General features: G+C 45.1%; 1 protein-coding gene across 1 annotated transcript; it reads left to right on the top strand.

The window, feature by feature from the left end:
* Positions 1–645: 645 nt before the first annotated feature.
* MRO (maestro) lies at positions 646–56,924 on the top strand. Its single transcript, XM_088833386.1, has 11 exons — positions 646–1,454; positions 29,398–29,622; positions 30,988–31,059; positions 32,290–32,411; positions 37,482–37,599; positions 46,662–46,764; positions 48,036–48,182; positions 49,207–49,389; positions 53,511–53,666; positions 55,116–55,223; positions 55,812–56,924. Exons 6-11 carry the CDS (start codon positions 46,666–46,668, stop codon positions 55,863–55,865), a joined length of 747 nt encoding a protein of 248 aa, XP_088689512.1. The 5' UTR covers positions 646–1,454; positions 29,398–29,622; positions 30,988–31,059; positions 32,290–32,411; positions 37,482–37,599; positions 46,662–46,665; the 3' UTR covers positions 55,866–56,924.
* The last annotated feature ends 293 nt before the right edge of the window (positions 56,925–57,217 follow it).

The following is a 57,217-nucleotide window of genomic DNA, read 5'->3' as shown; positions in this document are numbered from 1 at the left end:
AAGCGTGAGGTGGGGAAGCGGACACTGACTCTCGAGCAGTCTGGGTGGGCAGCGGAGAAGTTGGGCAACAGCTAAGGGGACGGTGAGGGCAGGGGAGGTCTAGGAGCTGGAGCACGTTTAGAAGTTGAAAGAAAGGAGCCGGCCGAGGAAGAGAGATGGCATGTAGCTTGTGAGGGAGCAGAGGAGGCTGGGGCCTGGCCTTGGGCAGAAGGGACAGTCCATTCTCTGTCATGGGAGGAAACACAGGAAGGAAGGGGGTGTTGATACATTCCTAGGTGGGAGGGTGACAGGGAGAGCATGCACAGTGCTATTAAGGTTTTCTCTGTAGGAGGCAGGACAGAAGGAGGGGCTTCCTCAGTGACTCAGCGGTAAAGAAGCCACCTGCCAGTGCAGGAGACTTGGGTTTGATCTCTGGGTCAGGAAGATCCCCTGGAGAAGGAAATCGCAACCCAATCCAGTTATTCTTGCCCGGCCACTCCAGTTATTCTTGCCCGGGAAATCCCATGGACAGAGGAGCCTGGCGGGCTACAGTCCAATGGGTCACAAAAGAGTTTGAAACAACTTAGTGACTAAATAACAACAATTGACAGGGAAACCAGGCAGGGAAAGGATTGAGGTAGTTGCTGAGGGCCCAGCTGAAGTTGGAGGGTTTGTAAGTGTTCTCTGCAAGATTGCGACATTTTTCTCTAGTAATTAAGCAAGCAGGAAAACAGATTGTAACACCGAGCCAGGCTTGAAGTGTTGTTTGAGATGCTACAGAGGAAGAGGGTGCAAGGGAATAAAAGGTGCTGGTAAGAGCAGGATCTAAACGATCAGCCAAGGAGTCTGGGGCCATCTGAAGAGATGGAGGAGAGAAGAAGAATAAAAGAAAAATAAATTGGAAAGATCAAGGGGCCAATGTTTCCAGAAAGTCAAAGCATATGTAATAGGACATTACTTTGGTGACAAAGGTCCCTCTAGTCAAAGCTATGATTTTTCCAATGGTCATGCATGGACGTGAGAGTTGGACTATAAAAAAAGCTGAGCACCAAAGAACTGATGCTTTTGAACTGTGGTGTTGGAGAAGACTCTTCAGAGTCCCTTGGACTGCAAGGAAATACAACCAGTCCATCCTAAAGGAGATCAGTCCTGAATATTCATTGGAAGGACTGATGCTGAAGCTGAAACTCTAATACTCTGACCACCTGATGCGAAAAAGTGACTCATTAGAAAAAGACGCTAATGCTGGGAAAGAGTGAAGGCAGGAGAAGAAGGGGATGACAGGGGATGAGATGATTGGATGGCATCACCGACTCAAAGGACATGAGTTTAAGTAAACTCTGGGAGCTGGCGATGGACAGGGAAGCCTGGCGTGCTGCAGTCCATGGGGTTGCAAAGAGTTGGACATGACTGAGCAACTGAACTGAACTGAATGGAATGAGAAAACCACAAACCTGGGAGGCTCAGGGCAGCAGGTAGGGTAACTGGGTGGAGCAGTTGCTTGAAATGGCTGAATCCAGTGTGACCTGGGGAAGAGGTGCAGTGGGGGCCCGGGCTCTGGGGAGGGACTGCATTTAAGTGAGTGGGGATGGAAAGCAAGATTGTGAGTCAGGTCAGCACTGAACATCTCCAGGTTGTGCCACCACGGCTCACATTCATGGATCCAGAATCAAACCCAGCGTGTGTCCCTTCTGTGGGCCGCTCCTCCAGCTGTGCCATTTCTGTAATCCTGCTTCTCTAGCTCCGTAATGTCTTTTTATAAAAATTGATTTGTTTTTTATTTTTGGCTGCACTGGGTCTTTGCTTCTGTGCACACGAGGGCTTTCTCTACTTGCGATGTGGGGGCTTCTTATATTACTGAGAACAGCCTCGGGCGTGTGGGTTTCAGTAGTCACAGCACAGGCTCAGCAGTTGTGGCATGTGGATTCCAGATTGCTCAGTAGTTGTGCACATGGACCTGGTTGCCACGAGGCATGTGGGATCTTCTAGGATCAGGGATAGAACCCATGTCCTCTGCACTGGAAGGCAGATGCCTGACCACTGGACCACCAGGGAAGTCCCATAGATCCGTAATGTGTTGAAAAGAACATGGAATTCAGAGTTAAGACATCTAGATTCAAATTCTATCATTTCCTAGCCATGGACCATGGAGATTTCCTCAATATCTCTTATAAAACTTATTTCTGCAGGGTCGTTCTGAAGAACAAATTAAATGAGCATGTGAAAGCACCTACCCAACTGTAAAACAAGAAATATAATCAATGCTCAATAGATAACAGTGGAAGATGAATATTTTTCCTTCATCTCCTATAATCCAGTTATCACCAAGACCCAGTTCCTTCTCTTTATATTGCCTTCTCTAGCCTTCAGGAATTGCCACAGCTCCTACCTGGTCATATTTCTGTCTCCCTTCTCTTCCAGAGCTCTTCTATCTCACTAATGGTTGTCTAATTTATCTTTCAAAAATAACACTTTTGTCACATTATGTCCCCATGTCAGGGTAGTGGGAAGAAGCAATCAAGTCTAGCAAATATTTCATTTGTTATTTTTAGATTCTTCATCTTTCTGGAATCCAGGCAGTCACAGAGTAAAGCTGGCACCAGCAACAAGCCAGTACAAATTACAGGAGCCTAAAGGTACAGAATGGCAACCCACTCCAGTATTCTTGCCTAGAGAATCCTGTGGACAGAGGAGCCGGGTGGGCTGCTGTCCATAGGGTCGCACAGAGTCGGACACTACTGAAGTGACTTAGCATGCATGCATGCATTGGAGAAGGAAATGGCAACCCATGCCAGTATTCTTGCCTGGAGAATCCCAGGGACAGAGGAGCCTGATGGGCTGCCATCTATGGGGTCGCACAGAGTTGGACACGAATGAAGTGACTTAGCAGCAGCAGCAAAGGTACAGAAGGGGGCTTGTCAAGATTTGTTCAAGGACTTTATTGTTGGGGTGGTGTCCTGAAATATTTTATTCACCTGTGGATGAACCTGCTCAGCATCCCTTTATCTCACACAACTCTTAGGGTACTTACTGTGAAGATCAGATGAGATAAGGGAGGTTTTGTCAAAGTCTGAAGTCCAGTGTTTTCTGCCCTCTTCCCCTTTCCTGTATCAAGGTCAGATTTTATAGCCCAACTCTCCAGACTCTCCATGAGTGGAACTCCTTTTGTTTCTTCCCTATTCTGTCCCCAACTTTGTTAATTTTTTTCAACTGTGTTAGTTTTAGCCTCCCTTCATACTTCCCACAGATGCAACAAAGTCACTTACTCAGATTATCTGCTCAAGCGAAGGGATTGCTCCAGATTGCAGCATTAAAGCGATCTAATGCTCAGTCTGCCATCATCATTCTCTGGAGATGCAGTGAGACTCACCCAGGTGACTAAATGTGTCCCCTGAAGCCCTTTCAGCGGGTGAGGACCGGCTAACACCCAGCTCCTCTGAACGCCGGGCCAGAACTCACCCAGAATGTACCACACTGCTGGGACAGTCGTCTGCCTGCTAGATACCTTTCTTTAGTGTTATGTGCAAGATCCTGGTCAAATCACCTTGTTTATCAATCAGCACCTTCAGTCAGCTGCTTCATCAGCTGGCACACCACCGAGCTCAGCAAGAACCTTTCCTTCAGCCTTGCAAAATTCTAAATCTAATCTCTTCCCTCATTTGCTGGTACCTTGAATTTGTTCCTTATCTGTCTGATTTCCTTTCCTCCTCTGACTCAGGGAATACAAAAGAGCTAGTTTTTATGTAAAATGCCAGATAAGCATACAGTTATCAGGAACATACTTGGATTTATTATTTTTTAAGTTTATCTTTGTATAGATTAACCTTTGGACTGAGAGTACAGTTATATGAGAAATGATTAACATAATTCCTGGCAAAAACCCCAGTGTTTGTAGGTTGAGCTGAAAGCTGTTTATTGACACACAAAGTTGTTGACGAAACTCAACACTGGTGTATTAAAGGACTTAACAAATAGTGTATGTGTGAAAATGTATGTAAGGAAACGTGTTAGACGTTGAAAGACACAAAAATCAGGGCCTTCCCTGGTGGTCCAGTAGCTGGGACTCGGTGCTCCTCATGCAGGGGTCCCGGTTAGATTCCTGGTCCAGAACCTGGATCCTGATCCTCAACGAAGAATCCTGCATAAGGCAATGCGGATCCCACCTGCAGAAACTGCGACCTGGAGCAGTTAAATAAATTTTTAAAAAATCAATAGTACTTTCTTGGGCCTTTGGAGTTTGTGGTTTGGAAGAGGAAATAGGATGTGAACATGTTCAGTTCAGTTCAGTCGCTCAGTCGTGTCCGACTCTCCGCGACCCCATGAATCACAGCACGCCAGGCCTCCCTGTCCATCACCAACGCCCGGAGTTCAGTCAAACTCATGTCCATCGAGTCGGTGATGCCATCCAGCCACCTCATTCTCTGTCGTCCCCGTCTCCTCCCACCCCCAATCCCTCCCAGCATCAGACTCTTTTCCAGTGAGTCAACTCGTCGCATGAGGTGGCCAAAGTATTGGAGTTTCAGCTACTGAAACACAAATAACAGGTGAGTGCTCTGGAGAAGGTGTGTGGAAGTGCTGTGAGCACACAGTAGGGAGAAAGCTTTTCAGGTAGTGAAAATCAAGGAAGGCTTCGGAAATAGCGCCATTGTTTCTGAGCCTTGAAGGATTGCACAGGTTTGTTTTTTTTTAACAGACTTTGTTTATTTTAGAGTAGTTTCAGGCTCACAGCAAAGCAGATAGGAGGGTACAATGTTTCCATACGCTCTGACCCCACACATTGCACAGCACACACGAGATCAACATTCCCCCACCCCAGAGTGGTCCATTTGCTGCAACTGATGAACCAAAGTCAGCACATCATGATCACCTAAAATCCATAGTTTTCATTAAGGTTCACTCTTGGTGTACATTCTGTGGGTTTGTGCAAATGGATAACATATATCCACGATTATGATATTACGCAGAGTTAGTTTTATTGCTGAATTGAACTTGCGTCCACTTGCCCATGGGTGCAGCAAAGCCAATTAACTGACACCAGGTTGTGGTAAAGGAAAGTACGGTGTTAACCTTACACACCAAGCAGGGAGAATGTGTAATTGAGATCTGAGTACCTTGGTCAACTATCTTGGTGCAGTAGAACCAGTTAAAGTAGGAGGAAAAGTGGCAACCCAAACTTTAATAAACCTTGGGAAAATAGATCTCATTCCCTGAGGAATTCAGGAAAATAAGCCTGAAATTCAACCTGGACCTGGCGTTTCTGGAGAAATTTTGTTGTAGCCACGTAGTAAGTTGCCTAATTTTATCTAAAGTAGATTGTAACTTCTGAAATGTTAGTATACACATAACAGGAGCTACTGGCCATTCCACATATGTCTTATTTTTATGCTGAAATCTAATCTAAAGCAAAAATTTAATAATTACATGAGGAGACCTTAAGGTTTCATTTCAGCTGCCAGGGGACACTGCTTGAGAGCACAGAGTTCAGAAAATTCAAGTCCTCAGCAATACAATGTGTCCAAAATCTTATCCACAGTGGCCACACAGCCCCACTTTGGATGCCTGAACCACAGCCATTCCATTTTGACTTTCAAATGCATTCCCTTCCTCAAGAGCCAAAGCAGATGTACAAAGCATGGTCAGTAGGCCACCAAACAGGCTGCTCTGGTCATTATTAAGTTCAAGTTAAATTAGAAGGACTTCCCTATACTTCAGAATGTGAGTATTTCTTCTATCATTTCCCCTTTTGTTTGCAAATCTTTCAATATTTATCCCTTGACCCCAGGATGATTACTTCCTGTCCCATGTCCATCCTGTCCCTCGGTGCTAGGTAGGCCTTCTTTGTGTGTGTGTGTGTGTGTGTGTTTACACACACACATTTGTGTAGTTATCTACTTTAGGGGAAAACTAATCAGACATTATGAAGAAGCTCAGAGGTATGCTAATTTATAGGCTATGCCTGTTATCAATTGTACCTGATTATAACACAAACATTTTACATGGGCTTTTAGCAGTGGACTTAAAGCAAGCAGCGATTCATGTCATGAGTAGTACATACTCTGTGACTAGAGAATTTTCTTTTTATCCTAAACACTGGGGGCAACTGTAAGATTAGAAGTAAAGTAATACTACTCAATGTTACATGGAGACAAACATTTGGGAAACAATTCAATTGAGTTAGGAGGATGGGTCTTACAGGCCTGGTCAAGGTTTTGGGTTCAACTCCCTACCATTGCTATCTTCTTACACTGATATGGGTGTATTTCAGGTCAGCAGTCCTTTCTATAGCCCAGTCCAGGGCGGAGGCCCTTTCTAACTGAGAATTCATAATAAGATAGTTAAGAGTACCCAATTATTCTTGTTGAGTAACTATGTCATGACCGACTCTTTTGTGACACCATAGACTGTAGCCTGCCAGGCTTCTCTGTCCACGGGTTTCTCCAGGCAAAAACAGTGGAGTGGTTGCGATTTCCTTCTCCCAGTAAGGCTCCTTTTATCTAGGATGGAGACAGTTCTTCAAATTATGCCCTTTCCAGTATGCATAATCTCCTGGTTGCAGGTTGTGGAGCATTCGATTTTTATCCAAAGATAGATCATTGTGATAAGCTTCAGAAACAAATTTAGAAACAAATTATCTTTTAATAATTCAATTAAACTTAACAATTGTGTAACATAACAAAGAATTAGCTAGGAGGTGAGTCTTAGATACGGACCCCAACTAAGAAAATTAGAATTTAATATCCTTTGAAACATAATCTTTTTCTCTCTAAAATTACCTTCATTTTTTGCCAAATATAGCCAAATTAAGATTAATTTGTTTGCTCAGACTGAACTTTTAAAAGGCCTCTCAAAAGCCATGCCAAGGGCTTTGCCTCCAGGTTCTATAGATTTGGGTGAATTCATCTCTTTTGGGTTCCCCCAAATCTCTTGATATTCCTGCAACTGTCAGGTGGTGACCTTTCTTATTCACCTTAAGGCTGCTGGGAACCTAAATTTCCAATTTCTGGAGGGATTGGGTACACAAAAAAGATAAATGTCTCAATCTTACCTACAAAGTTACAATTTACCAATTTGCTGTGAGTCATAATGAGTTTGAAGGAAGAGGTTTCCTTGTCACTGGAAAACAGATTAAAAGCCAGTCCCTTATACTGCAAGGAGATCCAACCAGTCCATTCTAAAGGAGATCAATCCTGGATGTTCATTGGAGGGACTGATGCTAAGGCTGAAACTCCAATACTTTGGCCACCTCATGCGACGAGTTGACTCACTGGAAAAGACTCTGATGCTGGGAAAGATTGGGGGTGGGAGGAGAAGGGGACGACGGAGAATGAGATGGCTGGATGGCATCACCGACTCTGTGGACATGAGTTTGAGTGTACTCCGGGAGTTGGTGATGGACAGGGAGGCCTGGCGTGCTGTGATTCATGGGGTCGCGGAGAGTCGGACACGACTGAGCGACTGAACTGAACTGAACTGAATATTTCACGACCCCACTGGTAGGAGAGAAAGGATCCCCTAGCCAGGGCCCAAACCAAGATTCCCTGGTTATGAATAAAGTTGCTATAGACACCCGCATGCAGGGTTTTGTGTAAATGATTGCTAGGGCTTTGATAAGTAAAAATGTATTCCAGATAGATAGATTTGAAATCTTAGATCTTGTTCCAATAGCCAGAATGTAGACTATGAGAGTGTTAAGAGTGGCAGGTTGGGGCTCAAATGTGGAAGCCTTGCTCAGTAATCTTGTCCTTGTTCTGTAAGCAATGGAGTTGCTGAAAATTTTAGGAGAGATCATACCCGGATGGAGTGAAAGTAGTCACATGTTGAAAATGTTCTTCAGAAGTATCACTGGGATCAGTTAGGAGGGCACAGGGATAAGCTAGACTAGTTAACCTATTAATGTTAAAAGAATCTAAACCAGGACAATGGGGATGGAATGGAAAGGAAGGGATAGAGGAAAAAGCTTGCAGTTTTGCGGGAGATGGAGGAATTATTCTAAATTTTAAGACTAGTTAGCTAAAGAAAATTGGAGAAGGAAATGGCAACCCACTCCAGTGTTCTTGCCTGGAGAATCCCAGGAATGGGGAAGCCTGGTGGGCTTCCGTCTATGGGGTCACACAGAGTCGGACACGACTGAAGTGACTTAGCAGCAGCAGCTAAAGAAAATAGACCTAAGAAAATGGAAAGTGATCACTCATGGGTCAGAAACATGGAAGAGGAGAGTCTTAGAAATGCAAACCACTTCTTGATAGAGGACAGCTCAACTGTTCTATGAGCCCTGTCCACTCCTGGGCTGAAGATCCAGCCAGAGGAAGGGGGTGGGTGGTGAGCTTTGCCTCTAGAATCAGAGCCTGGGAGCCCCCTAAGGCTGTGACCTTTGAACACTGTAAACTATGCACCGTTTATTTATAGTCAGTGTTCCTGTGCAGGGAGTGGCTATGAAACTCTTCCTAGGAAAACTGATTAAGCTTTGTTTTGTTTTGTGTGGTGTGGATATTCATTATCTTTTTTTTTTTAATTTTTATTGAGGTAGAATTGATGCTGAAGCTGAAGCTCCAATACTTTGGCCACCTGACGTGAAGAACTGACTCCTTAGAAAAGACCCTGATCCTGGGAAAGATTGAAGGCAGGAGGAGAAGGGGACGACAGAGGATGAGATGGTTGGATGGCATGACTGACTCAATGGACATGAGTATGAGCAAGCTCTGGGAGTTAGTGATGGACCGGGAGGCCTGGCTTGCTGCAGTCCATGGGTTTGCAAAGAGCTGGATACGACTGAGCCACTGAACTGAGGTGATTTATAACGTGTTAGTTTCAGGTATACAGTAAAGTGATTCAGATATTCAGACAGGTAAATATGTAGAGATATATATATATTCCTTCTCAGATTCTTTTCCATTGTAGGTTATTATATGATACTGAGTATAGCTCCCTGTGCTATATGGTAGGTGTTAATATTTTTCTTTTTCTTTTACTTAATTTTGGCTTCAGTGGCAACTTTTGCATAAGGAGGGGAACTCTGGTTTCATCCCTGGAGTTTACAGCAGAGATGGGTGGAGATCCTGGCATCTGATTAGGCCCAAGAGAGAAAGAGCCTTTAGGGCTGGTTATTAGATAGATCTGAAGGCTTCCTGACCTGGGAGAGTGATGTTAAATCAAAACTTGAGGAATCAGGAAGAAAAGCAAACAATGTATGAAAAGGTAAAGGGTTCTGTTCTGGACACTTGAACGGAGGTGCTGGCTCTAAGAAGACTAGACCTGAACTGATGGGCTCAATGGTTGTAACGAAGCTAGTGTCAAATGAATATAGCTCTGAGTTGGCAAGGATGATCACACAGCAGTATGTGGGTGATATGCCTCTATCTAAGACAGAAGGTTCTGCCCCACCCCCTGCTGACCCAGGCTAAGATGATTTATCCAGACAATGTCCCGGGTGAGCAAAGGGACAGCCTGGCATTGTGAGGACTGGCTTGGGCTTTGTTGAAGAAGAAATGATTTGGCTGAACAAGATGTTCCAGTGATTTCCTTGTAGGAATGAATCTGCTCACAGTCAGTGGAGAAAAATTCCTGAGTCAGTCAGTTGATTGCTCTCAGAGGAGTAGTCCTTACATTCTAGGGAAGGAATTAACTTGGCTTTTCAGAGTGCAAGCCTGTCTGCGGTTATCCCATATACATACCTAGCTCTCACTTCTTTCTGATAGCAAGTCAACACACTGAGCAAGCAGACTGGAAACATGGGAGAAAGAAGGGAAGGTCGTGAAACAAAGTATCTTCCATAAAGAATATGTTCCCAGCCGCATCCCTCTCCCCTACTTTCTCTGCCTCTTGTTTGTTTAGACATAATCCCTTTCACAGAGGAGAGTGAAAAAGTTTGGCATCACCTACTCGATGAACATGAGTTTGTGTGAACTCCGGGAGTTGGTGATGGACAGGGAGGCCTGGCGTGCTGTGATTCATGGGGTCGCAAAGGGTCGGACACGACTGAGCGACTGAACTGAACTGAACTGAACTGAATCCCTTTCACTTATCTGTTGGCTTTTTAACCCAGCTGTCTTTCCTTTTCTGCTTCTTCACTTTCTCTTGAATACTCCCTTAGAGGACTTCTCCAGGTGGAAATCCTCTCCTTTAACTTACAGACTTAAAAGTTTGTTTGTTGTTTCTTTTTTTTTCTTCTTCCCTTGCTTCATTCTTCCCTGAGTTTCCTGAGAATCCATTTCCTGTAGGATCTTCTGCTAAATGTGCCTAACTATGCATGAAGTCCAAAGACTTTATTCTCAACACCAAGGACTTTACAACTGACTAGAGCAAGTAAGATTTTTTTTTACATCTTTTACTATAATATTCAGGTAGTGCAAGTGGTAAAGAACCTGCCTGCTAATGCAGGAGACTTAAGAGATGCACTTTCGATCCCTGGATCGGGACGGTCCCCTGGAGGAGGGCATGGCAACCCACTCCAGTATTCTTGCCTGGAAAATCCCATGGACAGAGGAGCCTGGTAGGCTGCAGTCCGTGGGGTCGCTAAGAGTCGGACACGACTGAGCGACTTCACTTTCAGTTTTCACTTTCATGCGTTGGAGATGGAAATGGCAACCCATTCCAGTGTTCTTGCCTGGAGAATCCCAGGGACGGGGGAGCCTGTTGGGCTTCCATCTATGGGGTCGCACAGAGTCAGACACAACTGAAGCGACTTAGCAGCAGCAGCAGCAGATCACACAGGGGAAAAGAAATGATGTCAGGATGATAACAGATATCAGTCTGTGACTAAGTTTTCATTAGTCTGTGATGAAATGAGACAAATAAAGAGATTGCAATGAGTTTTTAAAAATAAAGTAAACATAAGGTTTATCTTTTATCCAGAGACTAAATTTTTGCTTTAAAATGTCTTCTTAAAATGATATGATGGTAATGATTGGCAGCATGGTGGTGCTCAAAATAAAAAACCTCCTTCCTTATCAAAATAAATAGTTTCCAACCGTCTGAATATTCCATAGAACACACTGGAGATACAGGAGTTTACTGGCCTGTGTGCTCTTAAAACTAAATGCTCAAACTAATTAACTTACTAATTTATGGAGCTGAAGATGGTTGTCTAGCATATGAAATAAAATAACATCAAAATTGAAGGGAACACAGAGATCATCTGGTTTGTACAAACTCATTTTACAGATAAGGAATCTGAGGCCTGGAAATGTTAAGTGACCTCCCCAGTGATGTGTTCTTTTATTTTTATATTTTCAAGTGGTGTTATTTATAGTACATCTGATTTGTGTGAAAGGGTATGTGATCAAACAAAGCAATGTTCTGTGGTCAGACAGGGTATTCACTACAGCCTCAAATTCTGTATAGTAAATGAAGAGGGTTTCTGGACCCAGTCCAATTCAGAGTACTTGGAGGCTTCCCCACATCTAACAAGCAAGTTGTGGATGGCAGCAGGGTGACCTGCAGTTCAACTCAGTTCTGACACTGACTTACCTGGAGATAGAATAAGATTCCACAGGTTAAGGGCTCAGTCCCACAAGCTTGCCCCCTACTTCAGAGGCCAGGAGCAAGTCCAGGTTGTTACCTGTGTTTCTGGCTGATTGGCCATATGTCAGAGGATCCCACGAACCCCTCTTTGGGTTCCATTAATTTCCAGAATGGTTTACAAAACTCAGAGAAACATTTTACTTGCTAGAGTGCCAGTTTATTAAAAAAGGATATTAAAGGGTGTGAATCAACAGCCAGACGAAGAAATACATAAGGAGAACTCCTGAACAAAGAAGCTTCTGTGATTGATGTGTTTAGGGTCTGGCTCAGGGGACACGGAAGTTTTCTGGTTCCCCAACATGAAAGCTCCCCCAAAACAATCAAGAAGCTGTCTTTTTTGGGTTTTTATGGAGACTTCATTATATTATCATGACTGACTAAATCAGTGACTAAAGGCAACTGATTCAACCTCAGAGCCCTCCATGTTCCCCAGAAATGAAAAATAAGGAGTGCAGATGGGGGTGGTACTGAAAGTTCCAACCTCTAAACACATGGTCAGTTCTCCTGGCAACCAGTCCCATGCCTGAGTGGGGTCTAAATGTCAACTGCCCTGAAGTATTTCCAGGAGCAGAAGACAAGAGACCAAATATCCCATTGCTCCTATTGCTCAGGAAATTCCAAGGGTTTGGGGAGCTGTGAGCCAGGAACTGTGGATGAAGACCAAACATATGTTATTCCTATAAATTACCACATTGCAGTCAACTTTAAGAAATACTTGACATCAGTTCTTCTGAGCCTATACTACCATTTAAAAGTACTCATGAAATAATTGCGTTTTATTGTTCTGCACTCAAGAGAAGTATTGCAAGCGCTTACAAGACCAGGCAAAGTACTGACCTGTCAAAATGCCCTTCCTGTGCTTTCTCACCTGTATAAACGCAAAACATCCACACTACTCATTAACTCTCTGTTCTAGTAATTATGGTCAAATGGGTGATATGACCTACTCTGTGGACTTCAAGGTTTGTTGCTGGTTTGTTTGGCTGGAATTTACTCCCTGCCTACTCTGTGTCACAATGGGGGATCATTAAGACCAGTCTTGCCATCCAGGAGTAGAAAGTCTAGCGGAGGAATCTTGTTTGTGAAGGACTTCAAAAACTTGGTAGGGGATTACGGGCTGAAGTTGGAGGTGCCGGGGGCCACCATTGTATGTGCCGAGGAATGACTCCGTGAAGATGACATTACAGGGGTTCTGGTATGGATGGATCAAGCAGAGGAGATGGAGAGGGGCTTAGGGCAAGACACGAACAGCATGTAGTTACTGAGGACCTGCCCTGGCTGAGGATGGAAGAAGGGAGGATGTGGGACTTTTCAAGGAAATAATGCTTGGAAATTGATGACTAAAGGGATTAGGGCCACGAAAGAACGAAAAGTGGGTCAAAGGTACTTCTTTTGGAATGTGAAGTGATTGAGAAATGGGTAATGGCGTTACAACAAAGCTGGGGGTGCTGGGAAAGAAACCTTTTCCCTAAGTTGAGGGGAAGAAACTCTGGGTCCCAGTACTTCTTGTTGACCTGGGTCTGTCTGTACATTCAGGATTCTATGTTTCAAAGAGTTCATGTGAAAGTCAATTGATGCTGGTAATGGTAGCTTGTTTTATCACTGTTACTATTTTATGACATTATAGAGAAGCAAAAGCATAATCTGCATATAAGTCCTGGATTATCCTTTTTGATTACATCTCAAAAATAGACAAGCTCTGTCTTTGTTTTATCTGAGGGATAGGTATATGACTGGGCAGAGTTTGTGTCCCTTTGTAGAATCCCAGTCTTTCTCTACACTGAGGGTGGTGCCCATTTCCAGTTCTATTCTTGGACCTGAAGAGCTGAAAATTTGGGTGTGGACTGACTTGTCAAGCTTGGGCCTGAATTGAAACAGGAGTATATGAGCAACTTTGACCATGCTCTGACATTTGATTCAAAATTGATGGGACTTCCCCGGTGGTCTAGTGGTTGGGACTCTGAGCTTCCAATGTGGAGAGGTTCAATCCCTGGTAGAGGAACTAAGGTCTTGCTTGCCACATGGCCATAAAAAAAAAAGTGTCATTGGATCAGAGATCAGATTTTAGGACTGAAATATCTTTACACTGCAAAGCAAAGTCCAAGGAATTGTCTATAAGCCTAGCTCACTGATAGGAATTTGGCGCTAGCCTAGTTTGGCCATCAAACCAGAGCTTGTTCTGGGTTTATTATGCTCTTTTGCAATCCAGTACCTATGCCACCCCACTGTGCTATAGACAGAGTATAAACTTGTCTCCTACCATGCTTTCTTTTATAGAAACCCCATCACCCCAGAATAATTTTATTTGTTCTTATTCATTTTATAAAAGAGTAGTGTCCTGGGTGGGAATCTTTAAACTGCATGTCTTTGAAGATAATGCTTGAAGCCTATGGGGCTAGAAGTTTGAGGGGGCTGCTAAGTGCAGTGCTTGAAGTCACTTTAGTAAGGAAAAGTGACAAAAAGTCCAAAGAAACTAGCATCTTAGGGATGCACATAACTAGAAAGAAAATCCCCCTTCCTTGTATTTTATTTTGTTTTTCAACCAAAAATCTGTAACCCATGACATATTTTATTGTGTCATTTCCCATAGTCCTTTCTAAAGAATGTAAAGAGAACTAATTGGCTGCTTCTTCCAAGTGGGGATATTGTGGCAGCACTTCTGAACAATTAATATCATGTTGGTTTTTTTTTTTTTTGCTAACATCCATGTTATGAACTAAACCCTAGTGTGTGGGTAGTAGCTCGTGCTTCAGACTTGGATGGCTCTTTGCTCTCTGAGAAGGGCACTTTGTACTTGCTTCTAAGGGGGGATAAGCATGATGCTTAAGCAGAAGACTGTAACACCCTGATGAACATTAGTGCAAGAAGCAGATATCTACCTCCACAATCTGGAGAAGGCAATGGCACCCCACTCCAGTGTTCTTGCCTGGAAAATCCCAGGGACAGGGGAGCCTGGTGGGCTGCTGTCAATGGGGTTGCACAGAGTCAGACATGACTGGAGCGACTTAGCTGCAGCAGTAGCAGCAGCTCCACAATCATATAGGATCTACTGACAGATGGAAAAATTCTTGGAATATTAGTTTTTACTTTGGCACTTAGAAAAATGAGTATAACTGAACAGGTGGCTGTCTATCAGTATCTCAAATTCCTCCCTGGGGAGGAAGCCCTGTGGTTTTTCTCAGCTAGATTCTAGCCCTGGACTAATCTCCAGGCCTCCATTTCCTTAATTATGAATAGAGCTTTAGATCCTTCCTCTACTGGGGGTGGTGAATGGGGAGCAATTATTAATGGGTATGGGAATTCTTTCGGGGGTGATAGAACTGTTTTATATTTGATTACAGTGATGGTTGTGAAACCAAACAGGACCCTGTGGAGCCTTCCCAGATACAAAAGTCCCTCTGTTTCTTGTTTGTTGGAAAAAGGTTTTAGTTTCCCAGTACTTCCCTGAGTTCCAAAGAGCAGGCATGTCTGTTACTAATTAGGAAAGTGACGGAACACAGAGGCCAAAGAAAACCAGTTGAGCAAAGGACAGAAATGACAATCATCTGACAATGAAATAGAGTCCCAGTCCCACCTTGAGGGGCATACAAAGCAATATGATACATATCCTTGAGCTGTTCTGCACAAACTAAGACCACCCCCACCCATCCAAGTGGAGGATGGTGACTACTTACTGACCAGAAGCACCAGACCAACTGGAAGAAAAAGGTTATCTTCTTCTTCTTGAAGAATGGGGAATGATGGTATCATTCCCCAAATATCACCCCATTACCTTACTACCAACCCATCAGAAGGAAGTCCATGAGCTGCAACCTTCACTCCAAATGCTGCCTTTAAAAACCCCTCCCTGGGGGCTTCCCTGGCTGTCCAGTGATTAAGACTCTGAGCTCCCAGTGCAGGGGGCCTAGGTTCAATCCCTGGTCAGGGAACTAGATTCTGCATGCTGCAACTAAGACCTGGCAGCCAAGTAAATAAATTAATTAATTTAAAAAAAACCCTCCCTGAAATTTATCTCAGGGTGTCTGGGCTTTTTGGTGCCCTACAAATAAACGCTGTACTCTCCTTCACTACAATCCAGTGTCAGCTCATTGACTTTGCTGTGCAGCAGGTGAGTGGGCCAGAGTTCAGGCGTACAGCTCTGTCAATATGTTAAAAAAAAAAACATTGAATTATACACTTTGAATGAGTGAACTGAATTGTTCTGAATGCAAATTCATGTGTTGGATGCACCATGAGGCAAACCAAAATTGTTGAGTTTGGAGAAGAGAAAGGTTTATCACAGGGCCAAGCACAGAGAATGGGTAGCTCATGCTCAAAAAGGTCAAACTCCCTGATGGTTTTCCAGGAAAAGTTTTATAGGCAAAATATTCAGGGAGGGCTGCAGGGCATGCGAGTTTTTCTGATTGGTTGGTCCTGAGGTAACAGAATGCAGAGTTCCAAAGAATAGCAAGGAGAGATAAGAAAGCCTTCCTCAGCGATCAATGCAAAGAAATAGAGGAAAACAACAGAATAGGAAAAACAAGAGATCTTTTCAAGAAAATTAGAGCTATCAAGGGAACATTTCATGCAAAGATGGGCTCGATAAAGGACAGAAATGGTTTGGACCTAACAGAAGCAGAAGATATTAAGAAGAGGTGGTAAGAATACACAGAAGAACTGTACAAAAAAGAGCTTCACGACGAAGATAATCATGATGGCGTGATCACTGACCTAGAGCCAGACATCTTGGAATGTGAAGTCAAGTGGGCCTTAGCATCATGACGAACAAAGCTAGTGGAGGTGATGGAATTCCAGTTGAGCTATTTCAAATCCTGAAAAATGATGCTGTGAAAGTGCTGTACTCAATATGCCAGCAAATTTGGAAAACTCAGCAGTGGCCACAGGACTGGAAAAGGTCAGTCTTCATTCCAATCCCAAAGAAAGGCAATGCCAAAGAATGCTCAAACTACCGCACAATTGCACTCATCTCACATGCTAGTAAAGTCATGCTCAAAATTCTCCAAGCCAGGCTTCAGCAATATGTAAACCGTGAACTTCCAGATGTTCAAGCAGGTTTTAGAAAAGGCAGAGGCACCAGAGATCAAATTGCCAACATCCGCTGGATCATGGAGAAAGCAAGAGAGTTCCAGAAACACATCTATTTCTGCTTCATTGACTATGCCAAAGCCTTTGACTGTGTGGATCACAATAAACTGTGGAACATTCTGAAAGAGATGGGAATACCAGACCACCTGACTTGCCTCTTGAGAAACCTGTATGAAGGTCAGAAGCAACAGTTAGAACTGGACATGGAACAACAGACTGGCTCCAAATAGGAAAAGGAGTACGTCAAGGTTGTATATTGTCACCCTGCTTATTTAACTTATACGCAGAGTACATCATGAGGAACGCTGGGCTGGAAGAAGCACAAGCTGGAATCAAGATTGCTGGGAGAAATATCAATAACCTCAGATATGAAGATGACACCATCCTTATGGCAGAAAGTGAAGAGGAACTCAAAAGCCTCTTGATGAAAGTGAAAAAGGAGAGTGAAAAGTTTGGCTTGAAGCTCAACATTCAGAAAACAAAGATCATGGCATCTGGTCCCATCACTTCATGGGAAATAGATGGGGAAACAGTGAAACAGTGTCAGACTTTATTTTTTGGGGCTCCAAAATCACTGCAGATGCTGATTGCAGCCATGAAATTAAAAGACACTTACTCCTTGGAAGGAAAGTTAGGACTAAACTTGATAGCATATTAAAAAGCAGAGACATTACTTTGCCAACAAAGGTCCGTCTAGTCAAGGCTATGGTTTTTCCCGTGGTCATGTATGGATGTGAGAGTTGGACTGTGAAGAAAGCTGATCGCTGAAGAATTGATGCTTTTGAACTGTGGTTCTGGAGAAGACTCTTGAGAGTCCCTTGGACTGCAAGGAGATCCAACCAGTCCATTCTAAAGGAGATCAATCCTGGGTGTTCATTGGAAGGACTGATGCTAAAGCTGAAACTCCAATACTTTGGCCACCTAAAGCGTCGAGTTGACTCACTGGAAAAGAGTCTGATGCTAGGAAGAATTGGGGGTGGGAGGAGACGGGGACGACGGAGAATGAGATGGCTGGATGGCATCACCAACTCGATGGACATGAGTTCACATGAACTCCAGGAGTTGGTGATTGACAGGGAGGCCTGGTGTGCTGTGATTCATGGTGTTGCAAAGAGTCGGACACGACTGAGTGACTGAACTGAACTGAACTGAGGTGGGATTTCAGGAATCTCAACCATCAGCCCTCTGTTTCCATCCAGTCTGAGGTCTCAGCGTGTGGTTACCATCCTCCACCAAGTAAGGGTGGGGGCCTTAGTTCCTGTGGAGAAACTTGGAGATGTATTGGATATTGCTTGAGGAGGACCCTGGACTCTGCTTTGTTGTTCGGTCGCTCAGTAGTGTCTGACTCTTTGTAACCTCCTGGACTGCAGCACACCAGGCTTCCCTATCCTTCACCATCTCATGGGACTTGCTCAAACTCATGTCCACTGAGTTGGTGATGCCATCCAACCATCTCATCCTCTGTCATCCCCTTCTCCTCCTGCCTTTGCTCTTTCCCCACAGCAGGGTCTTTTCCAATGAGTCAGCTGTTTGCATCAGGTGGCCAAAGCATTGGAGCTTCAACTTCAGCATCAGTCCTTCCGATGAATATTCAGGGTTGATTTCCCTTAGGATTGACTAGTTCTATCTTCTTGCAGTCCAAGGGACTCTCCAGAGCCTTCTCCAGCACCACAGTTCAAAAGGATTCTGCGTTATTGCTGCACTATTGTTTCTTGACTACTCTTCCTTTGTTTCTGCATCCCCTCAGTTCCCTGGTTAACAACTGTTTGAATCTACCTTTTGGTACTCAGGGAAGGTCTAGGAGGCTGAAGCCTTTTCTTTGCAAGCGAGAAACAGGGGACACAGAAAGTCTTTTGTACCAGTCTTTTGTACCACAGGGTCCTGCTCAGTTTCAGAATGGTACCATTAGAGGCTAAATTATGTACCCCTCAAAAGCCATTTGTTGAGATCTCAACCCTCAGCACTTCATAATGTGACTACATTTGGAGAGAGGGTCTGTAAAGAAGCAGTTAGTTCATTTAAAAAGAGGTCACTAGGATGAAGCCTAGTCCAATACGACTGGTGTCTATTTAGGAAGAGGAAATTAAAACACAGACACACAGAGGAAAGACCATGTGGAGATCCAGGGAGAGGACGGTCATCTGCAAGCCAAGGAGAGCGGCCTCAGAAAAAAATCAACCCTGCTAACGCCTTAATCTTAGACTTGTACCCTCCAGATTTGTGAGAAAGTAATTCCTATTCTTTAAGCCACCCAGTTTGTGATATTTTGTCATGGCTGCCTGCAAAGGTTACTTTTAAGTGTCAACTTGGCAGGACAGCCAGTGCCCATCTATTTGGTCAAACATTATTTTGGACTTTTCTGTCAAAGTATTTTTGAATGAGGTGAATATTTGAATGGTGGACTTTGAGTAAAGCTGCTTACCCTCCCTAATGTGGGTGAGTCTCATCCAGTCAATCAAATCATTAATAGAACAAAAGACTGACCTTCCTGAGCAAGAAGTTCTGCCAGAAGACTGCGTTTGGGCTGCAGTTCTTCCCCGGGTCTCCAGCCTGCCGGCCTACCCTGTCGATTTTGGACTTGCACCTCCACAATCGTGTGAGACAATTCCTTAAAATTAATCAACGAATCTCTCTCTTTCTGTCTTGCTCTCTCTCTCACACGTACACGCACACACACATACCCTTTACTGTTTCACTGGAGAACCCTAACTGATTTCTTGTCCTAGCAAACTAATACAATAATACAATTAGTAATACAAAGTAATGCTAATATAACAATGTAATGAATTGTATTTCAATAAGGTTGTGTAAAAAAATTCTTAGAAGCTTATACCTAAAATATGAATCATAATTTGTTGGTAGAATTTGGAGTGTTTTAGTTTTATTTTTAGTTTAACTTTTCCAGACTTGTAATTTTTTGTGACCATGTGTTATTTGTGTAATGATAATTTAAGAAAAGATTTCCATTCAGCAGAAAGTTTAGAAGCAAGGTTAGATAACACAGAACCCAGGGGACATGGGAATATAGTGGGATGCATGGTAATACCACTTATCGTGAAGATTTAGATGAAGCACGAATCAGATTACATTACTACAGTGAGAAAATCTCAGCATACAGTACAATTTGCTTATGAAGGAGCTACTAAGCTTGTTCTGGAATATGGGGAGTAAATTTCGTTTTCCTAGCAACTGTATTTTCCCGCCATTTTCAGTGATTCTTTCAGTCAGCTAGCAAGCTTTTGCTGGGTACCAGCTATGTCCACAGAGAGGGCAATGGCAAGCCACTCCAGTACTCTTGCTTAGAAAATCCCATGGATGGAGGAGCCTGGTAGGCTGCAGTCCGTGGGGTCACACAGAGTCGGACACAACTGAAGTGACTTAGCAGCAGCAGCAGCTATGTCCAAGGAGCTCACTAAATACCAGAGATTGAAAGGCAAACAAAACAGGCTCACTCAAATCAAGATGTTTACACTATGGTGGGGGACATAATATGGTACAACGTGATAAGGGCTCCTATAGGGTAAGAATTGTTTGTGTACATGGGAGAGAGTGTCAGCCTGGGAGAGAAGGAGAAGAGAAGAGGTTTATTAAATCCTCAGCACAATCCTACATGTTTCTTATGACTCCATTTTGTAGATAAGTGCACTGAGCCTCGGGGCTTCCCTGAAGATTCAGCAGTAAAACAATCCGCCTGCAATGCAGGAGAGGCAGGAGACATGTGTTCTATCCCTGGGTCAGGAAGATTCCCTGGAGGAGGAAATGGCAACCAGCTCCAGTGTTCTTACCTGAAAAAAATCCTATGGAAAGAGGAGCCTGGAAGGCTATAAGTCCATGGGGTTGCAAAGAGTTGGACATGACAGCGACTGTGCACACATGCACACTGAGGCTCAGAGAGGTTAGATAATTTGCCCGACTGTCTCAGAAAGTAAAAGACAGGGATGTGAGCACAGTTTGACTCTGAAGTCCATGTCCTTTCCACTGTATGATGTGCTTTGTCATGTGTGCAAGCAAACAAGTATGATATACTGAAATACAGTAAATTTAATTTATACTTTGAAGTAAGGACACATGATTATAAACTGTCTATCATTTGTCTTAGTCTGAATAACCTTATCCTACTCTTTCAACAGTTCTCATAATTGCTAATAATTGTAACAACAACAATGAACATTTATTGTTTCTTATTGTTATCAAAAGTGTGGTCTGGCTGTTCGCTGCTCAAACGCCAATAGTGGGACAGGGTTAGCGGAAAGGAAAGTTTGCTTTATTTTGGATGCTAGCAAACAGGGAAGGCCATCCTGTCCAAAGGCTGACTCCCCACAACTGACAATCAGTGGGCTCGAGTGTTTGTAGACAGATGGAGAGGTCTACAAGCAGAAATAGCACAGTCAGCTCTGACAGTCATCTTGAAATTGGTCATCAGCTAGCTGCCTGACCAGTGTCATCTCGATTGTTTTTTTTTTTCAATATTTTTAAAACATTTAAGGATAGTTGATTTACAATATTATTTTGGTTTCAGGTGTATAACACAGTGATTCAATATTTTATAGATTATACATCCTATAAAATTATTTTAATATTATTGACTATTTTTCCAATGCTATACATCAGGTGACATTAATTTTATTTTTTTTTAAGCTTTTAAGTTTTTTTTTTTTTCAAAAACAATTTTAGGAATCTTTACTTAAAAATAACCTCTTAAAATGGAGTAACTTTGGTTTTACGAGCAGCAAGCAAAGTACAGAAGCAAAAATGCATTACAGGAGCATTAAGTTCTACATTAGGTCACAGCGTCTAATCTGAAATCACACCCATAATATCATTTTTCAGGATATCTGGGAAATAGTTATTTCCCAGGATGTCTGAACCATAGCTACTCTATTTTGACTTTTAATTGTAAAAAAAAAATTTTTAATAGCCAAAGCAGATTTCACCTTTAATGACGTCAGTGTTTTTCTAGGTATGAGAAGATGTAAGAATTGGAACTCATAAAACCTTTTTCTGAAAAGATCTAACTATCTGAAGGCCTGTTCTGCCAGTTTTTTTTTTTTTTTTCAGAGCACAGAGTGCCTCATTCCTGATTTTCTCCCTGAACTTCTTTCAGGGGGTGTTGAAGGTCAGCAGGTTGCAATGGTCATGATGTAATCTTTGTAGAGGCAGCTGGCAAGGACCAACTTCCAGTCAGCAGGGTCCCTTCATAGCCACATATCTGACCATGTGACACCATTTCATGGCCATTGTGTCCCGCGGTGCTGGGAAGGCTCATTCCCAGGTCTAGGGAAGTGATGGGCCACTCAGTGTGCTAAAATTGGACCAGGCCTTGCAAGTAGCAAAAGTCTCTGGACCACTGTCTTACTAGCCTCCTGGTCCAGGAAAATATTTCCTCTTGTTGGTTTTTCTCATACCCAGAGTCACATTATTACAATTATTGATCTCATATGGAACTGTCAGTTCAGCATTATATCACAGGCTCAGTGAAACAAGTGACATAGAAAATAATATAGCCATAGCTAGAAGTTATTAGTAAAATAAGAATTATAAGTCAAGAACTTTCATTAGATAAAGCCTGGTATATCCCAAGTCACCTGACTTCATTCGTTAAATGATTATAGTCTGGTGTTAATCTCCTGGTTGTACATTATGGAGCATCTGACCTTTATCTGAAGATTGGTTACTGAGATAAGCCTTAGAAACTAACCTAGAGTGTCCTTTTTAATAACTTAATTAAATCTTTTAGCAGTATCACGTAACAAGGAACTGTCTCAGCAGTGAGTCTTAGTAAACACTGCTGCTGCTAAGTCACTTCAGTTGTGTCCGACTCTGTGTGACCCCATAGACGTCAGCCCACCAGGCTTCCCCGTCCCTGGGATTCTCCAGGCAAGAACACTGGAGTGGGTTGCCGTTTCCTTCTCCAATGTGTGCAAGTGAAGTCACTCAGTCATGTCTGACTCGTAGCGACCCCATGGACTGCAGCCTACCAGGCTCCTCCGTCCATGGGATTTTCTAGGCAAGAGTACTGGAGTGGCTTGCCATTGCCTTCTCCGTCCATTGTTTTACATACAGTTAATCTTCAGTTCAGGGTCGGTTTGCTTCCATATCTTGAGGCCAGTTCTCAGAACTGTGGCAGCTTATGTCATCTACAATCGGCCATCGCATAGTTAACCTCTCCCCCCGTGCTGTTTCCGTATCTATAAGACAGCTCACAGGACATGGCTCAGAATATTATCTGTAATCCTTGAGAAGGAACTCAAGGTCCTTGACTGTGCTTAATGACTAAACTATTATTACTTGGTCTCCTTTGACTGTTTTCCTTTGTTTCTGCATGTTCTCATTTCCCTGATTAAACTTATTTATTGGCTAAAGTTTTTCACAGACTGTGAAGGGCAGGCAGAGGACGTGGGGTCCAAGGACCACGGGGTCCTGCTCTGTGCGCCTCTGTGCCAGATACTGTACTCGGTGCTTAAGATAGGTTCTTTTAATCTATCCTCATAACAACCTAATGTGGTAGGTTGTGGAATTATCCCTATTTTATAGATAGAGAAACTGAAGCTTAGAGGGTTAAGTGATGTTAAGTGGCAAAGCTGGGATTTGACCCCAGATCTAGATTTAGCCATTTTGCTGCAGTGCCAAAAACCAGACAAATGCCAGATTAAAAACTCCTTGCTGATTGCTGGCTTTTTTAAACTAGAAGATTCTGGAATGCAACTGATCTTCCAGATCACACAGGAGTGATCAAGAATTTCTCTTCAGTTTCTGAGACAGGAGCCCCTTAAGGGTGTTTCAGCATTCATTTTTATGGTGCTCCATTCATTAGCTGTCTGTGTTGGAAAGCTGGGACTCGGCGTTGCTCTAAGACACAGACGAGGCTGCTGTGATGTTTGAATTTGGGAAAAGTGAAAGTGTTAGCTGGGCAATCATGTCCATCTCTTTGTGACTCCATAGGCGGTAGCCTGCCAGGCTCCTCTGTCCTTGGAATTCTCCCGGCATGAATACTGGAGTGGGTAGCTATCCCCTTCTCCAGGAGGTCTTCCCTACCTAGGGATCAAACGTGGGTCTCCTGCAGGCAGATTCTTTACCACTGAGCCACCAGGGAAAACAGAGGGCATAAAAATGGACCCTTTTGCAGATTCTGTCTGGGTAGTAGGCTCTGGTGTTCTGTCTCAGTGGAGCCACGTGTATGCTCCCCACAAAAGAAGCTTTGGCACTTAGATGGGAGAAACATGCCTGACCTTCAGGGGCAGGAACAGGGGATGTGATAAGCCCCTGCTCCAGGAAGCGCTGGAAACCTCAGAGCTCTGGTCCTGCTGAAGGGCACAGGTCCTGCTGAAGGACACTCTGTTTTGCTGTAGGGATGGTGAGGGGGCCTCTGTGATCCTCCCCCTCCGCCTCCCCGGGTTGCTCAGATTATCTGTGGACCATCACAGTCCGATGGCCTCCACCGGGCTGCAAGCAGGTCAGAGCCTGAGTCTTATTGACAGAATTCATCACCAGATACCCCTGCCACAAATCCCTCTCCCCCAGTCTCCTCCCAACACTCCACCCCTCTCCCCTGGACCCGCAGGCAGAGAACCGAAGAATTTGTAGGATGATCTAGCCCACACAACAGGAAGACAGAAGCACAGAAGGGCAGATGGGATGGTGCAAGCCTCTGCAGGCTTGGCCCAGATCTGCAAGCTGAGTACAGCCTGTGACCGTGGTAGTCACTGGGAGTTCTGGATAGTGGTAACTCCGCCCACTGAGGGACAGGGAGGTTGTGGCTCCCGGGAAGAGTGAAGCCTATGGTGCCAGTGGGGGTGGGCGGTCATCATAGCCATAAAAAAATCAGCGCTCAGCTTCCACGGCATGAAAGAGAACACCAGGGACAGGTACCTGTGACAGCATCTATGCTAGGGGGCCAGGAACTTGCACTGAGTGGCTCAGATTGGTTGTTAGGCAGCAGTTTGGGCCAACACAGGACAGATTAGGATCTGAAAGCTCTGTTTGCTTATGACCCAGGGGCTTCCCTGGTGGCTCAGATGGTAAAGTGTCTGCCTACAATGCGGGAGACCTGGGTTCGATCCCAGGGTCGGGAATATCCCCTGGAGAAGGAAATGACAACCCATTCCAGTACTCTTGCCTGGAAAATTCCATGGACGGAGTAACCTGGTAGGCTGCAGTCCTTGGGGTCACAAAGAGTTGGACACGACTGAGCGACTTTACTTTCTTTCTCAGGAGCTTCCTGCTTTGTAGGATCTGTTCTGGACATGGTTTAGAGACCTTAGGGTCTATTTTATACCAGCCAGATTAAAGGTTAATAAGCAGTCCTGGTAAACAGAATGATTTATTCTTAAAAAAAGAGCATTTACTGAAGCTGATTAATCTTTGAAAGCCTGCTCTCATCCTTCGTTTTTACAAAATTTAAATGAAGGGTTGCAATGGTCAATGTCATACACATACAGACTTAGTGTTTGTTGAGTAAAGCCACAAACACACATACAAATCAGGTCGATTCAACAGATATTTGCTAGATGGTTATAAGTGTCTTTATGAGGATTAGGGTCTAGATTAGAGTCTAGTGGCTTAATTTTCTCCCTGCGACACAGTAAGAAATACATTTTATGTTGTGGTCACACACACCCAAAAGTGGGAATAAAAAGTTTCACCAATTTTTATCTTACTTGATGAAACGCATCCTGATGTTTTCTATTTTGCTTTCTTCTATCCTACTTGTTTTTATAAAAGCTGATTAAGGCCTACTGAACTGATTTCATGACCTGTTAATGAGTCACAATCTGTAGGTTAAAAACACCAATTGATATAAGAAGCCCCTGAATTTTAAATTTCATCCTTATTTAGCTAAAAGTTGAGGGAACGAATTCAGAAGCTGGAGGTCACAAGCAGATGCCTGCTCACTTGCTAGTGCTGGGTACTGTTGAATGTCAGGGGAGCCAAGTGACTGAAGGGGAAAAAGTGAGTGATTTCCCACTGACCTTGAAGGAAACTGGGAATTCAAATTTGCCCTTTGGCTATCTTCCTATAAATCAGAGATCGTCAAGATAGGCAATGACAAATGAATCTGTCATCACTGAAAACCCAAAGAATTTCCCCAACTAACGGAACTTTATTAAAGAGCTTATGACAGGGACTTCCCTGGTGATCCAGTGGCTGAAAGTGCTGGATCAATGCACGGGGCCCAGGTTTGATCCCTGGTTAGGGAACAAGATCTCTCATGCTTCAACTAGAAACTCCTGTGGGCTTCAACTAAGACATGATACAACCAAAAAAAAAAAACAAACAAACCAGTTTTGACATATGCCGTTGTTAATTAAGGGAAGACACATCTGAGGAGTCCTTGAAGATACAATCAATTCAGAAAATGCTAGTTCTGGAAAAGATCTCTGATGTTAATGACTCAGATTCTTAAATTGTGATTCTATTTCATCAGGAACTGATGACTCTGGCCTTTCTGTCCTCCACCCTTATAATTCTCTGGTAGACGTATGACACCCAATTTCTTATATGTTATTGGCTTATAAATCCATCTCTTCTACATTATAAACTGCTTGTAGACCAAAAACATGGTTTCTTCTCCATTTTTATATTCCCAGAATGAGACACAAAATAAGAGCTTTGTCAATGTTTGTAGAAAGAGTAAATGATACTGGTTCAAATTGGCTTGAACAGTATTAATAGGAAAAGTACAGACAGTTAACTTATCCAGGAAAAAAAAGCCGCAAGAAAGAAAAAGTGGACTTTATGAAAATGATTTTATTTATTAAAAAAAAACTTATCAAGTATAGCTGACTTACAATGTTGTATTAATTTTTTCTATATAGTAAATTATTCAATTATATATATATATTCTTTTCCATTATGGTTTGTCACACGGTATTGAATATAGTTCCCTGAGCTATCGAGTAGGACCTCGTTGTTTATCCATCCTGTATATAATAGTTTGCATCTACTAATCCCAAACTCCCAATCCTTCCTTTCCCCATCCCACTTCCCACTTGGCAACCACAAGTCTGTTCTCTTTTTCTGTGAGTCTGCTTCTGTTTTATAGATATGTTTGGTAGTTATAGTTTTTAAGTTTTTGAGGACCCTCCATACTTTTTGGAAGTCCTAAAGTCAAAATTTTCAAGCAGATAAAAATCGATAATTCTACATTCCTATTTCCATTAAAACAATCAACTTCCAATTAACTACTTAAAAAATCTCCTTGATTTCAGAAACACATATACCGAGGAGTGTGAGTCTCCCTTTATTTACCCTCTGGCTATCATGTTCCCATGTTTCAGAACTCGTCTCCTGAATGTGCCCTGGGGCTTCCACATTAGGAACCGCTCCTGGTTGACAAAACCTGAATTGATGGCAGTTGTAAAGTCATTGTGGATTAGAGACACTCTGTTCTGTTCTACATTTAGCAAGTGGTGCTTCTTTTGAGTTTTGCGTCTTTAAGATGGAAGAGGATTGATGACTGGATGTGGAGGGAGGAAGGAGGAAAAACAGATCACAGCGAGCTTTAGCTAAGATCTTCCAAGAAAGATAGGCGTTTCCACTCGGTATTCTGAATTTGCTGGCCTGAGCTATATTAGCAAAATTAAACTGCATTATATAGTCACCACATGAAGACAAATGTCTCCTCTGGCAGGCCCTTAGTGTATGGCAACAGCAGGAAGAGGGAAGGACTACTCTCGAGGCCAGTGATTGGGCAGATTCAGGATGTATTTCACAAAAGCTCAGGTGGGGTCAATACCGAAATAATTGTGATAGATCAAATGCCACTCAATAGAGCGAATGCCATTAGTAAAAACTATGCTAAGGGCTCCAGCCCACTAACTCCTCCAGGACACCATCTTTTTTTTTAACTTTTTATTTTATATTGGAATACAGCTGATTAATAATGTGACAGTTTCAGGCGGACAGCAAAGGGAGTCAGCCGTACATATGCATGTATCCACTTTTCCCCAAACTCCCCCCATTCAGGCTGCCACATAACATTCGACAGAGTTCCCTCTGCTATATAGTAGGTCTATGTTCGTTATCCTCTGTAAATATAGCACCTGAAGGGCACCATCTTGAGAAGCACTCTAACTCATGTGCTTAGAGACCATCTGTGCTGTGTGTGTGGTGTTTCCTACATGGAAAATGCTGCTTATAAAATTGGCTGCATCCAATTCTATTCCACATCACATTATCATCACAAGGAAAGAGAAGATCTTGTGATTGTTACCCAATTTGAAGAGGGTCACCAGGGTGATTCTTTATTGAAAGCCATTCAATAGTAGCCCCTAGACCTTCACCCAGTGGCCATCTCTTACACCATAAATAGAAAGCCTATTTTGTCCTAACCAATTTACTCCCTCCCTGCCACACAGAGGAAATTAGTGCTGAACAAAATGTTCGTTTACTTAATCTGTTGTTGCATTTAATTAGCTGCTAGGGAAAAAAAAACACATTTTTTCTTTTCTAGCAAGCTGCTGCTGCTGCTGCTGCTAAGTCACTTCAGTTGTGTCCGACTCTGTGTGACCCCATAGATGGAAGCCCACCAGGCTCCCCCGTCCCTGGGATTCTCCAGGCAAGAACACTGGAGTGGGTTGCATGCTAACTTCTTACAATTCCGATTTTGTTTCTGTAGAATTAAATTCAAGTGCTGGGAATGCCTTAGATCAATGTTTGCTTTTGTTAAAGCAAAAAGAAACCCTAAAAGCATGCTGAAGATTGTAAAGAATCAGATAAATAAAGGAATCATTTGCTAAAACTCTGGTCTACGGGACTGACTATTTGGGCTCCTCCCTAAATCCTTATGTCGAAACTTAGTTCCCAGTGTGATGGTATTTGGAGGTGTGGCCTTTGCGAGGTGACCGGGTCAAGTGAGCAGAGCCCTCAGGAAAGGGGTTGGTGCCCTTATGAAGGAGAGCTAAGAGAGAACTTGCTTCTGTGTGAAAACACAGCAAGAAGACAGCCAACCGTCTGCCAACCAGGAGGCCAGCCCTCACCAGACACTGCCGCTGCGGGCACCTTGGGCTTCACGGCCTCCTGTGAACTGTGGGAACGGTGAGAGGTACAGATGTCTGTTGTTAAGCCACCCGGTCGGTGGTATCTGCCATAGCAGCCTGAGTGGACTAAGACACACGCCTGTGGAAAGCCCTGTACTGGGTCCCGAAGGTTTGCAGTGAGGTCTGCAAAGACTGGAATACAAGCCTTGCTGTCCACGGGCGCCTGACCCCAGGCTGGGGAGACAGGTTCCTAGGTAATAATCTGTATACAAACAGGCTGGTGGTAATCTTGTAATAATCTATAATGAAAAAAAATCTGAAAAAGAATATACCATAATATATGGTATATTTCATAATATATGGTGTATATATTGGCATAATACATTTCATAATATATGGTATATTCTTTTTCAGATTCTCTCTCTAAATATACTATACATATACTATATATATTTACTATATACTATATATGTGGTATGCATATGTGCTAAGTTGCTTCAGTTGTGTCTGACTCTTTATGGCAGAGGAGACTGGCAGGCGACAGTCCATAGGATTCTCCAGGCAAGAATACTGGAGTGGAAAAAAAGAGAATAATGGAGTGGGTTGCCATGCCCTCCTCCAGAGGATCTTCCCAACCCAGGGATTGAACCTGTCTCCTGTCTTCTGTCTCCTGCATTGGCAGTTTGGGTTCTTTACCACTAGGGCCACCTGGAAAGCCCATATATATAGTATAGAACTCAGATCTCGCAAGCTGTGTCATGGCCAAAAGAAAAAAGAACCCCAAACAAACAAAACCCTATACTTCAATGAAAAATAAAAATTTTTTTTTTGTCAGGGAAAAGGAAAGACTTATTCCTTACAACAAGACTGAAGCCGGGAAAGGTTGAAGGGAAAAAGAGAAGGAGGTGGCAGAAGATGAGGTGGTTGGATGGCATCATCGACCCAATGGACACGGATGTGAGCAAACTCCAGGACGTGGTGAAGGACAGGCAAGCCTGGTGTGTTGCAGTCCGTGGGGGCACAGAGAGTCGGACAGGACTAGTCAACCGAACAGCAACAAGTAAGGAGAAGACCAGGGGTCTCTCCCAAGGCAGTGCCTCCAAAAAAATTGAAATTATTTTTTAAAAAGTTGGCTGGTGACAAAGGCCATTGCAGGAATGCAAGTGCATGGGGAGAAATTGACCAGGCTTTTAGGCCTGGGAAGGACGTTCAAGGTGGGGATTGAACAAGGCCTGGAAGAAGAGGTTAAACGAAGGATGGTTACCGGGAGGGCCACCTGGGCATGAGAAGCAAACACTTGGGGGGAGTGGCTGAGATAAGCGTGAGGTGTCAGCCAACTGAGAGAAGGGCAGCAGGGAGGGAAAGGCCACGTGGGGCGCTCAGGCGGCCAGGTGGCCAGGGGATGCCGTCTGCCTTCACTCACCCCGGGAGCGAGCGGCTCCTAGAACTTTGTCCTCCCGTGTAAGTTGGCCTTACTTCAGCCCTGGCCCAAAATGCACAGGAAAAATCATCCTCATGGACGTTGGATGGAAGAGCCCGTAGCCTGCCAGCCTGACCTCTTAGGGGGTGGGGATCATGTCTTTTTATTTGCATATTTATCTTCATCTTCCCTATACCCTCGTGTTGAGCAGAGAGCCTGGCACAGAGGAGACGCTCAATAAATGTTTATTGAATGAATAAATATTTGTTTAATGACACAGTTGGGGGGCATGCAGGGCAAATGTGGTCGGCAAATAAATGCTGGGCTCTAAATAATGTCTCCAAAGAGAAATTCAGCAAAGTAGAAAGAGTATTTGTTACATTAACGGGTCGAGGGAAGACCTTGCCCTGGAGTTCAGTATTTAAAACTTACTTTCCAATGTGTAGAATGTGTGTAACTTATAATCAAAATCAAGGTCTGATACCCTTAACACTGGAACAGATGCGTGATTCATAATACAAAACTCCGAAGTAGAAAAATGTTCTGTAAAAGTTATCACATTCGGTGTGCTCTCCTCCTACATCCCAGAGAGACTTTAAAAAAAAATACAAATAGTTCTTTCTTTAAAAAATAAAAAGAAATGTCACTGTATTGTTAGAGTTGGGGTTGCTGTGTTACTTAATGATATTCAATGTCACTTCTGCTCATCCAAGAACAATCATTCTTTTCCTTCTCGCTCTTTTTCTTTTTGGAATTATGTATCCGAAGCCTAAATAAATATTCATTTGGGAAGAGTGAACTCTTAGCACAAAATTTGTAATAATGAATTCAGTTTTTTTTTTTTTTCCATTCTAACGAAGTTTTAAATTCAGGAACAAATAGAGAGGAACAATTAGAATTCTCTTTTCTCCAGAGATCAAAGGGAGAAAGACAGCTCATCTGATTCTTCTACGCCCACTTTGTACTATAAAGTGAAATGACATACAATTACCGGCTTTCTACCAGGTCCCTCGGTTTGAAATGACAGGCAACTCAGGAAGCACTGAATTTACACCCAACAAGAACTGAATTAATAAAGTGAGATAAGTGATGCTCTTGTTCTATGATTAAATGTATTTGTGGCCTAACAGATACATGAGTTTAGTCTCTGTTTTCAGAGGTGTGAAGTGAGAGCTATGGTGGGAGGTCAGTGTTGTGGGATCAAAGATGGAATTGTTGAAATACATCTGTTGTGGGCTCTTACAAAGAATGGTCTAGTACTGTAATTTTCTCCAGTCTCTCAAGGAAGAGTCAACCGTCAACAGTCAACAGTCATAGCCTGGATCTCTTTCTTTCTGCTTTTTTTTTTTTTTTCAATCTTTGACCCCATCCCGTGACATATGGGATCTTCGTTCCCCCGAACAGTATCACCAGTATCGAACTTGCAGCAGCAGGCAGAGTCTTAACCCCTGGGCTGCCAGGAAAGTCCCACAGCCTGGGTTTCTAATCCAGCCCGCATTATAGAGCACTTCTGAATGTGGATGTATTGTTCTGATGGCCAAACTGTGACTGAGGTCTTTCTCATTGTCATCAAATGCCTACACACTTGTCAGTCGGGAATTCTACCGGATTCTACTGTAAATGCAGCATTGAAGGGAAAGTAAACACAATCCTCAAACCAAGTCGCTGAGAGGAAGGAGGAGGCATTGCCTGTGAAGCGATGCCCATGGCAAACTGAAGACAGGGACACGGGAGGTGGGGGTGGGGAGGAGAAACCAAGGAGGGAAAGGTCAAGGGTGAGAGAAGGGAAGACCTCAGAGAGCAGGACCGGCCTGTAGAGGAGAGTGGCCGAACCCTCCAACGACTGTGGCTGCTCAAAGCAGGAGAGGAAGCCTGGTCCCATCAACCAGCTTGGAGTCTTTGGGCAAGACCCCTATTCACTCCGCCAGCCCCTCAGCCTCCTTGCTGTCGAAGAGGCCTGAGAACAATCCCCTTCCTAGGACTGCGGGAGACAACACGGCAAAGAGCATAAGAACTCCTGAGGATGTGAAAAGCAGGGAGAATGTGACCTGTGATCATGTTGGTGGGCTTGATCTGACTCTCGAGCTATTTATTGTTTCAATTCTCTGCCGCAGTGAGGCTCCTGGGGCTCTCTCCCTGGGCCCTTGCAGAAACAGGAAACGAACACAAAACTTTTCAAAGTTTGCAAAATAGCATGGTCTGTAATGAATCTCTAGCAACTATCAGGGACAGATAGCCTAAAATGGCCTTATTATGCATTTCCCACTCGTGATAAAAAGCCAATCTGCCCTATGTTTCATCTTCAAGGACAAAAACGCAACTGACAGCCAGCCCCGAGTTTGTTTAAAGGACTGCGATGTTCCTGGGAGTCATCACTTCGTCTTTCACCAGGATGAGTTCTGAGGAGGAGGCCTCATCACCCAGCTCAGGTAAGACAGCACGGAATATTTTCTGGATTCAACCGATTCTATTCAACACCGTTGCTCAACACAGTTCATTGATCGCTATAGATTGAACCAGTTGGGCTGGGAAATGTTTACATATTTTTATGATTATTTTTGCAAGTAGTAGGGGTTTTGGTGATAGTGTGGGGGTACTGGTGATGGTGTGGGTAATTAATGTCTCAGACAGGAAAGATGTTTAAACTTGAACTCTTGAAAAAAGAAGAGTCAGCCTGCTAATGCAGAAGACTCATGTTCAATCACTGGTCTGGAAGATCCCCTAAAGAAGGAAATGGCAACCTGCTCCAGTATTCTTGCCTGGGAAATCCCATGCACAGATGCAGGAGTCTGTCCATGGGGTCATAAACAACAAACAAACAAACAAAAAACAAAAAAAACCTTGAACTTCTTCTCTTTTTACTTTTATTTGCACTTACTTTATGCTGAATTTATTCACTGGAAAAGACTCTGATGCTGGGAGGGATTGGGGGCAGGAGGAGAAGGGGATGACAGAGAACGAGATGGCTGGATGGCATCACCGACTTGATGGACGTGAGTTTGGGTGAACTCCGGGAGTTGGTGATGGACAGGGAGGCCTGGCATGCTGTGATTCATGGGGTCGCAGAGAGTCGGACATGACTGAGCGACTGAACTGAACTGATTCCTGCACCATAACATTTTGCTTCTTCAGTTTCTTCTAGGGCATCATGTTCTTCTGTGCAGCCATCTGCCCTTTTTCAGTAAGGCTCACAGCGGCAGGAGTTGATGGGGGTTAATCCAACCATGAGTTCTGTAAACCCAGAGGCACACCCTGGGGCTTTGCTCACCTGGATGAGCTCAATACCCAGAGAGAAGTGACATCAGATTAGTTCAGGATGACTCTTTGCACATTAAAGCATTTGCGGCAAACACACAGCACTCTTTAGGGTCCACCAGCCATATGCCAGCCCTCTTGGCCTGGGCGTTTGGCCATTGGGACGACGGAGGGGCACACATTGCTTCTGCAAACTGACATCTTTCAGAGACTTGCTGGCTTTTCAGATATGCACACTTCAATGGTCTGGGCAGTGAACATGAAGATTTGAACCTCTCAATTTGCATAACTTTGTGGATTTTCTGGGTTGAGTAGCAAACTGTTTTCCAAGATCATCTCAGGCTACTTAACAGAAAAGTTGGAACATATTCTTGCTTTCAGTACTGACAATGATTGTCAAGTGATATAGTCAGGAAAACAGACCGCAGGGCAGCCAGATGGTGGGGTGGACAAGGAAACGGCTGAGAGCAGCTTCTTGCTCATAGCTGGTAGAACTGGAGAGACTTCGTAGGTAGGCTCCTGCCTCCCTGTGCCTGAGGGTATTTGAAGAGGAATAAACCCTGTGCTTCTCCTTGTGCTATCTATTGTATTCAAAGGTTTGAAACAAAAAGACTGTTGCTTTTATATTAAAATAAACCAGATATGTAGGAGAAAGTGAAAAGTGAAAATCGCTCTGTTGTATCCAACACTTTGTGACCCCGTGGACTCTACAGTCCATAGAATTCTCCAGGCCAGTATACCGGAGTGGGTAGCCTTTCCCTTCTCCAGGGGATCTTCCCAACCCAGGGGTCAAAACCAGGTCTCCCACATTGTGGGCAGATTCTTTACCAGCTGAGCCACAAGGGAAGCCAATGGGAGGTAGATGGTGGAGGGTGATGGTTGAGAAGAGTTTCCCAAGGGATTCCTGCTTGTGGTGGCAGCTCTGGGCTTCCACTGGTGTGGGGTGGGGGTGGGGAGGTCTTGTGGAAGAGTCTGGGGAGCACAAGGTTCCCTGACGCATTCAGGGTCCTCCAGCTGGGACCCCGGACCCTGGAGCACCTTTGCCCTTCTTCTCTACCTCTCCCTGCTAAACTGCTCCCGGTAAGCCCAGGTGCTGGGGTGCATTCTTTTATGAAGGCTAGCCTGAGCGACCAGAGAAGGCAATGGCACCCCACTCCAGTACTCTTGCCTGGAGAATCCCAGGGACAGGGAGCCTGGTGGGCTGCCGTCTATGGGGTCGCACAGAGTCGGACACGACTGAAGTGACTTAGCAGTAGCAGCAGCCTGAAGGACTGCTCTTTGTCACCTCCTCTCCTGGGCCCTCACCAACGTCTACAGACACGGAAGACCATGTCTTCCCTTTGCCCTCTGCGGTCTCCAGAGGGCACAGTGCCACTTGGGAGCGCTCTGCCTTGTTGAAACTAGGAGCTCCAAAAGCAACTGAAGAACACGGAAAGAATGAAGGAGGAATTGCCTTTCCTAATTTGTGGCTGAGCAGGCAGCTGATTAGATTTCTTTTTAGAAGTGAAGATCAAGGGAGAGTTTGGCCTGCCCTGGAGGTATTTCCTGAAAGAAGATGAGAGGGAAGAAACTCAAATCCATCCCGTTTAGGCAAGTTTCCTCCTGAGACCACACACAAGTACAAAAGGAGGGTATTCTGAACATCCTGACCCTAAAGAGGAAACCGTGTTGATTACTGCCAGGCCTCTGTCCCCACGTGCCAAGTCTAAGTCGACAGTGAATTGCTGACCAATTTAGTTCTGCCTGTTGTCTTTTTCATCAGTAACAGCAGACTCAATAATTACCCTCTTTGAGTTTTCCAGAGGCATCAGCCCCTGAACTTCCGACAATAAGGAAATATTAATTGAGTGAAAATAGAGTTGTTAAACAATAAAATGAAATAATTACAGTATGTGAAGGATAGTGTGTCATAAGTACATCAATCTGTTGCAATCGAATTATCAAAGAGGCTTCTAATTCCCAGAAGAGCTGTGCTGTGTCCCAAGGCCATGTTAGGTGACCCTTTGTTCCTTCGGCAGTGTGTCCTGGTCTGGATGCTTCCCAGGTTTGTGCTGTGTCTGGGACTCTCTGGGGTCATTAGCTGTGTCCAGGCTCTTTGTGGGAAGTGTTTAACAGAGCAAAATTTGGATCAGCAAGGCTCCTGAATACCAATTCTGGTTGTGCCCAGATTTTCTCTGTGACTTGAAGCCAAACAGGAAAACTTGTCTGCCCTTTTGTTTTCACATTTGGCAAATGAGGAAAACGTTAATTCTCTGCCAAATGTCTCAGCACCTGGATACAAAGAAACTTTAGACCTGAGGGGTTATTAATAGTCTATCTGTTGTATTTCCGTCCATGGGGTGGGGGGGGGGCAGGTATATTTCAGTCCTGAGTCACCCTTGAGACTTGGCAGAGAATCCTGACATTTGCAGCATAGAATTTATTTCTTCAGCTGCTTCTGTGGCCTGGTTTAATTTTATCTGCTTTTTGGTCATCCTAAGCACTGCATAGATTAGTTCACTGTGAGGATATGACCTCCCCAATCTTATTCCCACTCTTGGCAGATAATCCAACTCTGGTCTTCCTGAGAAGAGAGGCTGATTTGGATGAATTGAACTTGCTCATTCTTCTCATTTTCACGTTGATGTACCTCCATCTCTGTGGTTGTCTCCCAGTTGCAGATAAAGAAATGAGGAGTGGGGATGGGGCGGGGGGGGGGTGGAGTGTCTCCTCTCCCCTGTCCCCTCGACCCCTCCCTTCAGCAGCTCCTATCTTACCATTCACTGCTTGCACTACTACCTCTTAGGTCTCCTTTGCAACTGTTTGGAAACACTTCCAAGCTGTATTCTATTTTAAATTCACATGGCAACGCCGGAGTGCCTTTCTTGGCCTTGCTGTCTCCTCTGGTCTTTGTTGCCTTCCTTTTGCAGTGAGATGCCTTCACTCCCTCTCTCCACATAGTCCCCCAGCTCTGTAGTCTAGCTTCTTTGTTGAAACTGCATTTGCAGAGGTCACCTGGCGGCCCGTGTATGCCCAAAGAGGGTTTTGTTTTAGCCTCATTATTATTTTCTCAAGGCAGCCGTTTTCTCTCCCTCTGCTTTGTCTTCCAACCTTCCACGCTGATATACTTCAGTTTATATTTGTTCACCTGTCTCCCAGTTAGACCTCCCAGACTTGCCCACTGCCCAGTTATCGTGGCTAATGGTCTAAGCTCTGACATGAGCCCACCTGTGGTTGAATTATAACCCTGCCACTAATTAACCATGTGACCTTGAGGAAGGTCATCTCTGAGCCTCAATTTCCCCTTTAGGAAACTGAGGATCATAATTAAGAGTACTAACCTAAGAATCAAACAAGATCGTCTATGCACTATCTACCCCAATGTTTGGCACTCAGAAATATTCAATAAACATTACCTATTAGCATAACCATAAGCTCCTAGAACTTTAAAAAACTAGAACTTTTTCCTTTCTCTCACACATTGCCCAAGTTACCCAACACACACCCAGACAGTAAATAATTATCAACAAATAGATTTATGCTCTTGGGTGGAGAGTCCCGGGAAGAAAGAATGATGGAAAGGAGGCTCTTTAATTGCGCAAGTACTTTTTATACACAGGCTTTTTTGTTTGGCTTGGTTCTCCCGATAAATCATTTACATTATTGAAAGTTCAAATCGGTCCTTTTAGGACCTGTTTGCTGGGCAGGAAGGGGCATCAACGGTCAAAGCTCTGGCTGGTGGGGCAGCAATCAGTCACAATGAAGCCGCTTGGCCGGGAACACAGTGTCCCGTCCTGAGATTCAAAACTGCTGCAACTGGATTAGGGAGGGAAGCGCCGCGGCGGCGGCGGTGAGCGGGCCCCTGGAACCGGTCCACTGGGCGATGCCGCCATCTAGTGACCGCCTCCGGGATCGTGGCTGGGCAGGGCCCTCTCATTCCGCGCAGGCGAAGGAGCCTCGGAATCGCAGTCCCTTCTTTAGAAACTGGGGTGGGACTCGGACTGAGGGGCGAATAAGGGGCGAACCCAGCACAGAGAGGTGGGAAAACACCTCATCCCGGCCTGGGGAAGGAAAGGGTACGAGGGCGCTTGCGCCCACCTAGCACAGCGTCGTGGTTATCAGAGGTCGGTCCCCTCGCCCACTTCAATCCCATCTAAACTTTGATTTGTTTGGTTTTTCCTCTTACGAGTCTCACTTTCCAGCACTCTGCGCTGACCCGTTATCCTGAGCAGACCCTGCTTCTCGTTTCCTCTCTTCTCTGTTAGGAATTCAGGGCTGGGAAAATTGAGCCGAGTCATCCCATCTGGCGGCTACTCCGGGAACGGCAGCCCTGCGCGGTGACCCGGCTGCGGCCGCACCTGCCGCATCGCCACGTGACCGCAGGTAAGGGCCGGCTGCGGGCTGGGGCCACCTGCGCTGCGGCTGGAAGAGGCCACGGTCTGCTTGCAGCCCCAGACCTTTCTGGAATGTCACTTGGGTCACCGTATCAGAGAGGGGATATTCGCTTTGTAAAACTGTAGTAGGCGATTTGATGAAGACTTTTTTCTTTTCTTTTCACAAACTATGCCAATCTATCTATGACCAATAGATTATAGATTATTATATTAAGATAATTGTATTAAGAGCGTGAGATGGGGGTGGGGCTGAAAGGATATTGATGCTCCAAACTCAGGTGTGTCTGTGGTGTGTCCTTACCTGGCCAGCACTCAGGACATCGTCTAGGAACTGGATACAGGCTTAGAACAGAGTCACGGGAAGTGTAATTTTGGCATCTTAAACTCCTCTCTGCTAGTAGCTATTTTACCTTGAGTCGTTTATGGTCTTCCCCAGTGGCTCAGTGGTCAAGAATCCACCTACCATGCAGGAGGTGCAGGAAACGTGGGTTCGATCCCTGGGTGGGGAAGATCCGCTGGAGGGTGAAATAGCAACCCACTCCAGTATCCTTTCCTGGAGATTCCCATAAACAGAGGAGCCTGGCGGGCTACAATCCAGAGGGTCGCAGAGTCCCACACGACTGAGGTGACTAAGCCTGCACACATAGGCATAGGTTGTTTATATTACTCTAAACCTCAGTTTCTCCTCTAAAGTGGGCATAAGTAAACCTATCTGTCAAGATTATTGTAAAGGTTAAGTGAAATAAAACAAAGACTTCTTATTTGAGATTGGGAATGGATTTTAGAGAGCTTATGGTTGAAGGACTGAATTATTGATATAAAACATGACATCAAATATTTTACCTTAAAAGGTAGAATTTCCCAGTTTTTAATGTGGGGCCATGGCCTTTTCTTTGAATGTAGAATCCTCCAGGGGGTGTTTTTTGAGCTTTTTTGCATAAGCCACATGCGTAACACTGCATCTGTGAGGTATAGGCTGGGTTTCTTTCAATGTAGTGAGAACTTAAAGACATCTGGGAAGACTCAGGTAAAATCACTTTCTGTACAAACATCTCAATTCCAGTAAATCATTCCAGATTATTAACACTGTTTTCAAACTTCTGTCCACTCACACAAATCTTAATTGGACAGCACTTTTTTTAAGCCACTTCCCCATTGTTGAAACCTCCCAACATGTTTAATTTTGCTTTCACACAAACAACTCCCTTTCTCATATTTCATCAGTTTCTATAATAGTTAAAATTCACAGTTACAGTAACAAGTACAGCTGTTATAAACTGATTCTTGGTAAGCATATGGGGACTAACGCAGCAGAAGTTAAGTAAGTCCTGTGAGCCGCAAGCACTGGTGGGTACCATTCGCAGAGGGCCTGCAGAATATGGGTAACCTGGCAGGTTGGTTCAGTAGAGGTCAGCTAAACAGCCTCGCCTGCAGTGTATACAAAGTGCTAAATATAGTGCCTAGCATACACAAGTGTCCAGGAGTGGTAGCTACTAATATTATTGTTATCATTAATAACTTCAGTGTTGGAAGGATCGTTGCAAACCTAACAGTTTCTTTCCCTTTCCCTCATTTAACAGATAAGAATTTTGGTCTTCATCATATAGCTTTTAGTTTTAATGAGTTAAAAGCTTATTGATTATAAACCTAACATTTTGAGTCAGAAGGAATTAAATTTGCAGGGGCATTTGGGAGTCAGCCTAAAGGGCAAAACTCATCTAAGTCACCCCAAATCCATGTCTGTTCAGGAAAACCAGGTAAGAACACAATGGAGCCATGAAAACAAGCTGCAGTGTTGCTGTGATGCTGAAACTTTCCCCATCAGGGGCAGGTCATCAGCACAGAGGGAAGGACTTTCCAGAGGGAGAAGAATTTGTTGAAGAACATGCACAGGGGTGAACAAAACTCCATGCATATCCTGACCTTAGGCTCAAGGTGTCCAGGTGTCCTCTGGAGTGAGCGGACTCAGTCACGCTAGACGAGGCGTCCAAGTCTCCCAGCAGAAGAGCCCAACTCTCGTAGCGAAGAACAGCTGTTTGGGGGCTTATGGGTGGGGTTATGAACACCTGAGTCTTCAAATCCACACACTGTTTCTTCACAGTTTGTTCATAGCATTCCTCTTGGAGATCCTATCTTGCAGCAGGTGGAGATGATCCTTTTGTTTGATTGGTTTGGGTTGAAAGGACTTAATTTTCGGAGAGGAGGAGGAAGGCAGGCAGCAAGGCAGGTGGGTGGAGGCAAGCCTTTGAGAGGCCACAAGCTCGGGAGACAAAACTCAGGTGAAGGGCCCAGCAGCCTCAGAGTAACTTTTACGTTCGTTGTATTTTTTAAAGCAAACCTTTAATTTAAGAATAGTATTGAAGAGGTATGTCCACATCATAGCCTGTACAGCTCGGCCTGATTTTAATTTTATTTTGAAAGAGAAATTCAATGTGCAGCCTTAGGTGAGTGGAGTTTGCCACTTCTGAAGTTGGTTAATTTCCTCCTGAATATTCTGGAGGTTCTCCTACGCCAGCTGTGTGGACTGTCACCAGGCATCTTGTAAACACGCTCAGGCCCTCCACTCCCTGGGACTCGGATCCCGTAATTCTGGAGCAGGCCTGGCACTTCTAACAAGCACTCTGGGGCATTCCGGCACAGGAGGCCTGGCCAGCATGGTGAGAAATGCTTTACTTTCCCCGCCCCAAGGATGGAGATGCGCCCTGATGCCTCGAGATTAAACGAGATCACGGTTTTTCTCTTGTGCTGGGGAGGTGGGAGTTGGTGAGCTACTGTGGGGCCCTGTGTTTTTCTAAACACAACTGACTCCCCCAAGCTGGGTGCTCAACCTCACGTACTTTGCTCTGCTTGAGAGCCTTTCATGGCCTTAAATTCTATTAGATGTGGCTCTTAAGAAATGACAAGGCTGGGACTTTCCTGGTGGTCCAGTGGCTAAGAGTCTGCCTGCCAGTGCAGGGGAAACGGGTTCGATCCCTAGTCTGGGAGGATCCCACATACCGTGGGGGCAACTAAGCATGTGTGCCACAACTATTGCGTTTGTGCATCATGCTCTAAAGCCCAGGAATCAAAACTACTGAAGCCCACGCACCCTAGGGCCCTTGAGCCTCAACTGGAGAGTAGGCTCTGCTCGCTGCAACTGGAGAAAACCTGCCTGCAACAACAAAGACCCAGGGTAGCCAAAAATAAATAAATAAATAAAAATTTTAAAAAGAGGTGAGGCCTTTCCCTTCTGAGGCCTGGGGAAGCAGCCTGGGTGGTTAAAGCCCTCAGCTGTGCTGTGCTAATCCTGCAAGAGAGGCCAGAGTGAAGACCAGGGAAGCAGGTTGGCTTTCCTTCCTTCAGGCATGATGGGGAGAAGCTTCAGGCATGATTTTCTTATGCCGCAGAACAGGGACACCAGCTGTTTATTACTGAGGCCTGTGCCCTCCTTGGGGAGTGACCATCGAGGGAACTTTCTTCTTCTAAGCTCTGCATACCCACGGCTCAGCACCTGTCAGCTCCAATCCAGAGCATTCAGCCTGAGGAGTGGCAGGTTCCTTTGATACAAAAGGTTGTGTCCAGAAATTCCCCAGAAAGGAACAACCAAGCATTTTTTTTTTTTTTGCCTCAGTGTAAATTTTTAAATCCCTTCTTTCTGGAAGGGGATGACATAGTAATACTGTGGTTTCTTTTTTTAAAAGGCCCTGGATCTCAAAGTGTGGTGGTGCCTGGACTGGGACCATCCCAGCATCACTTGAGATGCTGGTTACAAATGCAGACTGATGGGTCCTGCTTCAGGTGTGAAAGTGAAATTGAAGTCGCTCAGTCGTGTCCGACTCTTTGCAACCCCATAGACTTCACCAGGCTCCTCCATACATGGAATTTTCTAGGCAAGGGTACTGGAGTGGGTTGCCATTTCCTTCTCCAAGGGATCTTCCTGACCTGGGGATCGGACCCGGGGATCGAACCCGGGTCTCCCGCATTGCGGTCAGACACTTTACCGTCTGAGCCAGCATCGGAAACCCTGGGGATGGGCTCTAGGAATCTGTGTTTTCACAAATCCTCCAGGTGATCCGGGTGTGCACTTGGGTGTGAGAACCGCTGGCTCAGTGCGAAGTGTATGGGAACGCCTTTATTCAAGCAACAAAAACCATCTTGCTAGGGGACTTCCCTGCCGGTCCAGTGGTTAAGACTCCACTCCTCCAATGCAAGGGGTGTGGGTTTGATCCCTGGTCCGGGAACTAAGATCCCGCATGCCATGTTGCAGTGGAAAAAAAAAAAAATCTTGCTAGTTAGTGGGAGTGCAGTGTTCTGGGAGGTTTGGGGGTCCCTCGTTGCAGTGGTGAGGGGAGGTGTGCTGTCCAGGGATGAAGAAGCAACAGAGACAGGGGTTACAGGGTGAAGAGGTGTTTCCATGGGTCTCTGAGTGTCTTCAGACTAAGAGAGCATTACTGAAACCAGCTTCGGTTGGGGTAGGGGGGCAAAGATGATGGAGAAGCCGAATCCACGTGTACCTCCAGGTCATGGAGTCAAATGTTCCGAAGCACGGCTGTTTAACAGGACTGGGTTCTAACAGTCACCTGCATTAAATAAATTCAAAACTCCAGCAAAATTAGCAACTTGTCCTGGCTTGACCAGGACTTTTTGGCTTTTAGCTCTGAAAGTCCCATGTCCCAGGAAACCCATCAGGGCCAAGCCCCAATGTGGGTTTTTGCACACCACCTATCTATTCTCCAGTTCCTTGGTGGGTACTGACTGGGTGCCCCACAATTCACTTCTATTTAGTTCAGTTCAGTTCAACTCAGACACTATCTATTTGGAGATAGCATCAGATCCCACAGGTTAAGGGCTCAGTCCCCATACTTTAGAGGCCAATCCCAAGTCCAGGTTGTCACCAGTACATGTGACCAGCCAGCTGTAGACTGAAGGTTCCCACAGCCCACTCCTTGGGTTCGATTTATTTGCTAGAGCAGCTCATAAAACTCAGTGGAACATTTTACTTCCTGAATCACGGGTTTATTATAATAGGATATAACCAAGAAACAGCCAGATGGAAGAGATGCACAGGGCAAGATGTGGAGAAAGGGCAAGGGGCTTCCCTGCCTCTCCAAGTACACAACCCTCCCTGAAGCTCCTTGTGGTCACCGATCTGGAAGCTCGCCATCCTTTCGGGGTTTTGTGGAGGCCTCTTTACCTAGGCTCGGTTGATCAAATCATTCACCACTGGTTACGGAACTCAATCTCTAGCCCTTCTCTCCTCCCAGGAAAAGAAGAGGTGAAACTGAAAGTTCCAGCCCTCTGATCACTGGATTGGTTCCCCTGACAACCAGCCCCCACCTTCAGATGATTTAGGGCCACCTCATTAGCATAAGAGAAGATGCTTTTATGGTTCTAATCACTTAGGGAATTCCAAGGGTTTTAGGACCTCTGTGCCAGGAATGGGGCCAAGACTAAATATATGTTTCTTCTTATTAATCACAATATCACCAGGGCAAAACAAGATGATTGGTCACTAGTCTGTTCAGTAACTGCACATTGGAATTACTTGGTGACTTTTTAAAAAATACTGATTCCCAGGTCCACCTCCAGAGATGATGGTAGACTTGGTCTGGGGTGTAGACAGGGTGTTCAATGTTTCAAAGTTCCTTAGGTGATTCCAACATGAGTAGGGTTGAGAACCACTGTAGCTACATACCTGTCATTTCTCCTACTAAACATTTTTTTAAAAACCAAAACAAAGGTTAATGGTTTTGGCGAAGCTAAACCCCTACAGCACACTATACACAAAAATCGACTCAAAATGGATGAACAGCCTAAGAGTTAAAATGATAAAAATCTTAGAAAACGGAGGGGTAAATATTTATGACTGGATTTGATAGTGAATTCTTAGATATGACACTGAAAGCCTGAGCAACAATGACAACAGCAAAGATGGATAGACTTTGTTGAAACTAAAAACTTGTGCATAAAAAACATTGTCAAGTAAATAAAAAGACAATGTACTGAGTGGGAAAAAGTACTTGTGAATCAAATGTCTAAGAAGGGTCTGTGCTGTGCTAAGCCGCTTCAGTCGTGTGTGACTCTATGACCCCATGGACTGTGGCCCACCAGGCTTCTCTGTCCGTGGGATTCTCCAGGCAAGAATACTGGAGGGGGTTGCCATGCCCTCCACTAGAGGATCTTCCCAACCCAAGGATTGAACCCACATTTCTTAGGTCTCCTACTTTGGCAGGCAGGTTCTTTACCACTAGTGCCATCTGGGAAGCCCTTGATCACTGCAGATGCTGATTGCAGCCATGAAATTAAAAGACGCTTACTCCTTGGAAGGAAAGTTATGACCAACCTTGATAGTATATTAAAAAGCAGAGACATTACTTTGCCAACCAAGGTCCGTCTAGTCAAGGCAATGGTTTTTCCCGTGGTCATGTATGGATGTGAGAGTTGGACTGTGAAGAAAGCTGATCGCCGAAGAATCGATGCTTTTGAACTGTGGTGCTGGAGAAGACTCTTGAGAGTCCCTTGGACTGCAAGGAGATCCAACCATTCCATTCTAGAGGAGATCAATCCTGGGTGTTCATTGGAGGGACTGATGCTGAAGCTGAAACTCCAATACTTTGGCCACCTCATGTGACAAGTTGACTCACTGGAAAAGACTCTGATGCTGGGAAAGGTTGGGGGCGGGAGGAGAAGGGGACGACGGAGAATGAGATGGCTGGATGGCATCACCGACTCTGTGGACATGAGTTTGAGTGTACTCCGGGAGTTGGTGATGGACAGGGAGGCCTGGCATGCTGTGATTCATGGGGTCGCGGAGAGTTGGACACGACTGAGCGACTGAACTGAACTGAACTGAACTGATCCAGAGTATGGGGCTCCCCTGGTGGCTCAGATGGTAAAGAATCCACCTGCAATGTGGGGGACCTGGGTTTGATCCCTGGGTTGCAAAGATACCCTGGAGGAGGATATGGCAACCCACTCCAGCATGCTTGCCTGGAGAATCCCCATGGACAGAGGCACCTGGCAGGTTAGAGTCCATGGGGTCGCAAAGAGTCAGACATGATTAAGCCACTAAGCACACACACACACATCCAGAATATGTAAAGAACTCTACAACTAAAAAACAAAAAGATAGACCAATTCAATTAAAAAACAGACAAAGGATTTTAATAGACATGGCTCTGACAAAGGTATACAAACCACAAATACACATACTAAAAGATACCAGTAGTCATTTAAAAAGTGCTAATCAAACCCAGAAGGGCAAACCACTTCACACCCACTAGGATGAATGTAATAATAACTAAAAAAAACTGGAAAGTAAGCTTTTGGTGATGTGGGAAGATTGAAACTCTTGCACATTATAGCCACTGTGGAAAACAGTTTGGCAGTTCCTCAAAAAGTTAAACATAGAATCACTATAGTGATGGTTTAGTTGCTAAGTCGTGTCCAACTCTTGTGACCCCCATGGACTATAGCCCGCCAGACTCTACTGTCCATGGGATTCTCCAGGCAAGAATACTGGAGTGGGTTGCCATTTCCTTCTCTGGGGGATCTCCCCGACCCAGGAATCAAACCCGGGTCTCCCGCATTGCTGGTAGATTCTTTACTGACTGAGCTTTGAGGGAAGCCCATGTAGAATCACTATATGACTCAGCAATTCCACTCCTAGGTATATACCCAAAGAATTGAAAGCAAACATTCAAACACTTGTACACCATTGTTCATAGAAGCGCTATTCAAAGTACCCAGAAGGTGAAGACGACCCACTGTCCATCAAAAGATGAATGACTAAGCAAATGTGGCCTATCCATACCACGAAATATTACCTAGGTATGAACAGGAATAAAGTACGAGTATGTGCGACCTGGATAAACCTCAAAGACATCATGCCGAGAGACAGAAGCCAGACTCAAAAGGCCCTAGTATTGTTTGATTCCATTTATAGTAAATATCCAGAACGGGTAAATTCATAGAGACAGTAATCCAGTGAATGGTTGCCAGGGACTGGTGGGGGAGGGCAGAATGGTCATTTCTTAATGGGTACGGGATTTTCTTTGATGAAAGCATTTTAGGTTAGGACCAGATAAAGGTGGTGGTTGCACAATGTTATTAAAATAGTTAATTGTATGTTACATGGATTTCATCTAAAAAAAATCAATGGTTCATAATTACATAATTAAACTAATCAAATTTAATTTAATATTACAATTAAAACTAAACTCCAGGCAGTCCTTCACGGCTGGCCTTTAACTACTTCCTGTTGCCTTATCTTCTAACACTTTCCTGTTTTAATTGTTATTATTACCTCTCCCGTGTAACTTACTACATGGAATCCCACTGGAATCTCAGTGTGTGCAGTATGCTTCAGCCTTTCCCTTAAAGTTCTCTTGCATGCAGTGGGACGTCTCTACCAGCACTTCCAGCGCACAGTCTTGTCTTATCTCCTGTAGCTTCCAACTTTGCATCCTTGCCCTCAAAGCATGATACTCAGGATTGGCAGCTTTGATGTAACCTGGGACCTTATAAGAAAGGCACGAAACTCCGCCCCAAACCCACTGAGTCCAAATCTGCATTTTAACAAGTTCCTCTGATAACTCACGTCTGAGAAGCACTGGTTTAAACCAGTGGCCCTCACACCAGGCTGCAGATCAGAATCACTTTACAAGCTGTATTTATCTATAATGTACTGGGTTGGCCAAAAAGTTCGTTTGGGTTTTTGGCCAACTCAATATATTTTAAATAATATATGCATGTGGTAAAATTGTAAACTGTAAACAAAGAAGAACAAAGAGCATGGCTCACCACCTGGTTCTTCAAGGAATAAACCCTAACCCTCTGCAGGCTTTGACCGAGGGTGCACTCACAGAGGTGGTGTCTCCCCGTGGTTTTGATCTGTATTTCCCTGATGATTTGTAAGGCAGGTGTTGCTCTTTATTTTCTGATGTGACTGGTCCATCTCCTTGGTGACAGGTTCCCCAGGACAAACCTCAAGGATGCTGCTGCTTTACAGCCCTACCCTGGCACAGGGCTTTGAGTGTCTGTGGCTCATACGACAATTTGTTCTTTTTTTAGTTCCATGGACCAAACACTGAGAAGAATGCTGGGCCAGCCCCTTTCCAGCCCCACCACCCAGCCCAAGAAGAAAAGCACATCAGTGATGTCTTTCTTTTCCAAGGTCTGAGACAAATTATTATGAACAAATGGCCTGTCTCAGCAGCCACATTGTGATACGTGTGCTTGTGGGTTCCTTCCATTCCTTCTACTGAGGTGCCTCTTCTGAAAAAAAGTTTGACGGCAGCTCTTAACACGAGTGAAATGTTTATAGGATAACAAGAAGATGAGTTGGGAAGAATTTAGCTTGCTGTGAACTTAATGATAATAATATAGAATGAACTGCAATGAATATTCAGAAATACTAATGAGCCTTGGTAATCACACAAACACCAAACAGGGCTATGGGTCTCGTCTCCAGACCCATCCCACACCCTCTACTAAGGATAATTAGGATCTCGTCTGGATCTTGCCTGAATCTTGCATTGTTTTGGTTCTGACTCCAACACGTTGCCACGTCCTGTGATGCCCAGGACACCAAGCCCTTCTTGGTATCAGGGCTCAAAGCTCTAATATCCCATCTCTTGCCCTACAGTTAGAGCTTAGACCTTGAAGTCCAGATTTCTGCATCAGCCACACAGTGCTTTCCGATATGCATTATTTATGTATTTCTTTTCCTAATCTTCATTGCTCCGATGCTTGCATTCTGGGGTAGGAAATCTTTCAGGTACCCTGAAATGCTTGTTGATGTGCTTTGCTAATTGTGTCAAAGGCTCTTGAGAGGTTGAGTGAGATGAGCACTGAGAATCGACCCTGGGATTTAGTCATACTGGGGACGGAGAGTCGGGGCAGGGTATGGATGCCATCAGCCTGGTGGGAGAAGGCTCAAGAAAGAATGGAGAAGAGGAGCTGGAGAAAGCGAGTATAGACACGTTTCCAAGGTTTAGCTACAAGGTGGAGCAGAAAAACAAGGAAGAGCTGTGGGAGGAAGAAGGTGAAGGACACCCTTCTTTGGGGCTTGGGGAATGCAGCTTCCCTGTCCTGTTAAAGAGATTGGGCTTCTCAGATCCATGAACACTCCTAAAGCCCTTTGTTCTCAGCTCTGTCACATCCACAGCTGCCCAGACACCCCTCTCTGAAATCCCCCCAAACCTACCTCAACATAAGCTCTGCATCATTTTTCTCCACACCCTTTTCTCTTCCTCTATTCTTTTCTCCAATACATAGATTAAACAGTATATTCCCAGAAAAAGCCAGGTGTCTTTAGGCAGAGAAAGAAGGAGTAAAATCGAGCAGCAAAACAGGTTTTTCTTACAGGACGGGATTAGCGTTGGTGATGGGTAGGGTGTCACTCTGAACACTCCCAAATCAATGTATTTTTGACCCACCACCTAGGTCTCTTGGAATCTGAGGCTCCAGAAACAGGAACCTCTGAAGAATGTGTTTTTCATCTTGGCAGAGACAGCCCGGGATCCCAGTGTTAAAAAGCGTCATATGGTGATGAGAAGCCTGGGAACCATGGCCTGTGAGATCCCAGACAAGGTAGGAAGGGCAGGGGGTGCTCGGCCAGCCCTTGTGGCCTGGAGTCCCCAGGATTGGGGGTCCACTGCTGTGTAATGGATCTCCATGGTCTGGCGTTCATATCTCGCCATTTCCTTGGGTCAGGAGTCCAGGTAGAGTTCAGCTGGGTCCTCTGCCCAGGGGCCACAAGGCTGCCATCAAGGTGTGGGCCAGATTGCATTCCTTTCTGAAGTTCAGGGTCATCTTCCAAGCTTTGGGAGCTGTTGGAAGAATTCAGTTCTTTCTGGTTGTAGAACTAACGTCGCTCTTTCCTTGTTGACTGGCCATTCCCGGCTCCCAGAGGCCACCCTCACATAGCATGGCAGCTTTAGTTCTTCACGGTCAGCAGGAGAGTGTCTCCCCTTCCTGTCTGCCATGGGATCTAAGGGAACCATGGGAACAACATCCATCACCAACGTGATGTTTGAGAGGTCAGAAGCTCTCAAAGTTACTGGTTCTGTCCACCGTCAAGGGCAGGAGACTGCACAGAGGCTAATGTGACTCCATTGGGGTCAGCTCAGGGTCATCATTCCTCAGTATCATCAGCCTTGGGATACAAAATCGCAGGCAAGGTTAACACATGGCTGGATATCACCCTCTGGTGAATTTAATTTTTCTAAGAATTTATGTTTGTTTAGTAAAAGACTTCTTCTTCCTTTAGCATCTGTCCACTTCAGTGACCATTTCATCTCATCCCCTGTCAAAGTCCCCAATAGGCCACAGGTCCCTAGGTCACCCAGCTCACCACCCTCCCTAACGTGCCCTCCCCAGCCTCACCCACCCACAGGCCAGGCTCCAGACTGCTCTTTCTGTTCTTCCAAGACCGAGCTGGGTTCTTGGGTCAGATTAGCGAAAGCATTTGTTATTTTGCCGAGAGTTATTGCATCCCATGCTGAAGAAAGCCACGACCAAGCCCCAGGTTATTGGATGATTAGAAGTGGAGTTGCTTTCCAACCCATGTGGAGCGATTGCTGTGCTGCTCACACTCTCCAAACCTTGCTAACAGGTGAGAAAGTATAAGAAGATTGTCATAGACCTGCTGGTACACGGTCTGTATGACCCGGTGAGTTCTGAAGTCATCCATGAAAGCATGGAGACCCTGACCATCATCCTGGGCAAGATGCAGGGGAAAGCCCTGGGTTCCTTCTTCATAGACGTCACCCTCCAGACCCGGACTCTGCTCGATGACGTAAGTGAGATGACGCGGAAAGATTCCAGGTTCTTAAATTCAAATGTGAGCCCCCAGTGACGCGTTGCTCAGGAAACAAGACCTCTGTTATTCGCTAGTTATTAAGAAATTGTGACTCAGCTGGTAAAGAATCCACCTGCCATGCGGGAGACCTGGATTCGATCCCTATGTTGGGAGGATCCCCTGCAGAAGGGAAAGGCTACTCACTCCAGTATTCTGGCTTGGAGAATTCCATGGACTGTACAGTCCGTGGGATTGCAAAGAGTCGGACATGACTGAGTGGCTTTCACTTTCAACTTTCTTGTTGAGAGACTGGTACTGTGCTGGGCGTTATTGAAGACATAAAGGTATGTAGGATTCCATCACCACCCCTCAAGGAGTGTTCATCGTAATAGAACCGTTGAGTATATACACACTTAACGATGATGGCGCCCATGTGTGTTCTATGGTCTCTTACAAATGTGATGATCAGAGTAGTTCATGTTTAGTGAGCTCTTACTGTGTGCAGGCATGTCTCCAGGCAGTTTACATGGATCGTCTCATCTTCATGATAAGCCGGTGAGGCAGGCGCTGTTATCTTCACTTTATAGAGGAGGAAACCAAGGCCTTGAAAGGTTAGGTAACTTGCCCAGGGATCATGGAGTGAGTCAGTGGGTATGAAACTAGGCCCTCTGCCCAGGGCCTGCACATTTTTTTTTTTCTGTTTAAAAAAATTTTTTTACTTGAATTCTGTTTTTATTGAGGTACAGTTGATTTACAATACTAGTTTCAGGTACCCAGCATAGTGATTCCGTATTTTTACAGTTCATACTCCATTAAAACTTGTTACAAGATAATGGTTGTAATTCTTGGTACAATACATCCTTGTTGCTTATCTATTTTATTATTTTAATTTTTAAAATTGATTTTTAATTGGAGAATACTTGCTTTACAATCAGGGCCAGCCCTCTTAACTGCTGGGTGACAAGGCAGGCTGAACAAAAAGTGCATGGAGACAGAATGTGAGGGCTCAGGAGCTGATCAGTTAGCTTACCATGGTTCACACACACACAGACACACACACACACACAGACACACACACACACACACACACAGAGCTGATCAGTTAGCTTACCATGGTTCACACACACACACACACAGCTGATCAGTTAGCTTACCGTAGTTCACACACACACACAGCTGATCAGTTGGCTTACTGTAGTTCACACACACACACAGAGCTGACCAGGTGGCTTACCGTAGTTCACACACACACACAGCTGATCAGTTGGCTTACTGTAGTTCACACACACACACACACACAGACGCAGAGAAAGGCAAGACCTGTAGAGCAGGGAACAGACCTTGCATTACTCACAGAGCATCTTGCATGAGTTCCACACACCTGATTCCTCAGGAGTAACTCCGTGAGAGCCGGGTGCCTGCATCCCACGGGAGGAAGAGAAACCTGCAAAGTACGGAGCTTGAAGCTTATGAGTAGCTGCTGGGACATTTGCCTCCCCTGCTGCTCAGGGAGACGGAGCGGCCTGTGTTCGAGGTGACCCAGGGCTCTCTGGGGTGGGGAGGGAGGTCTCTGCTCCGCCTCCCTGGAGTGTTAAGCAGGTGTCCCCAGGGAGGTGTCTCTCAGTCTCTCTGGAGCTGCTATCTTAATCGCCGGGGCTTGTTTGCCATGCGATCTTGAAGGGTGGGGGGGCACAGCATAGGCCTTTGTTCTAGAATTCCAGGCATGAGAGCCCCTGAGAGGAGTCTTAGGGAAGAAGGGTGGGAGTTTTTAACTAGGACCAGGGATAGGGGCCTCAATCCTAATTGATCAAGTCTCCGGAATGTCATTGAACACACGTGGGCGTCAGCGTCATCAGTGTGTGTATGCTCAGGGCTCCATTGCAGTGAGCCCTCCTTGGGGGGTCGGGGGGGATGGATCCTGTGTGTACACTGTGGTCACAGATGGGTCTTGAAAGAGGGAGGATTCTTCCTGCCCATCAGCAACCACGGTTCCAGCAAACTGAATTTCCTCCGGAGGAGAGGAGCAGTTAGGCGTTAAGGTCGTGTGTGTGGGGGATGCAGGAGGAGGAGCTGGGGAGGACACGGACCTCGAGGGGGAGGAGCCTGGGAGGACGCAGACTTCGAGGGGGAGGATGCAGACTTCGAAGGGGAGAAGCCGGGGAGGACGTAGACTTCGAGGAGGAGGAGCTGGGGAGGATGAAGACTTAAAGAGCCTCAGGGGAAACTCCTTAGTCCGCTTTGCGCATTTGCTTGGGGGTACTGCTGCAGACCCTTCCGTGGGGGTGTTGTGTAATACGTGAAACAAACGCTTAAGGACACCAAATCTGAGAGGTGAAAAATGGAATTCCAAGAAGTTTCTGGCCCCATGCTTCTTGGTTAATGAACCATGAGCTCTTTTTATCAGCTCCATCTTGTGACTAAGGGGGTCGAGGAACTTGCCCCAGGTCTGACTTCAATGAGGTAACCCGTTTTCTCATACAATCACTTTTTAAACCCAGTGAAGCTGTGATTTTTGATCAGAGAGCCCTTGTCATGGTGAAACCTGGAGATACCCGTGGGGCGCTCTTTCTGACAGTTCGTAACTCTGTCAGAGCATTCTTCCCTGCCTGCCCTGCTATGTCCCCTTCATATGACTGTCAGACTCCCGGGGGGACAGACACCCCCTTACACACCTCTGTACATCTCAGAGCATTAGGGTAGTGATTCAGATGGAGTCAGGACCCAGTGAGCACTAGCTGAATTGAATTAAACACACACACACGGGTAGAACAGTGGAGAAAGTGCAACACTAAAGCAATTTCTGTATGGGTCACACGTGCTAAAGATTGTTTCACAGGAGAGCAGTGGTGTCGTCTTGCTGAATGTCTGTGGCCCCCAGTTCTAGGCGAGGAGGCCTGTCCCAGTCCGGTTCCCTCTGATTCACCTGGAGCTGGTGAGGATCAGAAAACACTGATGTAAAAATTCCTTCACCATGAGTCGGGAGACTGGGTTACCACTCTGGTTCTCTGTTCCCTCATCCTGTGATTCTGGGCAAATCCCTGCTGTCTCCCAACCTGGACAGGGAAATGCTTGGACGAGACAGCTCCCTGGGGAGACAGAGAAAGGACTGAAGCTGCTGACGTGCAGTTAGGGACACACCAGGCCATCAGATCCAGAGCTGGAGAGCTGGCAGGATGTCAGGAAAGAAACAATGATTTCTGCTGCATGTGGGAGAATTCAGACCAAAGTAAAGAGAGATGGCCTGGCAAAAATGCTGGGAGTATTAACAGGGTGTGGGTCAAATGAATTATGACACAGCACCCCACCCCCACCCTGCCAAAATCCTCTGTTTGGAGTGACATGGAAAAGCGCTCCCAGAGAGACTGATGAGAAATCAAGGCGCCTAACAATGGAATGGTCCATGTCCATTTGTGTAAAAATGTGGGAAAGAGCTATATAGTAAGATATATTTTATTTTTCCCTTCTTAATTTTCTGAAGGGCTGCATACAAAATATATGACTTTGTGGAGAGGGAACTTTGGTGGCAGGTGGAGAAGTGTTGGAAGGAGACTTACTTTTTTTATATATATAACTTTTATATAGACCTTTTTAAAATTTTATTGGAGGCTAATTATTTTACAATATTATATTGGTTGGTTTTGCCATACATTGACATGAATCTGCCCCGGGTGTACGTGAGTTCCCCTTCCTGAACCCCCCTCCCACCTCCCTCCTCCCCTTATCCTCCCTAACCTTTTGAATTTATCAAACCTGGGTCTCCTGCAGTGCTGGCAGATTCTTTACCATCTGAGCCACCAGGGAAGCCCATAATACTTGGTTATTTTGAATTTCGAACCCTGTAAACATCTCCTGTTTAATCTCCAAAACGTTAAATAATGAAGAAAAAATCTGGGGAGCTGGGAGTAGCCACAGTGATGCCCGTGTCTGCTGGAGGAGAGCCTCTGTGCGGACTCAGGGGGTCTCCTCTCCAACCCCCAGCCCAGCCCAGCCGGCCGAGTGCTGAGATGGGAGGTCAGGGCCCACCTGGAACGTGCAGGGAACAGGGCCGTGTTGTCCCGTGATGCATCTCTTTGTGGTACTGACCTGGGTTTGCTGTTCTGTTCACGGGGGACCCACAGGAGAATGACAGCCTGAGATACTCGGCCTTTGTCTTGTTTGGGCAACTGGCTGCCCTTGCTGGACGGAAGTGGAAGAGGTTCTTCACCCGTCAGGTGAAGCAGACTCAGGACTCCCTCCTGACCCACTTACAGGACAGGAATCCCCAGGTGGCCAAGGTAAGTCTGAGCCTCTCCAGGCAACCTCCTGGAACTGCGGAGGGAGCGGGGAGGCAGCCCTGCTGAGTCGGGATGCCAAGCCCTCCACTGCGGCCAGTTCCGTCGCGGATGCTCAGAGGAGCATCCGTGTGAGTCCTGGAGAAAGTGCCTCTCTGATGGCTAACTGATTCCTCTCTGAGCAGGGGTGTTCTTTTCCATCTGCTCCTGCCCTGCCTGCCTGGTCCCGGCCCCTGTCAACGCCAGATACAGTCGTTAATGGAGAGGGGGCAGGGAGGTGCTGGCTGACTCTCTGCGGCAGCAGCTCCTCTCAGAGGAGATTCATTCACACCCAGCTAGCTTTTGTCACCGCACCTGGTTCAGATTTCCCACCCTTGGCTTCTTAGCTTCCTATGAAAAGTGAGAAGTGTGTTAATTGCTCAGTCGTGTGTGACTCTTTGCGACCCCATGGGTTGTAGCCCGCCAGGCTCCTCTGTCCGTGAGATTCTCCAGGCAGGGATACTGGGAGTGGGTTGCCATTCTCTCCTCCAGGGGATCTTCCCAACCCAGAGATTGACCCCGAATCTCTTGCAGTGTAGGCTGATTCTTTACTGTCTGAGCCATGAAACTTCTGTTTCATTCTTGGAGAAAATGTGTCCTAATGGGGTTGGCTGGACCTCAGGGCTGGTTTAGAGCAGGTAAGGTTTTCAAATCCATCGGTAACAAAGGGTTCCACTAATTCACTGATCTTCTTTGAGGCGGTGCATGAGGGAGGGAGAGAGAGAGATTGAGACTGAATTTAGGAATCTGGTGCAACTTTTTAAAATAGTCTCTTTTTTAACTTTTTATTTTGTGTTAGGGTATCGCCGATTAACACATAATGTCGTGATAGTTTCAGAAGAACAGCAAAGGGACTCAGCCATACATATACATGTATCCGTTCTCCTCCAAACTCCCCTCCTCTCCAGGCTGCCACGTAACATGCTGAGTTTCATGTGCTGTATAGTAGGTCCTCGTCGGTTATTCATTTAAATATAGCAGTCCAGCACTACTTCTGATGATTCAGGAAGGGTTGTGGTAAACTCAAGCTTTGCCCTCCCCACCAGTCCGAAGTTATAGACATGGTCATTGCATAAACATAAATCCTCTCAAAGTTATGTGCCATCCTGGATGGGAGGAATTTGGGGAGAATGCTTACATGTGTACACATGGCTGAGTCCCTTCTCCGTTCACCTGAAACTATCACAACGTTGTTCATCAGTTATACCCCAATACAAAATAAAAAGCTTAAAGTTTGAAAAAATAAAAACCATAAGCATAAATCCTCTAAGATTCAAATTTTCAAACTTTCTGGAAGTGACGATCACACTCAGCGGTCCCTGGACCACAGATTGGTGCATTCCTCCTCCTTGCTTGGGATTATAAAACGCTCTCATGTTTGTGACCATAAGGCGGGAATATTATTTCTCTCAGGCCTGCAAAACAACTTTTCAAGCCTGTTCTCCGTATCTGAGACAAAGCAAGGACTACAGCTTCCAGAATGAGGAGGATCAAAGGAACCCTAAACTCTGCCGGCAGCTGGTGAGTGAGCGAGGGCAGGAGACGTTCTTCCGGCCCCGGCGCGGTCGATGCTGGTGTTAAGGCGGAAGGTGGTCGGCACACCAGGGAGTTGCCCCCATAAAACAACTCAGGCCGAGAATGTTTCAACTCTCATTGACCCACAACGCAATGTAAACAACAAAACGCCCAGAGGACTGTGCACAAAATATATTGGCAGTTCCTGTTTAGATCTCTCTGTGTGTGTGTATTAGGTCACTTAAGTTGTGTCCGACCCCTTGGGACCCTATGGACTGTAGCCCGCCAGGCTCCTCTGTCCATGGGATCCTCCAGGCAAGAATACTTGAGTGGGTTGCAGTGCCCTCCTCCAGGGATCTTCCTGACCCGGGGATGGAACCTGCGCTGTGTCTCCTGCAGTGGCAGGCGGGTTCTTTACCACTGGCACCACCTGTTTTAGATCTCTGGGTGAATGCCAGTGATGATGCCTCCTCCTCTGAGAAGCGGAGAGTCGTTTATCCTCAAGCTCAGCCTTTGATGACCATCTACTCGTTCTAGAGTCGAGGAGGTTTACTGGATCCTTCCCTCACGTGTCCCTTTGCCAATTTCTTTCAGAGCCACTACCATCCCGAGCTCCTGCAGTTCTTCTATGCAAATAAAATCCTGTAAGCACAGAGCGGCAGGGAGGTGGGTCCAGTGAGCGCGTGGCTGGGGGCTGATAGTACCCCTCTTTTAACCCTTCGGATGCTCTGTTGCCTCTGGTGATTGTGATAGAAAACGGGATGTTGGGAGAGCAATTGATGGCAAACTTAAGACCATGGAATTGTATAGTTGCATCGAAAGTAAATTCTGAATAGCGTATGTCTCATTTTCTTCCACACAAGTTTGATGATAAGGTGCAGTGCATCCTTTCTTTAAAACTTTTAAAGTATATGTGGACTCAGTGCTTTTTTCTCAGCATTTTTCTTCTTAAGGATATCTCTGTTGCCAACCTTTGTTTTTAGTTTTTAAGGCTTAGGAGAATATTACCTGAATTTTTTTTTTACTCTGTTATTGATCCTTTGCCATTTGCTATTAATACCTTTTATCTGGTGAGACCTATTTAAAGCTGGCCAAGGTACCAAGAAGTTAGCGTGGAGGGCAATTTCCAGTTGTTCATCATCGTCAACAGTCAGTGTCTCCAAGATCATTCCAAACAAGAGTTAATAAAGAGAAAAAAAATCGATGAAGCATGTGTTGAAAATCCTCAGGCTAATGGTAATGTGTGGAATACTAATAATGAACTTTGGGTATTGAGCATGTTTATAGTTCACTGGGTACTAAGCACTTTGCAAGTATTATTTAATATTCACAACAAGCTGTGAGAAAGATACTATTAGTACCCTCATTTTATAGATGAGAAAACTAAAGTGAAAGTTGCTCTCTTTGCAACCCCAGGGACTATAGCCTGCCAGGCTCCTCTGTCCATGGAATTCTCCAGGCCAGAATACTGGAGTGGGTAGCTGTTCCCTTCTCTAGGAGATCTTCCCAACCTGGGGACCCAACCCAGGTCTCCTGCACTGCAGGCGGATTCTTTACCATCTGAACCACCAGGGAAGCCCAAGAAAACTAAGGCACAGGGAAATTAACTTGCCCAAGATTACCCAGTAATTAATCGAAGTGGAATTCAACCCCTGACTAAGGGAGCCTTCATTCAGTCAGCACACTGCCTTGTTATGGAATAACTGATGGATGGTTAGAAATGTAAAAAAAAATAAAACTAATTAAAAAAAACTGCTACTGCTGCTTTTCTGTTTGATTCAGTTAACTTTTGCTTTTATGTGTACTGAGAATACATTTTTATTAATCATCTCTTGGCTACTATGTCGGCTTTTTGGTGATCAATCCTAGTTATAAGTGGGGTCCCAATAATCTTACAATGAGTTAAATTTCACAGTCCCTCTTATAAAAATCTTATAAATTTATAAAAAGCAAAAAGTCTTATAAATCTTATAAAAAGGAAAAATCTCACAGTCCCTTCC

The sequence above is a fragment of the Moschus berezovskii genome, chromosome 28 (genome assembly GCF_049115385.1).
Source record: "Moschus berezovskii isolate FMDL1 chromosome 28, NW_MosBer_1.0, whole genome shotgun sequence".
Classification (NCBI taxonomy): Eukaryota; Metazoa; Chordata; class Mammalia; order Artiodactyla; family Moschidae; genus Moschus; species Moschus berezovskii.
This window is presented reverse-complemented; position numbering and strand designations above follow the sequence as displayed.

What these genes read in the sequence shown, in the direction of transcription:
- MRO (XM_088833386.1), top strand. Translation starts at nt 46,666, where the DNA reads ATGGACCAAACACTGAGAAGAATGCTGGGCCAGCCCCTTTCCAGCCCC. An exon ending in CCTGTGAGATCCCAGACAAG is followed by an intron (nt 48,183 to 49,206) that starts GTAGGAAGGGCA and finishes CCTTGCTAACAG; the next exon opens with GTGAGAAAGTATAAGAAGAT. An exon ending in CCCGGACTCTGCTCGATGAC is followed by an intron (nt 49,390 to 53,510) that starts GTAAGTGAGATG and finishes GGGGACCCACAG; the next exon opens with GAGAATGACAGCCTGAGATA.